This window comes from Cynocephalus volans, chromosome 9 (assembly GCF_027409185.1).
Source record: "Cynocephalus volans isolate mCynVol1 chromosome 9, mCynVol1.pri, whole genome shotgun sequence".
In the NCBI taxonomy this organism is placed as follows: domain Eukaryota; kingdom Metazoa; phylum Chordata; class Mammalia; order Dermoptera; family Cynocephalidae; genus Cynocephalus; species Cynocephalus volans.
This window is the reverse complement of record NC_084468.1, coordinates 41,611,884-41,672,831: the sequence shown is the minus strand read 5'-3', so window position 1 is coordinate 41,672,831 and position 60,948 is coordinate 41,611,884. Positions and strand designations below refer to the sequence as shown.

Genomic DNA, 60,948 nt, shown 5'->3' with positions numbered 1-60,948 from the left:
CACACCCTGAGAGTTTTAGTTTGTCATTTCAGAGCTACAATAAATTTGTGATTCTTTGACAATAATCATACTTTGTCTTAAGAAACACTCCGTACTCAGACAATATGAACTGTTTTGAAATTTTCAAAAACAATTTTCAAAAGCAGAGATGCCATTCCACTATTTCTTGACCAATTTTCAAATCTTGCACAATTAGAAGTTTAACTTAGGACACAGAAAATAAGGTTAGATAAGAGAGAGGACAGTATGAAGAGCCTTTTTCAATTAGCATAATTTGGTGTATATTCAAGCTAATTCTTGTTCTTAGTTCTGACTTATTTGCACAGAAGCATGGACATTTACAATGGTACTGCTGTAGAAACAATCAAATTGTTGTTGCTGATCTTGCTACTTTTATTGAATGTTGCTGGTTTCGTGGATATTCTCCTACCTGATGCCTGATTGGCAAGAAATGATTTCCTTAGAATACAAATTGTTCTTTATACTATGATGTACAAATAATTTAAAGATAGAAATAAAGCTGTGGAAATAAAAATAAAGTGCGGAACACCCTTTATAAGGTATATCAAAGCAAAATTAACACTTTTCATTTTAAAGTGATTTATTATGTCCCTTGTATTAACACACCTTCCTTTTTTGAAATTCTTCTTCTGTCTATAAACACTTCAAGAGCAGACTATAGATGGTTTTGTGCTTTATTTTACTTTCAATCTGAATGCTGCTGTTAAGACTATATAATCTGTGCTGGTAGTATTGTATGGATGAGAGAATTTTTACAAGTAATTTTTATTCACTTGTTATTTCTTTGTCTTTCTCTTTTGAAAAAAGAAGCAAGTCTAGAGCTATAGAAGTAACTGAATAGTATGCATATAATATTGATACAAATATTGATATTAAGTATTAGTGGTGGTCCAGAGGCTCTAGACTCGGAATACCACTTATTAGAGTGTGACTTTAGGTATATTGTTCAATCTCAACGTTGCTCAATTTCCTCACCAGTTGCATAAGGATAATCATTTCATCTTTGTTTTTTCCTGTTGTATTATAAGCTACTTTTATATATATTATAGCATCACTCTGTACCCCATAACTATTTATGATCATAATTTTTTAAGAATGTTTTTGATGTTTAAAGGAGTTGATTCATGTAAACATGTTTTGAAAAGTACCTGGCACAAAGTGAAGTGCTGAACACATGTTGGGTGTTATCTTAGTTACCTACTGCTCCTTAACAAACTTCCCTGAAATTTGGTGGTTTAAAACAACAATTCACTGTTATTTTTCGTTATTCTGTGGGCTCACCTGGGTGGTTCTTACTTGGGGTCTCTTATGCAGTTACAGTCAAATAGCAGCCAAGGATGGAATCACAGGATTGTTTTTTCCTCACTTACAGGCCTGATGCCTATGGGGTGAGGGGGCTACAACAGCAGCGGCTGTTTCAGGATCTCTCTCTTTCCGTGTGGCTGCCTTGGCCTTTTTCATGGCAAGGCAGTCTCAGAAGTCAGCATTCTTACTTAGCTGCTGGCTTCCCCCAGAGTAAGTATTAGCAAGTCTACTAATGCCCAGCATGCAAACTGGCACAACGTTCCTTCTGACATATTCTATTGGTCAAAGTAGTTAGAGTCCACTGAGATCCAAGGAGGGGAGACATAGACCTCATCTGTCAATGGGAAGAGTGTCACAGAATTGTGGATGTCTTTAATAATAGCATATATTGACATTATTCAGTAGTCTATTTAGTGAATGCCATCATGTCACACTTTCCTGGCAGCTGAAAAACCTCTGTGGAATTTAGATACCTTGGCTCGCTCCACAGAATTGTAGCCCATGAAAAATAGCCCAAACTATTATTTCCCTTTGACCTGTGTTATGTGATATGTTGTTGTGTGCACTGTCACTACCTAATTATCAAACTTCAATCCAGACAAGTGGATATAGAGTTTTATTCTTTAATAAAACCCACAGAGAATACACATGTCTACATTTATAACACATGAAACAAGATTATGAGAGAACTGAGTCATAGATGTTTTTACAAGCAAGGTATTAAAATGAGAGGTCATTTAGGTTCCAGTAAAAAGAACTACCAGAGCTGAGGGGCTTCTTTCTAAACCTTAGCTAAAAATAGCAGCGTGATTTAAATCAAGGTGACTTTGAGCCTTGGGACTGTGACAGTGAAGATATTATATCCTTCCTGCTGATATTACACCATTCCTTTAACTCTCTCTTTAATTATCTGATTGACTCCACACTTGATAGTAGGTGGCAACTGAGCCACTTAAGTGGCAATTTGAAAACAGGCAAATTTGAAATTAATTTTTAAGTTTCAATTTCTTGAATTTAGACAGTCTATATAAATAAGCAGTTTATCTGATCTAAATAAATGGAGATGTCAATTTTGCCAAATAACTTGCAAAACATAAGTTTAAAAAACAAAAACAAAAATTTGCCAGGAAATATGAAATAAAGCTTCTCATAAAATCATGTGGATGGTCAGGCTGTAGGTCTGTATAGCCTGGTATCACAGATTAAATACATTTCACAAGTGCTAGTGTAGCTAGATAATTACAATGGTACTTCAAAAAGTTTACGGGAAAGTAGAATTAAAAGATAATATGAATCTTTCCATGAACTTTTTGAAGTACCCTAGTAGTTTAGACTTAAACTTTTTCTTGATCAAGACATTATTTTATGAAAATTTCTCCTCAATTCCATTGGTTGTTCTATTTTTTTATCATATTAAAATTATAGGGTTACAGTATGGTGGTCAAAGAATCACAAAACAATGATCAAAAATTAATTTCCAACTAAATTAATTTATTTACTTGGATTTCTTAAACATTGTGAAGTGTATACTCATAATACAAATGAGCACTTCTTAAAATCCCTTTTTATGTCTCATTGCCTCCTCCATATCACAGTTGTTTCCATATCTCTGCCTCCAAATGTCTCTATAAATATATCCCTGAGGCCTATGCCACGTACCTCTCAACTTTTTACCCTTTCTGCTTTTCTCCTAGCTCTCTAGTTTAATTTCGCCTCATATTCCCACTTCAAAGAAAAGAACTAACATGGAAATTAACAAAATATGCTTTAGACAGTTTCAATCACCCATCTCTCCCAACTTGGATTTAAAGTGGGATCTAAACCGAGAAAAAAAGTGCGATAGTTGGTATTTTGTAGGTGGGGAAGAAATATGCGAAAGAAAGCACAGCATGCCTCTTCTCATTTGTAAGATTAAGCTCTGCAAAGGAGCAGGAGACAGGGAAGTAAACAAATTTTATGTTTTGAGAGAAGTTAAGTGAGATAAGATCTTGTCATAAGGGAGTTGTTTCTATTCCTTATCTGGAGAGTTCTGAAGGTGTCAGGCTCACAGAAACACAACACACAGAAGAATATATATCCTGTTTCCTGGTATCTTTTCCACTACAGTACTTATCTCAGATTTTTTTAAAAAAAAATTTATTGAAAAATTAGTACTCAGGTTTGCATTAAAGTTAGTCAGGGTGGGTTTGTTAGAGTTTGACCCAGTACTTCTGGTTTCTGCTATGATCTCAATTAGAAATGTAAGAAATGTGTGCAGTAAACAAAATTCTGATTTTAACACATGGTCAAACCTGACAGACAACCAAAAATAATAGCTTGTCTCTGTTTTCCTGATCTTTCCAGACCCAATATTCAACACTTTTCTTTTAAGCACATCATGCAGGGCACTTACTAGTAAAGCAAGGTGGCCTGGGACTCTAGCAGCCCAGGAGAGCTGGGGAAGCTAGCTCTTTCTAGTCTTAGGTGGTGGTGAGCAAAATATCTGATGCTGTTCCCCTTGCTGTTCACTTGCGGCACCATCCAATTGTGGCCTGAACCATGTACTGGCCTTTGAGATGCTGGTGGCCTACAGGCCCAAGATGGCAATAGATGGGGTCAGTGGAACATTACAGAATCAGAGCACACAAAATCTTCCTGGGCAGTTGGGGCTGATTCATGCTGCTCTCAAACTCCTCCAGAATAGTCTGAATGCCCTTGTTCCAGTTGTTATGTCATTTAATGTATGTTATAAATACATATTCTATTATTTAGTAAAACAAAGATCCATGAGTTCAAAAAAGGAGAAATGAGCTCAAAAAAAAAAAAAAAAAAAAGGAAAGTGCATGTTTAAAGAGATTTTAAATACAAGGGTAATTAAAAGACAATACGAAGCTTTCCATAAACTTCTTGAAGACCCCTCGTACTAAAATTCCTGTTTTCAGAAATGTTGATAAAAATATGTAATATGCACAAAATAAGTGTCAATATTTATCATCCATCATGAAGGTATTGTGTTATCACTATGAAAACCAAAAGACATAAATCTGCAAAAGAATCATTAGTACCTACTTTAAAAGTTAGCTGTTATTTTAAGACCATACTAGAAGACAAGAAATTAACACATGGTGGCAGAAGATACACGTATCTGTGACACTGTGAAATATGAGTTTTCCTTTAGATCAAGTGACTATTCAACTAGTTAATTTTTCTTATTTTTCATCCACATTTTCTAGTGCACGTATGTTGAGACATGTTGACTGTTAATGTTACACAAGGCTAGTTTTATATCATTATTGCCAGACGCTTCAAATAAAAAATCAGTTAAGTAAGTTCCAATGGTTGTTTATTTATTTTCTCATTTAATTTTTGCAAATTAAAACTCTAAAAAAATTATTCTTCAAAAGTAAAACATTCACATATTATTGTGAATGTTATTTTATATTCACTTCAAAGAATATTTAAGATAATATTATTTACAGTATAATGTGAATTTAAACTGAGCAGAGCATAGTAAAGAATAAAAAATAAATATTAATATTAAATTGGGAAATCTATAGAATAACTAACTATATCCTTGGAATTGGCTGTGGTGTGCACATAATTCATAAATTCACCCCAGCTGAAGTTGAAATATAAGCCGTAATTGTTAAAATTCATAAATAGGGTTATATATAGCAACTAGATGAATCATACTTCAACACTTTTAGTGATAAAACTAGAGTACTAAAAAAAAAATGAAAAAAGAAGACAAGTATAACAACATATGTTTTCTCTCTGTTGTTTCTGAAAAGAATTTTACAAATATTTGATACTTTATAAATCACTTTATAAATAAACTTGTGATTTATGAAGATATTGAACTTTTTATAACACAAGATTTACAAAAGTTTGTAGCCTTGTGTTAAAATCATTTAGAAATTCTTAGTCAAAGGAATTTAATTGTTGTGCCAATAAAATTCAGGTTTTGAAGATTTTGCAGACTGTAGCTATTGAAAACAAAGCCTGTGACACAGGAATACGTTTAAACTTATTCCTACAAAATCAAGAGATAAGATGAACAAATTTAATTGGATCTTAAATGATGTATAATATTTAATTTTGAAATTCTATAATTGTGTTTTGGAGTATTTTAAACCTCTGTGAAGAATATTTTGATGGGGTTCCTATTATAATTTGTATAAATTTACATTCTTAGAAAAATAAAATGAAGTTTAAAAGGCTTTCCAATTTGCAGGATCTAAGCTTGGCAAAACCTTAAAAAGAATCATAAATAATGAAAAACTTACTTTATGAAGTTTATCTCATACAAATATTTGCTGAAGATAGGTACACTGAATAGAGGCAAAAGAAGAAAACTTGTAAAAATATTTGAGCTGACAAAATTACATATTTCAATATAAAAATAGAGATATTTTCTGCTTAACAGAATTTACCTGAGCTTATTTTCTCAATTTAAAATATTATAATCTACAGAGAAAAGTACATTGAAGGTGTCAAATATTTCACATGCGTCAAACTTAAAATACATATTTGAGAAGACTGTAGGCAATTAAGAAAATTTAAAGCCAGTAATACCACAGTAAAAATGTATTCTTCAGAAAATATTAGTTACCCAATATTAAAGACAGTTATGGCTGAAATAATAATTACATCAACACGTGCCCAGAATTATCATTCTGTTATTTTCAATGTTTCTATTATCAATATAAGTATTAAAACACTTTTGCCTTAATATAGTTATTTTAATTCTTTAAAAAATACTTCATTGTTCAAAATAAATTTTGGGGCCGGCCTCGTGGCTCACTTGGGAGAGTGCGGCGCTGGTAGCGCCGAGGCTGCGGGTTCAGATCCTATATAGGGATGGCCGGTGCGCTCACTGGCTGAGCATGGTGCAGACCACACTGTGCCAAGGGTTAAGATCCCCTTACTGCTCAAAAAAATAATAAATAAAATAAATAAATAAATAAATTTTGAATTGCACTCTTTATAGGTTCACCAATATAAAATCTCAAAAAATATAAAAACACCTGCTTTAATTATATTGCCACCTTTCGCTTTCAGGTGTCTCTGTTCAGACAAAATATGTAGTCACCATAATTAGCATCCTGGCCTTCTTAGGAGAGATCAGATATGCCACAAGAGACAAACTAGCTTGCTGTGCGGTTACAGGCAATTTCAAAGTTCCCTTGTGACCAAGTGGGCTAAAGACATAACTGAGAGAAAGAGTGTGCTTGCCAAAAGACTGCTGCTGTGACAGGAAGGAAAAGATCTCAACAGGAGAGACTATGTTGGGGAGAAGGAACACTGAACGCCCATTTCTGTTGTTTCCTCCATTACAGAGGGACATATATTAGAACAACATTCCTAACGTCTCTCCGTTTCTTTACATCTTCCTGTGCAGGCCGCAATCAGTTATCTGATTGGTCAGTTTGGAAGGAGACGTTGGCATGTGTGACCACTTCTTCCTTTCTTCCTAGGCAGGAGCTGCCCACAGGAGGTGTCCACTTCACTCTGCCACTCCAGGCTGTAAAATCAACAGGTACCAAATTTGCCTCTGCCGTCGTCTTCCTTTGGCTCATGTCTGTGACATTGTTGGTGAATCTAATTCTGGGATTCAGTATTAGTAAGCCCACAGTTATAAGCCACAGTCCTCAGTAACTGCACTAGCAGTTATAGGGAAGTATTTTCGTTTTCTTTCAGCTCCACTTCTTTTGTTTTATTTCTGTAAGAGAGAAAAGAGAGATGTAACATTTTGGACCTTCCTCACATCCCAACACTTAGGACATAGGTTTTGGACAAAGAGAACAGGAAAAGAGGAGGAGTTCTATGTTGCAGGGTGTTTTGAGGAGTTTTATGCTTCTGGCACGGATAAGGTGGGAAATGTTAAACTTAGGCAAAAATGGACTAGGCACTGACCACTTATGTTCAATTGTGATGGGTTGTTGCAACTTATGGAAGTTTTGTCCACAGGAGAGTGGCTATTTTTCTATAATCAAACGTCCTTTTTGAGAAGCAGGTTTGTATGCTTTCAGCCGTAATCAAAAGCAAGCAAGCTTTGGAGGGCTCAGCAAGCAAAATCTGACCAGGAATGCAGAGTCATCCTTATTAAATCCTTATAAAATGATTGCTGCTTCTTGGCCTTGAAATCTGTAGTTAAAATTTTTTTCTGTGTAGCATTGTCTTAGAGAAGGGTTTGATATAGAGTCTTTATGTACCAGCCTTTTGGTCTCAAACTGTTTCCACAAAGTTCAGCAGTACCTGCTGGAAATATTTAGGGCCAGGACTAGATAAGTGGCATAGAAAGTCTGCTGAAATTCTGACCCACTTTTATATTGTTTTGATTCCCCTTCAGAGACAAAAGAGGGAACTTTGGAGGGACAAATCTTTGAGTCATGTGTCTTGTCTGTAGGTTTAAAAGTTGCTCCTAACCTCTTGATCTCAAATTGGCTTTGAGTTTGATAGTTCTATCTGTTGTGATCATAACTTTTGATCATTGAAATCAAAATTGTGACTGCTTTCATAGGAGGTTCATATGGATGTCAAATTATACAGATGGATATCAAATTAAAAAGTAATGAGACTCTTCATGTAAAGAACATATACCTACTTCATAAACTGAGGGTGAGAAACATAAAGAAAATTATTGCAAAAGTAGTGTCTAAGTAAGCAAATAAAAAGACTCATGATTTGAATGTTCTGGTTCTAATAATCAATTTTGCTTAGGAGTTTGAGGTGCTAGAGTAGTTTAAATCTTATGCTTCTGTGTTAATATAGAGCAATGAAAGAATGAAAACAAAATAATAATATAGGTTAGAGCTGGAAGAAAGTAATATGTTTTTAGGAGAAGACTTGAGAAATTAGCGGACAGACTCAATGAAGTGACGTAGAAAATGAGGCTTGAAGTAGATCTCTATAGGAGGGAAATAGAGATTCAAGGGGATCTAAATTCTGTACAACAGCGTATTGTAAAAGAGAGAGATGTTTAGTTGTTACTAGATTGAAATAGGGGCCTGAGTCCCAAATTAATCAAAAAGAGAAAGAAGCAAAATCTCAAATGGAATAACTTCTACAAAGAGAGTCAGTAAATAGGAAACTTTCGAGAGGTCTCAATAAGATATGATGTTAAAGGCAATTAAAACTGCATCTTAAAAATTGGGGAAGTCTAGGAAGAGCTATAGAATACACAAAGTATCATTATGTAATTTTCAAGGAAATATAGCCATTGTAGGCTTTGCATATACATATGTCTTGTAAAAATGTAAAAGAAATATGCCCCAAATTAGGACTCCACAACAAGGCTCAGCAAGATGAGGCATATTGAAAAGGCCGGGCAAGGAGATAAGTTCAAGCTTGGATGGTCTAAATATTGATCTGATGGGAGGGAAACTCCTGCCTGGAATTATCTGTCCCAGGGAAATGAAGGGGAAAAGATTTGTTTGAAAAGTAGATGATTTTAGTAAATTCAAGATTAAGTGATTTCATTGTTATTCACAGAGAAGATTCTGAAATTTAAGAAATAGAGGAATATGTTAGAATAAAAGTGTCTGGGGGAAAAAAAGGAAGGCAAGTATTTATTTTCAGCAAACAGAATTAATGCTATATATGTTGGAGAAGAAACCAAATTAAAAAAACAGGTTTAGCCATTAAAAATTCAACTTCTTAAGCAGATTAAATAGTTAAGAACTTAGCTAGAGTTTACTGAAAGGTATAGGAGAATAGAAGAAAATAAAAACTAGAGGTGTATTTCACTGCTATAGAAAGTATGTAGCGGAAAAAATGCTATTCAAGGTCTGAACCATTCAGTGATCAAAGATAGTGCCTAAAGGAGCACATAGTAGAGGAATTAGTTTTCATTGGGCCACTAGAGGCTCAGATGTTGGAAGCATCAATTGTACCTTCAGTTCAGGAATCTGTTGTGAGTGATTTCACAGCCAAAACAAATGGAATGAGAGAAACCCTAAGAGGCAGATTTCACTAGTTTAGCAATTCCACAGCAAGACACAGTGGAAAGAGCCACTGTGGTATAGGATTGAAAATATCTGCTTATTGGAGATAGTAGGCTCTGTTTTGTAAGGTAGAGTCCATTTCCAGCAGCACCAGAGCTCCAGAAACTGGAGGCTGAAAGAGGAAATAGAAATGAAGAGGTTTTTAAAACATGTTGTAGAGGGGAAAAACATACTTTAAGTAAAATCTGGTGATCATGATCGCAAATTTTTAAACTTTTCTGGAAGGCAAGAAGTCTCAAATGTCATTCTCAAAGAGAGGGAAGTGTATGCTTAGTGCATTTTCCTCCCAGATATGATGAATCTGTCCATGGTGTCAAAATTAACATATTGATAAGAGTTTTCTGGATTGTGTGCTACTCACTTAAACTGACAGGCATCCTGGTGAGGCTGAAATCAAGAATATTTCCATGTCCCTTTCTTCCTATAGATGCCGTTCAATTGTGGTTTGTAAGAACACAACACAATGTTCTTTGGGTAACTGCTTTAGGATCTTGGAGTGGCTTGTATTTAAATATCATGGGTGAAGAGTCAGTACTATTAACTTTGTATTTCTTTATTATCGTTTTCGAGCCATAAATCTACACAGTTCAAAAGTGATAGGAAAAAGTATACATTGACTAATCTCACTTCTATTCACGTCTGTGTACATTACCTGCAGGTTTTATTTATCTAATTTCTAAAACAAAACAAAACAAAAACTTCTATAATATTTATTAAGTGCCCAATACTGCCCTATGTACTTTGTAAATGTTAACTCATTTGTATAGTGAATCAGCCATTTGAGGTAAGAATTTCTACAATTCCCATTTTAAAGATAGGCTCAAAAAGGTTTTAATTTGTAAGTGGCAGAAACAGACTCAGGCAGGCTGTCTCCAGAGTCAGAAGTAGGTAGGTAAACCACTTAGTAGGTTTTATTAAACTAGGTATACCTTCTGTGTCATCTTTTAAAATGCAAATGTATGCAAACATGAATATGTATTCTTAATTTTTTCTTTTCTGTACAAAGAAAGCAAACTTTATACATGACTCTGCACGTTTTTTTTTTTTTTTAATTTTTCAGTTAACTGCACATTTTTTTCGAGTTAACTTCAAATATTTCCATTTGAGTATATAGAGAGTTCCTCATATTTTTTAATGGCTGCATGACATTAATACTTTGTTATGTAAATTTACCATAGTTTATCACACAGTCCCTGTTAGTGGACATTTGGGTGGTTTCCATTCTTTTACAAATAAAAGTAGTGTGGTAATAAATAAATAAATTTGTATACTTGTTATTTTTGACAGGTAGATCTGTAGTATAAATTTCTAGAAGTAGAATTGCAGGATCAAAGATAAATGCATATATGATGTTGTTTATATATTGCCAAATTTCTCCCTATGAATGTTGTACCATTTTTCATACTGCTTACAGTATAAAAGTTCTGCTCCTTTAGAGCCTCATCAAGACAGTATTATGAAATATTTGGATTTTTGACAATCTGATAAGTAAAAAAAATTCAGTGTTGTTTTAATTGTATTTGTTATTTAATAATAAGATATGAATGAGTTGAATATCTTTCCATTTGATTAAGGGCCATTTGAATTTTTTTTCTGTGAACTGACTCTCAAACTCTTTGTGTATGTTTTAGGTGTAGTTTTTACTGTTTTTTCCATATGATTTCTAGTTGCTCTTTTTATATGAGGGAAGTGGACTGTTTGCCCTTGATGTGAGTTTCAACTATTTTTTTCCTGTGTGTCCTTTATCTTTTGATCCTGCTTATTTTTTTAATGGTATAAAATATATCAATATTTTCTTCTTTGGGTTCTGGGTTCTGAGTCATATTTAGAAATGTTTTTCTCACTCCCAAGTTTATAAAAGAATTTGTCTGTTTTCTTGTAATACTTTTATGCTTTTATATTTCTTTTCTTTTTACATTGAAATCTTTGATTTGGTTTTAGCTTATCAGGGGTCATAGAGAATGATATAGATTCAACTCGTCTTTTTATAGATGACTATACTCTGGACTCTTTAAAATGTACCTAGTAAAAACTTGTCTTTGATGTGATGCAATTTCTGAATCTTTGAAGGAACTGTACCCATTCTAGGCATTGAGAATGCCTCTGACTGAGAAGTAGTAGAAGAGATTTGTCAGAATGTTTTATGGACTTTCACCTAAGCATTTTGATTTTAACATCTTCAAGGTGTAGCTCATAAGGGCATGAGAATTTTATTATGGGCTTTAATTTCTTTGAATTTTAATGTTTTTTTCTATTGGAACTTTCAAGGAGATTTAATTTTTGGAGTTTAATTTCTCCCTGGAAATTTAATAATCTGAGGGGCTTATTTTCAAATTTGGCATATCTCCATAATGCTATAATTTTATTATTGAAATTTCTTAAAGTTATTTGACCTCATCGCAAGACCTCTGATAGATTTGGCTGGATGATATGGTGGTCATAATTTGGGATAAGGAATTGAATTGGGAATAAATTTTCAGCCTTAGACTTAGAATTACTACAGATTTAATTTAATTAATGTGATGTTTTTGACTTATTTTGGAGGACACTAGACTCAAAAATCTCAACTGCCAGCAGTGGTCTTAGAATGCTACCAAAAGTCATAGGTGGGGTAGGTGACTCATGAAGGTGGAAGTGAAATGTCCTGATAGTGAAATGTCTCTCCTTCTCTGGAGAGAGCCACTTCCAGGCTGAGAATAAGCTTCATGATTAAACCCAGTAGTTTAAGAGAAAAAAATGCTGAGGGATATTGGTAGATGGAAGGGATTATAGAATGCTTCCCCACCACTTCTGATGTTTCCTTTTATGTGGAAGATTCATTGTCGTGACATCTTTGGCCTCTCAACATAACTTTTACCTGAGTAGTTAAAGGAGCTATATGATTATTGAGTTTAGAAGAAACTGGGACTTCCTCCTTCTCCTCTTGTTCTTGGAATTCAGGCTGTCCTCAGGAAGTTTCTCTGCTGTCCCATTTTACAGGGGTAGGAGAAGGACTGTCCCCATACTGTACTGCTGAGACTGAATGGGAAGGTCTGTCTAATTTTGTAGTTAGTCGTACAAAACCCATTGTTCATAGATGTATTAGTCAAGGTTCTCCAGAGAAATAGAACCAAGAGGAGAGAGAAAAATATAAAAGAAGATTTATTATGGGAACTTTCTAACATGATTATGGAGGCCAACAATTCTCATGACGTGCCATCTCAAGCAGGAGAACAAGGAAAGCTGGTGGTATAATTTAGTCTGAGTCCGAAGGCCTTAGAACCAGAGGAAACAATGGTGTTACTCCCACCCTAAGGCATAAGGCCTGAGAACGGGGGGGGGACCACTGGTGTAAGTCCTGGGATCCCAAGGTCTGAGAACCAGAAGCTCTAATATCCAAAGGTAGGAGAAGGTGATGCCCCATCTCAAAAAGAAAGAGAGCCCATTCATCCCTCCTCTGCCTTTTTGTTCTGTTTGGGCCCTCAGTGGATTGGTCGATGCCTGCCCATGTTGATGAGGGTGGATCTTCTTTACTCAGTCTACTGATTCAGGTGCTAATCTTTCCTGAGGATACCTTCACAGGCATACCCCAAAATAATGATTCAGATAACCCTGTGTGTCTCAGACCTAGAGGTATCTCCAAGTCCAGGGTCTCATTCCTCCTTGAAATGTAAATACCTGGAAATTGTCTCCCCGGTACTTTCACCCAGAACCTAGATACATATCCCAGTATGTAATCTTTTGGCTTTGGGAGAGATAAATTTAATTTTGGATCAAAACAGTTACCTCCATCATTAGAGAAATAAATGGCTACAGATTCATCCTTAAGGTATTGGAAAATGTTTCTAGGAAAAATGAAAGAAAAGATCCTCTAACTTTATAGTAAATGCATTTCCACGTTGCAGGAAGCTTGGGCTTTTAATAAGAACACAGAAATCTAGGGATATCTTTTTTTTCTCACATATACGTTACATAACTTTTTGTCATTTCTGTGGGATGAACCTGTTAACATTATATTGGGCGCATAGCAAGTACTTCACAAATTATAGCTATTATAATCATTATAATACTTATTATTATAAGATTTTAAAAAATCCTTATGTCAGTGTTACAGAAAGAATAATTAAAATGGAAATTACTCTTAAATTCATGTATTACACTTAAGAAATGAATTTGTGGCTGAAATTTAGGTTGGATAGTGTCTATCATGAGTTTGAAACCTACATAGAAGAGTTTACACATTCTGATGGAGGACCACTATTGAGCTCGTAACTCTCTGTCTCTCCCTTATTGGTGAAAGAATACCTCCCCACACACGTATTTGCACAGATATCACATACATACAGACACACATATACAAACAATTCTGACTGATTTTTGAGCATGCCTCCTTGAAGTGCATTTAGATTTCTATTCTCTCCAGAGGATCAAAACGGGTTTTATGCCAATTAAGGCACTGAGACAATTTATCTTTTTTACCAGTAGTTAAACCCAGTAATTAGGAGATAATCTCTTATTCACTTGCCTTTCTTAACTCATTTTTTAGATTCTAGTTATAAGGTTTCACATTCTTTTTATTTTCTGTCTAATACTATGACAGTTATTCAAATAAACAGCCATGAAAAAGAATGAAATCCTGTCATTTACAGCAACATGGATGAGTCTGGAAGACATTATATTAACTGAAATAAGTCAGGTACAGAAAGATAAATACTGCATGTTCTCCCTCATATGTGGGAGCTAAAAAACAAAACAAAACAAAAACAAACAAAAAACCTTTTAGAAATAAAGAGTAGAACTGTTATTACTAGAGGCTGGGATGGGTTTGGGGGACAGTGAGAGGTTGGTTAATGGACACAAAATTACAGCTAGGTAGGGAAAATAAGTTCTGTGGTGTACAGTAGTGCTAGGCATCTATAATTAACAATAACTTATTGTATGTTCTCAAATAGCTAGAAGAAAGGATTTTAAATGTTTTCATCACAAAGAAATGAAAAATTTTTACAGTGATGATTTGCTAACTACCCTGATTTGATCACTACACATTATATACATGTATTGAAATATAACTCTGTACCCCTTAAATATGTACTATCAATACATTTCAATTAAATATAAAATGTTAAACTTAAGAAAGAATCTTAGGTTGTAATGCTAAAGAGGGAAATGGTGATCAAGGTAGATTAATAAGATGAATGATAATTCTCTTACGGAAAAGAATGAATTTTTATTTCCAGCAAGTGAAGAGGATGTGCCTATGGAGAACATAAATAAAAAATAAATAAAAAATAAAATCTAACTAGAAAGACAGAACTACTACTGATGAAATTATTAGTGTACATTCTATGTAGGATATTTTAAAGCTACAGTAGTTGAAAGAGGAGAAAGATCAATACAGGCAGGTTGAAGTAATTGATAATGTTTAGTAGAGGAGAAGGTACATGAGTTGGGCCTTGTTTTGTATAAGAAGTAAAGAAAGAATACAGTATATCAGCTATGGAAACTAATATGAACTAAGATTATTTCTTGAACACATGTTTGTTAACTTTTTTCTTCGAGTGTAATGAAATGCAGTGATGAACAAAAGATGTTTAACAGCTCTTCCCTTCATGAGTTTACAGTGTAGGAGATTTATAACACTCTTTGATTCATTGATTAATCCTATGATTAGTGAACAGAAGGATATACGGTAGCAGTAATGAGCGTATCAGGTTAGACCGAAGCATTTAAGCAAGATTCTGTGGGCAGTGTGGGATCAACACAGATTTTAAACAGGAACGTAAAAGGATGAAAATATTTTAGGAAAATTGGTTAATGGTAAATTAAATGGAGAGAGATTTGAGTCAGGAAGACCAATTAGGGAAATACTGAAATAATCTAAGCAATAAATGATGAGAACATGTAGTATAATTTGGGCTTTTGGAACAGAGAATTCAAAAGAAAAATTCAAAATTCTTGTAGACTTAGTTTATGAATGGAAGAAAAGAGGTAATTCAAAGTAATCTTCACGATTTGGAGAAAAGAATATAAATTTGGAAGGGAAAATAGCAAATTTATCTTTATGCATATTTGGATATTGGCCGGGGACTACATCCAGGAGAAAAATCCCTCCAGACATTGAACGTATGGTATGGGAATTCTAGGCAGGAGATACAGTTTAGAGTTCACCAGCCGAAAGCTGAAAGCAGTCATGAGAGTGATTCAGCCCTTTGAGGTATAAGGCCAAAGATTAGACTTTAGAGGAGGCCCACAGAGGGTTAGGAAGAGAAACTGAGCAGGAGTTCAGGGAACATAGTATAGTTATGGAAAGAGTGATGTTATCAAATTAATGTGGTTAGGAGTATCAAATTTTTAATGAGGTAAAAGAAAATGAAGTCTGAGAAATCTTTGTTAATCTGCTTCTTTAAGTATTAACCAGTGTGGGAGTGAAATGTGCAGTGAGGAGATCTGAGCTCTTATATTCATGAAAATATGCCCTTTTATCCACTATCACCCATTACTGCAGACTGCTTTGTCAGGCAAATTGGGGATGGACTATTTGATTTGAGCAGTGGAGCCGGAAGAGGGATGGGAGAGCAGTGTTGAGCTGGAAGGATTAGGGTTATTCTGAGGGGTGTGCAAAACAGAATACTTGAGAGGGACCATACTGGGCTGGTTCCTAAATCAGTGTCTTCTGATCATACCAGTGAGCTGCTCTGTTTCTTAGCAGAAGCCAAAATGTTGTCTGTTGTATGGGGATAAAGGTGACTCAGAGAAATACTTTTCCTAATACTCAAGAGGGGTATTCTCCTGATACAGAAAGAAACCAGTTGAGCTGGTGTTGAATTGATCTTTTTTACATGAATGAAAACAAGAAGAAATCCAGAGAAGTATCAACTTCTTTTGTGTTTTAAGACCTGAAACGAGCGTGGTGGTGGGGGAGAAGGGAGCTGAAACCTTAATTTTACAAAAGAGCTAGCTGTTCATGACAGGGCCCACAGCCTGAGTGACCTGTATTCCCAGACAGTTGCCCCTATCTTAGCCCTGTTTGTTTCTGGTTCTGTTGTCTGTGCCCCTGGGGTGAGGCTACAACAGAGGACAATTGGGAAGCCAGCCATGGCTACAAAACAAGCCTTCAATTGTCATTTTAATGGGTCTACCATTTCACCTTAATTTAATTTCTTTACCTCCAAGAATATATCTTGTTTTGTAAGTTCACAAGCTGACACATCATTCAGGGAGACTATTTATTTTCCCTATCCTCTTCACACAAAGGCTGAGATTATTCTTGCAACAGTAATCAAGATCTTCTGTCTTTTGGTTGCAAAGAAAATGCATTCAACTGTACTTGAAAGAGAAAATTGAAATTTGGCTACAGATGATAAAGCACATTTTCCTTCTCTTTCAGTTTTGTCTGCTCATATCAGCTGAACTGCATTAATAAAAGCAAAGGGTGCCTGTTGCTTGCTTTTGGCAAAAAATACAATATTTTATTTCTCAAAACTGTGTATTAGGTGTGTTGATGTATACTCCTATTATATAGAACCTTGTGCTTTTAGTCTTTTTTTCTTTTTCTTTTTCTTTCTTTCTTTCTTTTTTTTTTTTTTTTTTTTTAGTGCTAGCATGGTACCGAATAAGAAAATAGTCCCCAGAGGAACATTTTTCCACTAGCTTTAATAGCTGAGCAACTGTGAATCTTCAAAAAAAAAAAAAAAAAAAAATCAAATATCAAGTGTGATTGGCTTGCCTCTCTGACTGTTATAACCTTTTTACATTACTGGTATAATTGTTTTAGGAAACAATCCTGTAGACTTATTAGCATGCTTAATGCTAGCTTTAATTATTTATTGCATTTGCTGGGTATGTAAGTCATGAAATTGCCACTGGGTGTGTTTACTAATAGCACTAACACCATGTTAATAAAAAAAATCCAGAAATAAAAGTAGGTTGGTACCTCTGAGATAGACATTTCCATAAACAGAGGGTGCACTGCAGATTTTTCTTTCTCCCCATCAGATAATCTCATGGTTTGTGAAATCGATTGTGAAACCATAGTCAAATTTATAGAAATAAGGACAAAATAAAAGTTCATACTCATGTGCACTCAGTAAATAATTTTGGGTAGCCAGCCTGTAACGGGAGGCCACTGGCACAAGTCTAGGCAAAACTGGGAAGTAAGTATGGTTTATCTTCGGGTACCCCTAGACTCCTCTTTGTGCGCTTAATAGTGTTACTTTTTCTAAAAGCGCCATTGATTTTCTCTTCCCTTCAAATTTATTTATTCTCAAGAGGAGATGAAATTCGTTCACACTGAGGTTGAAATGGTAAAGGTGGTGATGGTGTGATAGAACTCTGTGAGACAATCAGCCCTCGCTTCAAGTCTAATTTTAATCATTTTCTAGCTAAGTGATTTTAATTAATAATTTCTTCCTCAGGGAGATCTGGGTTTTGTGAAGCCTGAAGCTTTTACAATTTTGAGAATCTTTTTCAAAAGAATATACAAAACTATGTATATAAACTTAAGTAAGGATGTGACTATTTATAATTACATACTAAAAATGGCAAATACAACAAAATTCAGAAAAACAAATTAATTTTTAATTAGTTTTCTAATACCTCCATAGTTCTTTTTTCCTACTTTTTTAGCAATATTCTCTTTGTCCTTCATATGACAACATTTTATAATGTTTTCTATACAGAGAAGAGAAGGATAATTTTAACTTTTTAAAAGCACGACTGGTAACATTTGCTAGGTTGGAAAAGTTTCTTCTACTTTGTCACTCATTTTTGAAAATGCCTCATCTTTGACTTGATCCACAGATTCTTTCTCATATTGATTCTTGTTCAGGAATAAGCCCTGGAAAACTCCACCATTTTGAAATTTCTTTGCGTTCCCTCATTCACGCTATAGCTGCTATGGCAACTGGTCCTTCTTGGCTATGTCCTTGCCACTCTGGAAAAAAAAAAGAAAAAAAAGGTCGAGCTACATGAACAAAACTCATTTACTAATTTAATCATTAAATCATTTCTTCAGGCCTGAATGCATTTATTCAACATTTATTTAGTGTTTTATTTCTGGCATTGTGCTTGCTCCAGAGAATAAAAAATGAAGGAGGCAATTCTGCCCTCACAGAGGTAACAAACTGATGCAAATATTTTATAACAGCATGAACAGTTCACCAACAAAATGTGAACAAAAGGACTATGGAAAATCAGGAGAGAGGATTTCAACTGGTTGCTATAATAGAGATGACTGTATTATATTTCAAGACATTTTCCAGGGAACACTAATCTGTAAGATGCTATGAAAGAAAAGGATTTGTATCGTTAAGTGAGTTTGAAAAACATATAATACGGTATATATTTTTCTCAAGATTCACAATGTGTATTACCACAGTTAAGACTCTAAGAAGACTTCCACCTACGAAACCTACTTACCTGTTTAACTGGGCATTTCCCAAACTTATCTGTACATGAAAAAATTATTTCCGCAACAAAAATCCCTACTGAAATAGCTAGTGGTCTGGTATGATGAACTATTCCCTTCCTTATTTTCTGAAGTTATGGGGGCTAATTTTTTCTCCTTATAATGAATCATGTTTTTCTGATTATGAAAGTTGATGTTCACCTTTTCAAGTGCCTCAAGCTCTCCCCTCTATATAAGCTAATGGAAAATCCCCAAAGTAACTCATATGCAAGGAATGCCTGTCCATGCACGCTTTAGTTTCTGTATCAAGGCCAAGTCAGTAAACACTTCTTGTTAAATGTGTCATAAATTCCATTATGGATAATAGAAACAGAGATACATGACAGTGATTTGAAAGAAGTCTACCTATATTGTTTACATTACATACTCATATAGACATATTTACTCATACTTATATATACTCATATATACATATATACTCAGAAATACATATATATTTCTGATGGACTTCTTCCACTAACTTTGTCAAAAATATCAATGAAGTCCAATAAACAACCAGTGTATTATTGCTTTTCTTTTCTTTTTAATCTATACTATAATTTACAATGGTGATACCAGTAGTTCTTGCAGTTAAGATTAAAGTAAGACTTATGGGCTACTGCAGTTAGCAGGAGGGAGTCTTTGACTCCCCTGGGAAGAAAATTGATCTCCTTTCCTTTGACATTGATGTATTAAGTAGGTTGTTCTTTGGAACCTGTGGGTTTTAGGTGATTGCAGTCCTTAGTATTTGCTTCTCCTGAAGGACATCCACCAATAGCTAAAAATAAATTTAACTGAATAGGGTGAAAGAGTAAAGAAATAAATGAATACATAAGATGTCCATTGCACAGAGCTAGAACAAAAGAAACCTACTTACCTCTGAGACTCATTTTCTCTTCACTACATCAGAATAGCATGCCTGGAATTTAATTTGCTTTTACAGCACTCACAACCAAGCTTGGCTTTCAGGATGTGGTACCCTGAAAAAAATCTATGGTCTCTTCAACTTGTGCCGAATTCACTGTCATTCCCTAGTGACACAGGCTGGGAGAAAGGGAAAGAAGCAAGAGTGGAATAAGGGCTGAACAAACTATCCAATAATAGATGGTACAATATTCACTAGTCCATTATATAGACCGCAAAGGGATGTGGAAAACTTAAATTTGACAGGGTTCTGAGACCAGAGACAAGATATGAAAACTTTAGGTAGATGTGTTATTCAATATGCATTCATTTATATGCTTTGTTCAGCTGACTTTTGGGGCATCTTTCTCTTAATTTCTCCCTTGTCTCACTATTGTTCCATTTCTATCCTGTCTACTAGATCCTTTTCTTTATTCTGACCTCTAAATGTTGAGGTCCCAGGACTTTGTCCCTGGAACTCTTCTTAGATATGTTCGCTCCCTACTTGACTGAATTACCGCTCATAACTGAAGACTCCCCAGGTTCTATCTGAGGTCTGAGTCTTTCTCTTGAACTGTAGGCTCATATCCAACTGTCTACTTAAACCTAACATATCCGAACTTGAGTGCTTGATTTTCTCTGCCAAATCTTTTTTCCCATAGTGTTTCCCTTCAAGTAATTAGTAACATCTAGTTGCTTAGGTCAAAATTTTGGTGTCACTCCTGTTGTCACTATTTGTTTCATATCACACATCAGCAAAACTGTTGGTTCTACAACTTTTAAAACTTATGAATCTGACCACCCATCTCCATTTCCACTGTCACCACTTTCATTCAAACCACCATTATCACTAGCCTAGACTCTTACTTTATCCTTGATTCCCTTGCATGTAGTCTTGCCTCCTTTTTGCTATGTTTAACAGAGGGCCAGAAAGACACATTTAAATTTTAACTATGCTGTTACTCTCTGTGTAAAACTCTTGTTGATTTCCTATCATACTCAATAAAATCCAAAATCCTTACTGTGTCCCAAAGGCATTACATTATCTGTCTCTAGCCTACCTAACTACTCTATTCTTACTTGCTATTCTCCAACCATTCTGTTACTCAACACTTTAAGGACACTACCTCACAGTATTTGTACTTGCTCTTCCTTCTGTCCAGAATGCTATTCATCCAGATATCCACAATCCTTTCCTCTTTTACTTCTTTCAGTTTCTGTTTAAGTATCAGTTTGTCAAAGACTTCACTGCTATCCTGCTGAAAGTAGCATCCTTCCCCTGCTTTATTTTTCTTTGTATCTTTGTTGCCTACATCTCTCAGTAGAATGTAATGTCTATGAGGGAAGAGATATTTTCTGATTGTCTCATTTGCCCTCTTTTGTATACTTAGAATCTAAAATGATCTGGCATGAATAAAGCATTATTATTAATGTTCTAGGGGTGCCGTTTGCTTTAGAGCAGCATCTTTTCTGGAGGGGTAGACAAAATGAGCACGCTCGTCGTCAAATCCATTACAGTTTCCAGCCAGTTGCCAAACCCAGCTTTTAGCAGCTAACCTCTACTAGAACAGAAGCCAAATCCTTGTGATTATGAAAACATGGCATGTACTAATGAAGGCCTCGTCTTGCTTTTCTGCTCAGATGCACCAGAGTAACATTAAGCTTCAGGACTCGTTCCAGATTCTTCTTAGTGGGGGCTTAAGTTTGCTGTCTGCTCCCTTTAGCTAGATATATTATTTTCAGCACTGGGCTCAGCTGACTGTGCAGGTTAGAGGTGTCAAAGCTTAGGTGAATTTCCTACAGTTCATGATGCTGGCATTTATTTCTTCGAATAAATCATTTTTTTCCTCATAATAAAAGTAACAGGCTAGATTAATTAGGAAACATTGGAAAAATAATTGTAGAATAAAGCTATTTCTAAGGGTGGTTTAACACGTTCTGCCAAATGACTCTTTCTCCTTGGATTTGTTAAATTAATAGATCATCATTATAAAAACATTAGAGAGTGCAGGTAAACAGGTGTCACACTTATCTGTTGGTACTTGTGGTGGTGGTGGTATGTGTGAGGGGGGATTAGGGGAAGAGAAAGAATTGAGATAGGAGGAAGGATAAAAAAAGAGACAAGTAAGGAAGAGATATTAATACAATATAAAATGTTTAAGAAAAAGTATAGTAATCTGCCCCTATCCATCACTATTCTTTAACTTATTATGTATTACTTTTGTGATTAGAAATTGAACAAGTTGGAAATAGAAAATTGAAGGAGCCAGGATTTATATGTGGCTTATTTCCTATGATCCTAAAAGAATTCATTAAAGTCTTGGTGGAATGCAGCATCTATTACCTGAAGGCACCTTCTGAGATCCAAAAGTCTTTGCCTCAGAGGAAAGCACTGACTCTTGTGACACCTTCTAAGGGACACCACTTTGCCACTCCCATTGTGCTCCTCATGCACAGTACACAGCACATGAGCTATTGCTTATCAGTGAAGTTTTGATTTTCACTGCAGAATCTTGTTTTCCTGGTGTAGGAGTCTATTGGGAAAATAGAATAGTTTGGTCAGGGCCCTCGCCTCGGGTCCAGTTGGGTGTGGTTCAGCACGTTCATTGTAAGCAAATTGTGTGTGTGTGTGTGTGTGTGTGTGTGTGTGTGTGTGTGTGTGTGTGTAGTTAGTGGGCATGCGCACCAATGTATCTTTAGTTTTGTTGCTCTTCTTGTGTTCTGCAGAGAGAGAGAGAGAAAGAGAGAGAGAGAGTAGACAGGAGCTTTAGTGAAGCAGGTGGGTGGGCATCAGCCTTGGGCTTCCACCCGGCATAGGCATGCTTTCCAACCTATGGCTCCAAGGACCTTTTGTCCCATTACCTAGCTCATAGACCTGTGTGAAGGGATCTGGTGACCCAGCCTGGCATGTGGAGGGTTTGGTGACCCAGCCTGGCATATGAAGGGTTTGTGACTCAGTCTGTGAATGGGCTTGAGGGGTCTGTGAGCTTGAGACCCAGCCCTAGCTCAACAATCGGCCCGGTCAGTACAGGATTACCAGTATATAAAAGAGCCTGACTACTGGCTTGGTTGCCTAGCTTTACAGTTGGTGTCATGAACAGGATAAGTAGCTCTACAATTGGTGCTGTGAGGATTTCAGGCCATAGCCGTAGCCCAAGCCCTGGCTCCACAGGGTCATTAAGGGTGGTGTCAGATCAGTAAGTAGACCTTCCATTTTGGGCATCTTAGCCTTCAGCAAGGTTTGGAAGCTTACTGGTTCTGACTTGATTAATGGCTCCAAATAGGTGTGAGGCATGTCCAGGAGATGGTAGAGGAATCTCTGGACCAGACCAATTCCTACCTTTGTCGTCCTTTCCAGGCAACCTTTTTCTGTTTTCTTGCAGACTCTTTTCTCACAGACATCAAACTGGCTACGACTAGAATAAAGTTCTGCTTCTTAACATTGTGTTTGCTTTTTCTGCTCATACCCTTAGGCCATGAGGACACAAGTATTTTTCTATGGAAAATGCACATGAAAATATATCCCCTAAAATGCTTCTCAGAAAACCAACTAAAACAAAACAATAACATTAGGAAAAAGAGACGGGACTCAGTCCCTCCCTCCCTCCTTCCCTCCCTCCCTTCCTTTGTTTTTTCTTTCCTTTCTTCCTATCTGATTTTTCTTAAGCTCACCTTGATGGGAGGTACACATAATGGTTCTTGCCTCTTGTTAGAATTGTGATACTAATTGTTTAAAAAAAAGCCTCATATTTTTGTGTTGCTGAGGAGATTTCTGCCTGGAGTATAAAACATGTTTGCGATTTTTTTTTTCCCCACTAGAATTAACCATTTTGTCCAGTAGATGGACTCCTTCATGTACACATAGGGATTTTCTTTTTCCTTTATTCAAGTGTTCTTCTGGTTTCACCAATTTACCATCTGGAAGGCTGAAAATAGATTCTGGGTTTCTGCTTATTCCTGTTTGAGAAATAATTTCATCTTTAGTTACTTTTTTCTTTTTTTCTGTTTTAGCATATATCTTGACGTTACTTATTAATCGGGGCCTTTTTGCAGTAACTAGTTGTTTTTCTTCGGTCTAACTTTACCATCTGCATCAACTTCTTTTAAAACAAACTGTATTTTTGAACTTCATCACAATGTACTAATATGTGAATAATTATGTAATTAACACCAAGAACTAATAATTTTATTACTAACAGATCATGCTCAGCTTGCCCAACTCTTGTACTGTCAGGTCCACTGCAGGCTGAGCCAAACAGCCCTAGCCTCATTCCTTTTGGTGGGCGAGCAAATGGCCCAGATTCCTCTTTCCCTCCTGTCCCCTTTGGAAGGAAACAGGGGAAGAGAGCCGTGAAGAGAGGTGAGCACAGCCACCGGCCCCAACCAGCCCGGTTTAAAGGACACTCAGAGGCGGTAGGGGTTCTGTCGAGCAATTCCGTTTATTATCACACAAGCACTTGCTTTTAAAGGTAAATGGGGAAGGGAGGTTTTTTACATAATCTTATCAGCTTAAAGGTCAAGGGCATGCATCCTGTCTCAATGCCTAGCTATTTCAACCATGCAGTGTTCACGAGCACAGAAGCACGTATTTGGCCAATGAGGGCTAAGGCAAGGTTCCTGCAGACACCCCCACCCTACTTCTTCCCGGTGCCATCTTAGGCTGCCACATTAATATGCCCTTGTGGGCCCATAATGGCGCCACTTGTAATGTCACTTAAGGTGGCATTAGTTTTTAAGGCCTGACATTGTACTAAACAAATGACTCCAAAGTCCAAAAGTTGGTGCAAGGATTGGAAGGTTTATTCAGATTACTCAACTAAATGTCTAACCAAGGAAACAAACAAAGAGAAAAGAGGAGCAGTGGGGTCCAATTTTCCTAGTCCAAATCACTGGGGCCAACCAATTCCACTTACAAAGTAACTGATAAAAGCCATTCTCCCCACCTTTACAGGCACAAAGAAGAAAAGTACCAACTAGGTTTATATCAGAGAAACAAAGCATAGCCAGGAGCCCTTCAGGGTGGACCTATAGAGAACAGCAGGAGAGGGCTCAGAAAATCAGAGAAAGGTAAATAAAAGGGAAGGGAAAAGGGAGAGTAAAAGAGAATAAAAAGTTGTCAGAATTTAGGCCTGAGGCTCCAGGAGAGTCTTTTTTCTTTTTCTTTTTAAATTTAATTTATTTTAATTTTACTTCTCAAAATACATTGTACTTGATTTTCATGCCCCTTTACCTGTTCCTCTCCCTGCTCCGCCCATCGTATCTGTGCTCTTGACTTAAATAGTTCAAGGAATTTTTGTGGTTATTCTGTCTTCTTCCCCCCACTCTTTATTTGTTTGTGTGTTTATTTATTTATTAATTTTCAGCTTCCACAAATAAGTGAGAACATGTGGTATTTCTCTTTCTGTCCCTGACTTGTTTCACTTAATTTAATTTTCTCTAATTCCATCCATGTTGTTGCGAGTAGTAGTATTTCATTCTTTTTTATAGCAGAGTAGAATTCCATTGTGTAGATATACCACAGTTTCCTTATCCAATCATCTGATGATGGACATTTGGGCTGGTTCCAGCTCTTGGCTATTGCATATAGAGCTGCAATAAACATGGGAGTACAGGTATCCCTTCAGCATGATGATTTCCATTCCTCTGGGTATATTCCCAGCAGTGGAATCCCTGGGTCATATGGTAGATCTATCTGTAATTGTTTGAGGAACCTCTATATCATTTTCCATAAAGGCTGCACCATATTGCAGCCCCACCAACGTGTATGAGAGTTCCTTTTTCTCCACAACCTCTCCAGCACTTATCGTTCTCAGCCTTTTGGATATTAGCTATCCTAACTGGAGTGAGATGGTATCTCAGTCTGGTTTTGATTTGCATTTCCCAGATGTTGAGTGATATTGAGGACTTTTTCATGTGTTTGTTGGCCATTCCTTTGAAAAAATGCCTGTTCAATTCCTTTGCCCATTTTTTAATTGCGTTATTTGTTTTTTTGTTGTAAAGTTGTTTCAGTTGCTTGTATATTCTGGATATTAATCCTTTGTCAGATGTATATTTTGCAAATATTTTCTCCCACTCTGTTGGTTATTTTTTACTCTGTTGATTGTTTCTTTTTTGGTGCATAAGCTTTTTAGTTTGATATAATCCCATTTGTTTATTTTACCTTTAGTTGCCTGTGCTTTTTGGGTCCTGTTCATGAATTCTGTACCCACTCCTACTCCCTGGAGTGTTTCCCCTATGTTTTCTTTAAGGAGTTTTATTGTTTCAGGATGTATATTTAATTCTTTAATCCATTTTGAGTTGATTTTGGTATACGGTGAAAGATACAGGTCTAGTTTCATTCTCCTACATATGATTATCCAGTTTTCCCAGCACCACTTGTTGAAAAGGCAGTCTCTTCCCCAGTATGTAGCTTTGCTGCCTTGTCAAAGATCAGATGGCTGTAGGTGTGTGGATTGATTTCTGGGTTCTCTATTCTATTCCATTGGTCTGTGTGTCTATTTTTATGCCAGTACTATGCTGTTTTGGTTATTATAGTTTTGCGATATAGTTTAAAGTCAGGTAGTGTTATGCCTCCAGCTTATTTTTTTTTGCTCAGGATTGCTTTGGCTATGTGTCATCTTTTGTTGTTCCATATAAATGTCTGGATAGCTTTTTCCATCTCAGAGAAAAATGTTATTGGAATTTTGATGGGGATTGCATTGAATCTGTAGATCACTTTGGGTAATATGGACATTTTCCCAATGTTAATTCTTCCAATCCAAGAGCATGGGATATCTTTCCATCTTCTTGTGTCCTTTTTAATTTCTCTCAACAGCCTAAAGCTTCTATTAAAAAAAAAATCTCTTAGAGTTGATAAATGATTTCAGCAAAGTTGCAGGTTACAAAATCAACACACAAAAACCAGTAGCATTTTTATACTCCACCAGTGAATATGCTGAATATGATATCAAGAAAGCTAGCCCATTTACAATAGCCACCTAAAAGATAAAATATTTAGGAATAAAGCTGACCAAGGATGTGAAAAATCTCTATGAAGAGAACTACAAACTGGTCCAGGAGAGTCTTATCAGCAGCAGAGACACGTGAGCAAAATAGTCTTGGGGGTCACTTGCCTCTTGTAACTAGAGTCTTCTCTGTTGTCCAAAGCTTTCCCACTTTTACTGGTGCAAATATTAGAGCAGCACATATGCTGCATTGGGAAAATCCCAGGTCCATTCCTAGTACCCAAGTTCCCCTTACCTCCTAGCTTGTACCAAATTAGACTCTTGGGTCATAGAGATGAACAATGCACCCAGCAGTAAAGCAAGCAATGCCTTATTAAAAGAGGGGTAGACTTATGCATTAGGAGGGTAGCTATAGTAAAGCTAGCTCCCCAATGGGAGCTGTTCAGGGTCTTTTATAGGGAAAGGAGTTAAGGGGTATAGGCCAGCATCACTGGAGGTTGTCCATTCGGTTCTTCCTGGTTGTGTCATGGGTGCATGCTGTTAGGGCTTTGGTCCTTGCGCCTGCTCAGTAGGTCCAAGATGGCAGTGATATTCATCATTATCACCTCAGGAGGGTCATTGCTGTGGTCATCTTGAAGCTTTCTGAGTATGCAGGAATTCCTAAAGGGATCTTAAGATTAATCCATAACTTAATTTTTGCAATTACAGTAAACAAGCTTTTGGGAGGGGTTTTGTAACTCAGTGAATATCTGTTCCCCTCTCATCTCAGTTTATTTTATCAGGGAAGGTCATCGGATAATCATGTTCCCTGGGGGTCTCATGACTGAGGAGTGGAAAAGTAACGAACTGTTCTCTGCAGGGAAAATGGAGTCAGCTTGGTTCACAGGCCTAGCCTCACTGTGTTTCAATTATACTTATAAAAATTTTTTTCATAGTCTCTATAGTTGTTTTCTTCATATTGTTCTGGAGTAAGGGTTTCATAAATACTTTTTTTTTTTTTTTAACCAAGGAGTCTGGCACATGAATCACTTTTAAACAAATTCCTGCAACTTTGAGAGGCTCACCTAAATCAGATAGTTTGGCAATTATTTTGCCTGCCTCTGTGGCCATCAGGATAAGTGCAGATTAATGTTATAGTCTATCAGTCTTCTTTTCTCCCTAAATCCTTACTTAAACCCCTTTTTTTGAAAATTTTATCTTACCTGTTACTCTTCTCACTGTGTAATGGAGATGAAAAAAGAATTACTCAAAGCACCATGAATGCAATGAGAAGCCTGAAGGGTCTGTAGCCCAGCAACACCCCCGTTAGAAGGAAAAAACTGGGTACGGCCCTTATTCAAAGTTAGCTTCTGTTTTTTTATTGTAAAGACAAGGAAGTTTCATGAGAAAATTCAGTTGATTGAATCATTACAAAAGGACACAAGGACATGGGCAGTGTTACAAAAGTTATCTATGTCTAAGTATACTTAAACAATGGAAACTAATACCATCAGTAAAATTAACAATGTGACATTCCAGAGTACAATTAGTGAAAAGCATAATTGGTCAAACTGGCTCATTATCTAAAGTATAACCTCTCCTTTAGCAAAAGTTACATTCTTATGATAAAATCTAAGTACAATTATGTCTAAAGTTTCCCCCAACAGACAGCTTGCCCCTAGCAAACATTTTTTTCACATCTTTCCCTTCAGCAATTCTTAAAATTTCCTAACAGGATCAGTATGACAACCACCTGTTAGCTCTAAAATCATTAAAGTATGCAATCCCATACATAAACGGTGATTAGAGTTGATTAGATGGGCTGTCGCCCCTGGCTGTAGGCTGTGGCCTCCTACCTGACGGCTTTTGCCCCATACATGCATTTACCTAAAAACCCTATTCTGAAATCAAATGAGAATCGAGATTTCTAACCCTCCACACTTATCATTGGCTTGTAGACACTATGATGCTGTCTGCATGGTGAAATTTTCAACAATTGATTCAATACATTTATTCCAACGTGAAAAAGAAATACTTTCATCTGGAAACCTAATTTGGGAAAAGCCTTATTTAGGTAAACTTTGTACACTATTTTTTTATGACAAGGTCAATGATGATAACATGTGTAGTGGATTGAATTATGTCCCCCCAAAACTATTGAAGCTTGAATTGTGTCCCCATAGTTTTAAGTATTAGAAACTTAGCCCCCACTGTGACTGTTAAGATGGTGGGGAATCCTATTATGGTAATTGAAAGGTGGAGCCTTGAACAGGTGATTGGATTGTAGGACCATGCAGTAGTGAATGGATTATAAATTGTGGTCAGGGGCGTGGTTCTGAGGGCTTTAAAAGAAGAGGAGAGTCTTCCTCTTGCTCTCTCTGCTCTCTCTGCTTCTCCCATCTTGCAATGTGAGACCCCTGGGTCACTGTTGCCACCACCAGATCGACTTTGGACTTCCCAGAATCAGAAACTGTGAGCAATAAATTTTTTTTTTCTTTATAAATTACCCAGTCTCCAGTATTCTGTTATAGCAACACAAAATGGACTAACACAACGTGTGACCACAAACCAAAAGTTTCTAACAATTCATTGCCTTCTCATGTATTATAGGTTCCACCTCCAGTGGAAGAATTAAATGTTGAGATAAATTAAAAAAAAAAAAAAAAAAAGACAACCTCTTTACTGTATAATCTAGCCTAATTTGGCTGCTTTTAGTCTAGATTGTAAACTTGCTGAAGGGAAAGGTTTTATCTTATTCATCTTTATATTTATCTTAGCACCTGATATCAAACAGGGAGGCATACTGTCATGTTCACAATCACTGGTCAGCAGATGTTTCTTAATAGAATAGGATATGTTGATTCATTTAGCAAACATAAAACTATAATGCACTGAACAGATACAAATAATACAAAAATTGCCATACAGAACACAAATATACCAAGCCACAGAAGGGTATATATTTCACTCGGAATTTGTCCGTATGTTTATCTATTTATCTGTATTATTAAATAAAAATTTCATATGTGTATATTATTTCATCTTGAGAGGAAAAGCATTTCAAACTTTTATATTTCTATTACCTAATACACATCTTTATACATAGCAGCATTAGTTGTGTGTTTATATACGTTTGATTTTTCTTAACAAAACATAATTTTCTAATTAGTGGAATTAGTTTTAAATTCACATGTATGCCCTCTAGTTCTTCATATATTATAGTTTTCAATAAATTCTTTGGAAGGAATGGGAAATGGCCCCAAGTTAAAGTAAGACTTAGATGAAATAATAATGGAAATAATTATATAAACACTAGTACTAGTGGTGATACATGTTAAATTTTCAAACTAAGGTAAAATTACGTGTTTGTTTTTTTAATCTCTGTAATTTAGTGTGCTGGCATATTTTTCTTAACATGATATATGTTTTCTGCAAAATTAAAAGCTAGCTTATGGGAAAAAATAGGATGGGGTAGACTATTGAAACAAGGACATTAACAAAAATGTAACAGTTCTAATAAAAATGCTAGTATAGTTAAAAACAGATATGCATATTGTTTGTACTCAATATTCAATACATTTAGAACTTCATCACAAAATAAAGATGAAAGAAACTTGATGATAGGAGGTGTGAAGAGGGGTTGAGGCCGCTTGATGATAGGAGGTGTGAAGAGGGGTTGAGGCCGCTAAGCCAACGAGGCAAGGACAAAATTCACAAAGATTAGGGTCAACCATTCAATAAACACTTCCACAACAGAGCAACCAAAGGAACAAAAGGGATGAACGTGCAATATGTAATCGTATTCCTCCCTGGTTTACTGGGTTCCTCTGCTCGTACATGTTGGCACAAAGTATTAATGTGCTGGAGAAAATATCATGGCTGAACTAATGTGATTTCTGTGTTACACTAACAGTACTCCACTCCTTACTGATCACATATGACTTAATTCGTGTTATAGAACTAGATGAACAGAATGTATTCTATTGCTTCATAAATTAAGATAACATGGATTGAAACCTATTAAGCAGAATAATTGAGGACATCGTTGTAGAACAGAAAATTTAAAAAAACCCCACAATTTTTAGGATAGGTTGATATAGTTTTGAATCATGAGTTTTTTTATTAGGTGTCTGCCCTTGGGTAAGTTATTGAACCTCTTGGAGCTTCAGGTTTCTGTTTCTAAAATGGGAATAGCAACAATTAGAAATAATTGAGGACAGGATATTATATCATTTATCCAGTAATATGTTATGAAAAATGAAGACTCAAATCCAGCTCTTCTGATTTCTACGGAACTTGTTATTTTATATTTTAGATATTTAAAAAGTAAGGACAGGAATTCTCCATGCTAGTTCTAATATCCTGTTTTCAGAATGATAAAAGGGAGAAGAGAAAAGACAATGCTGAAAACTTCATTCTGAAATCAGATTACTTAAATTTTGAGGCCCTGACAAGAATTAAAGAAAATAATATTTAGGTAATGTAATTACATGTTTAATATCATCTGAGTCGATAGATAAAAATTAATTTTAGAGAAAATTTTAGTGTATAAATAAATAATTACAAGAATGACAGAAAAGGCCAAATTAGAGAGGTTTGTATATGTAAATTAAGTCAGAAGACCAAGACTCATACCATAATATGAAACCTACAAAATGATTTGGAAAAAGCATGATGTAAATAAATGATCAAAACTGTCAAAGCGATTGAAGGCAATTTACAATGTCTTTCACATTGTAAACATTTAATGTGTTTAAACATTTCCTTTTAGAATTAATAAAGTTAATCCAGATATGATGTCAATTTTATCATAAACAGGATTGGTACTAGCTTTACCCTGGATTCAGTGTTGGGTATGAAATTGGATTTCAGTTTTTTCATTAAATGTTTAAAATAGAGATTTTATTTCTCACTGCTTATCAAAAATAATGGGAAACTGACCTTGGTTTATTTTATGTAAAATTATAGCGTTCAACTTAAGTTACCCATGTGGAAGATATTCATTAAATGTACATGGGAAATTAAGTCTCTTTCCTGTTGCAAGATTCATCACAGGTTGTAAAGGAATAGTACAAGTATGTAGCAATAATAATTTCATGAAGATAGAAAAAGGGTTAAGAACCATGGCCGTGGTACTACTTAGGAAAATAGTAAGAGTCTACTATTTGATTCTTATACCACCCTGCAGGCCACTATTTCAAATGGCATTCAAATCATTGCTTTCTTTTTGACTCTGCATAATATCCTTTGGGCCTTTGCAAATCTGCATGCTGCACTGGAAAAATCTTAGCTTACAAAATGTCCTGTTCAATCTGTAGTGTAAAGCAAAGGATGTATCAGCCTCAGGCTCTCTATCTTTGTTGAGACTCCTCTTGAAATATTAATGTAAAACTTTACCAAAACCAAAAATTGAATTATAATAGGTTCTATTGGACCCATTAAAATGGTTTATGATTCAGAGTAATTTATCAGATTTATGTATCTGTTGACACAGTTTATAGTGTCATATAGATCACAAACAGGTGGAGTTGAGGAAAGAAATCAGTCTCTGTCATCCCTTAGTCTCTTTTGTCTTTGAGTTGTGGCAGGAATATAGTGGTGTATAAAAAGCCAAGCAAGAAGGGAATCCATTTCTTTCGTTTAAAGAGATGTGGGTTAAGATCTCAATTCTCACATAGGTGAAAATGATAACATGTAATATTAGAAAGAAGAGAACTTTGATTGTCAAAGAGATCCGGAAAGATTGGAACAACACATCTTGTCATCAACTATAAAAACAAAATATCTTTCTGTTGGCTTTTCTTTGTCTCTTTTCTCTTTGTTAAACCCACCAAAAGTGGAACAACAAGAGAAAAACTTGCAAGTATAAAAAGGATAAAGATTATGCAACATAATCTAATGGATTATAATTTAGAAAGATCAAGGAGATAGAAAGTAGGATCATCACCTTATATCATTATATCCGGAAGGACTATACATACTTTCACCTTAGTGGGAAGTTGAGTCAATCAGAAAAGTGTTCAGTGACCTATATGCTGTTTACCTGTAATCACCTTGAGAGGTGGACTCATTTAGTAATACAGTCTTGAGTATTAGCTGAGCACGTGTCTGACTAGATAAAGCTGTATCTCCTTGTTTCCTTTGCTAGGTGTCTCTGTTTGGTTAAGTTCTGGCCAGTGAAATGTGCGTAAAAGTGATGTGAGCAACTTCTGGGTCATGCTCTTAGAGGGAAGGGCTACACACCTTCACTTCTCTCCCTTTCCTTCCTATTGTCTGGAATATGGATGTGCTAAGGAAGATGGATGAATCATATTTGCCCACCAGGTAGGAACCACACATTGGGGAAGACACACCAGTAAGACAGTAGAAAATTGAGTTCCTGACACTTTATAGCCACTTGGGCTGCTTTCTGAGATTATGATGTGAGAGAGAAATATATTTCTGCCTTGTTTAAGGAACTATATTTTGGGGTCATTTTTAAAATTTTTAAATTGTATGTACTTAACATACACAACATGTTATTTTGGTATATGTATGTATACACACACACACACACGTACAGTGAAATGATTACTACAGTCAAGTAAATTACCCTATTCATCACCTTTCATGGTTACAATCTTTTTTTTTTCTTTTTTGTGGTAAGAGCACCTAAAATCTACTCTCCTAGCAAATTTTCACCATACAATACTATATTATTAACTATATTACTCATGCTGTACATTAGACCTCTAGACTTATCCTATATAACCAAAAGTTTGTGCCTTTTACCTATTTCTCCCGTTTTCCTTTCCTCCCTATCCCTGGTAACCACTATTCTACTTTCTGTATCTATGTATTCAACTGTTTTTTTTTTTTTAAGGTTTTACATATAAATGGATTATGCAGTATTTTTCTTTCTGTCTGGCTCATTTTACTTAGCATAATGTCATCCATGTTCATACGTGTTGTGACAAATGGCAGTATATCCTTCTTCTATTAAGGCTGAATAATAGTCCATTTTGTATAACTGTGATAAAGAAATATCACTGTATCTTAAACCATTCATTCATCAATGGACACTTAGGTTGTTTCCATATCTTTGCTATTGTGAATAATGCTGCAGTGAACATGGGGATGTTCATATCTTTACAAGGTGTTGATCTTATTTCCTTTGAATATGTACCCAGCAGAGGAATTGCTGGGTTATATCATAGTGGTATTTTTAATTTTTTGAGGAACCTCCATGTTGTTTTCCATTATGTCTGTACCAATTTACTTTCCCACCAACAGTGTAAAAAGGTTCCCTTTTCTCACACCCTAGCTAACACTTGTTATGGCTTGTCTTTTTGGCAATAGCCATCCTAAAAAGTATGAGATGATATATCATTGTGGTTTTGATTTGCATTTCTCTGGTGATTAGTGATGTTGAGCACTTTTCATGTACCTGTTGGCCTTTTGATGTCTTCTTTGAAAAAACGTTTATTCAGGTTCTTTACCCATTTTTCAATTGGGTTTCTTTGTTAAAGCAGCTTAATTTCTAAGATACATGTAATAACCATACCAGGATCTTTATCTTTATAAAGACATCCCTAGATGAGTGCAGCAAGGTTTAGAATCATGATGTCCCTCTGTACCAAAGAAGAAAAGACTATCCAGCAGCAAAAGACAAAGAGAAGTGATAAATGTTAAGTATTTTAAGTATAGTGAATAGTGTTTTATCCAAAGACATATCATGATAAATGATAAAGCACAGATTTTGGACTCAGCTAGTCTTGAATTTGCCTCTGAAACCTCAGAACATTCGCTTAACAGTCTAACACTGTTTCCTCATCTGTAATGAGAGATAACTTATTACATACTTCTATACAATTACTCATTTCCCACCCCTTATCCTCTACTTACCATGCTGTGATACACCAAATTCAGCTTAATGTGCCCTTTATTTCATTTCTGTTTTGTTTTCAGAGATCATGGAGATTATTTTGCCATTATTTTGTCATACTAGAACTGGGACTGGGTTTTAAGAGTTGTTCAATGCTTATTGCTAATGGTTAGTTTGAAATCTTAAAATTATAAACTCATACTGATGACAAGCTTTCCTTTCCAGACTCATTACAGACTTATTTATGAAATAATTGGTGATTTTTTGGATGTAGAAGTTCCCTTTGTCAGGAAAATATCAAGTTGCTTTAGCCTTCTAACAAAACTTATTCTTGACAAAGTTTCACAAAGATTTTTAATGTAATGGGAATTACTTGAGAATATTCTAACACTTGGACTTATATTTTAGTTTTCTCATCTTAATATAGCTAAGACCTGTTTTTTCAATTCCTATTTTGGAAAATCAGAAGCTTTTTTTAGAGCAATAGTACTGACACCTGTGTTTGAAACTGAAAATCACTGGGTAACCTTCCCTCTATAGAGAGATTCACAAAAATATTATTCAAATATCATCATTCAGTATATTTCACCTATAATTTTATTTATAAAAATTTCATCTGTATTTAACCTTTTCATAACATATAGATTTTTCCATTCACATTTCTTAGACAATCATTAAACTATCCTTGATAATATACAGTCAGTACAATTGCATTTCATAAACCTTTTTTTCCTTAAAGTAATCATATTGAGTCCACTTTGCATCCTTGTATATTTAGTGTGTTTCTAACACTCAAAAAAAAAAAAATACAATGAGTAATAGAAAGGAAATTGCGTAGGGAATATTTGTGCCTCCAATCGGTTTATAATCTATTTGGACTAGCAATAGTTCCATAGGAAGAAACATTTCAGAGTAGCATATAAATTTCACTTAATTATACAGTCAGATGGTAGGTATTGTGTAAATTCAGAGAAAAATATGACCAGTAGTTGGAGTAGTTGAAATTTTTCATAGATTTTCTGGCTCTTCATTTGGCCTTAGAGGATAGGTAGGATTTGGATAGCCAAAGAGATGGAGGAAAAAAATAAGAGAATATTAGGAAAGTCACTGAGGCAGAATAAGCATAGGTCATGGGGAATGAAAAAGAATTTATTATGATGGGAGCAAAATTAAGCTGGGAAGTCATAGGTCAGACTGATAACTAAAATTGGATGTTATTTCTCATGCCTAGGAAACCTCTCAGTTTGAGGAGTGTGGAATTTTTCCTATAGTCACTAGATCCACAATAGGATCTCAAGTAAGATTGTAACATGATGCAAGTGGTGTTTTAGGAAATTTAATACATAAGATGTTTATAAGTGTGGATTAGAAGTGAAAAAACGGTACTTTAGGCAGTAAAAATGAGCTGAAATTGTCCATATCCTAAAAATTGAGCTATGTTACTGAGGATTTAAAAAATGGAACAATTCTGAGCTCTTTCCAAGGACAACTGAGAACACAATAAGACAAAGAAAAAAGTGAAAGATTAAAACTGGTTAAGAAGATATTAGGCAAAATAAGTAGGCTATGATTTCTCTGTTCAAACAGAAACATATTAAAGTCTAGTATTTTGTACTTGCCATTGAAGTTAAAATGCCTTTCTTAATTTTCTTGTTTAGTAATTACTTTGTTCTATGACATCTCCAAAAAACCCCGCAAGTTTTCCATTAAAAAAGCAAAACAGAAAAACTAAAAAGAGTTGGTACTGAATGGTTAGAAACGTACTTGTGTGGAAGATATCTCTATCTGCAGTATAGCAGTTACACATAGGCAGAAATGTGCTCTGGATGTTATGCAGCCTTAGCATCCAGTCATAGTCCTGAAAGTAAAGGGAATGCATGAAGTATTTTTAATAAGTGGTACTTGGAGGCAGGAATGAACTTACAATTTTCAGAGATTACCTGGGAGACCAACCTGGTAATGGCAGACGTATCAGGTAGGGAGTATATTGGTTATACAGTACTATGGTTGTACGTTTATGTACAAACATGCACAACACGAGAAAGGCAACCAGGGTAGAACTATTTGTGTCAGTCTTGCAAAATACACAAAAATATCAGTGTTGAGAGAAATTTCCAGAAAACACCTGCTAGGTTTGCAGATATTTGGCTAAGTTTACAATTTTCTGGATATTATAGCTAGTCTACATAGACAAACAATACTGTATGCTTTCAAAATGCATCAGGGACTACATAAAATCTACGTTTCAAAACACAAACTTGATTTTGAAATGATTAATGTAACTGAGAATACATTCTGCTCTTGGAACAAAAAACACACATAAGAGAATCAATATGATGGGCCATATGTTCCTTGGTAGTTACAGAAATAGGATATAAAATGAAGACCAGATCAATTTCAGCTTGTTTGTTTTCAGTTTTGCACATTAAAACGTTGCAGCTGAAAAACTATCCCCAGTGAAGATTGCAGGGGTGAAATTCTACTCACCACTTTAATCCTTCGGTATCTTCTTGTATCTTCACTGCAACTGAAAGCACCTCAGCTTTGCCTGAAGCATATTTTATGAATCTTAAAATATTCACAAATTTAAACAGATTCTGGCTTTTCCCCCCCTCCCTGCTATGTTGCTCTTACTTGAATAAAACATAAAATTAAACGTTGGATTTTGGTGTTATGTTGTAAATTATGCATTTAATTTAGTCTTCACATAAATCTGAGCCAAATGTTCATGCTTTTTTAAAATAACAAAATAGATGGATAAGCCAAGTTCTCAGACTAATAAGCCTTTCTTCAGTTTTACTTGAGACACAAGTGAATCATAATCTGCAAGCAAATATATTTTTCTATTTGGGGTTCATGATATTTTAATCCATTTACTCATTGGACATCAACTTCAGTCTCTCGATAATTTGACCAACAAAATGTGGCTTAAATAAAAAATAAAATGGTACTATCTCTATTAACAAATAATAATAGTGAAATTTATTAAGGTCCCACCATATTCTAAGTGCTTCCTATTTTGTTTCATTTTTACTTAATTAAATTAACACCAAAATCCTATGAAGTAGACAGCATTGTTACCCCCATTTTATGAATGAGGCAAGTTAGGCACACAGTAAACCAGTAAATTGTCCATGCTTACACAGCTAGGAAGTGGTGAAGACATAAGCTCGGACTCTGACATTCTGACCTCTGAGTTCATTTCCTTAACCCTATGCTACACAACTTCTCTATTGACATAATATATGAAGAATTGCCTTCCTGAGATAGAAATAAGAAACAAAAGTATGTATTCCTGAAACTCAGATAAAGGAATCAAGGGTGCAGAAATGCCATTAAACACTTAAATGTAATATTGATAGCTACCAGACAGACCTCTTAGGTTATCATATTTAATTAAGAGACCTTCCCCAGCACCATTTTCCAGGTGAAGAAAATAGAGCTCAGAGATGTGAAATGCCTTCTCCAGCATCACAGAGCTTGTAAATATCAGATTCAGAATTTGAATATAGATCTCTGACTCTTAAAATCTATGCTCCTTTTGGTAGGAATCTGGGAGTCAAAAAGGATGAAATAGAGGGAGTGCTTGAGTCAAGATTAGGAGAAATGGAAGACTGTACCTGTTTCTAAGGCAGTAAAGGGAAAGGAAGAAGCTTGATAGGGCTGAGGTCTGGATGGTAAGGTGGAAACGATGCCAATGGCAGGAAGAGAACACATTCCTGGTGAGACACAAATGCTTTCAGTTATCTCAGCCCTTTTATGGAGCCTAGGGGTAAGGACTTATTCATCTAATCATGCATTCTTCATCACACTTACCCATATGTATTAAGGACAACACATTTTCCCCCAAAGAGTATTTTTTCCACCGTTAGTCAGCAGATGTATAAGTTTGAGGTTCTGGCTCTGCCAGCTACTGGATGAATAACCAGAGGAAAATCACCACCCTGTTTTGAGCAATAAGCAGCTTTAATCTGACAAGGCTGTGGTAAGGAACACTCAATGTTGTTTGTGAAATGGCTTACAAAAGTGATCAATACTGTCTTACATGTTAGGCTGTTATGACTAGTTACCTTGATTTCCAGCACTTTTATTTCTTTATATATCTGAGAAATAAGACATTTCCACATAAACTGCTGAAGGCTAGGGCTGTGATTACTAATCCTTACTACCCCTGTGAACCAGACAAATGCTCACATTGTATACACACACACACATACAACACATCAGAATCTTCAAGAATTGGGGGAAGCAGAGCTGTATTGTTTGAAAAAGTCTCCTTCTCCCAGAAAATTCTTAGATATTCTACTGGAATATGCCATCCTACACCAAACCAAATAATTAGGTCAGGTTTAACTTTGAGATGCAGCATTATAAATCTCTAGAGTCATCTCTATCTTCCCTCCTCCTTTTCTGTAATGTTTAAAATAGATTAAATATGGAATTAATCTTTTCATGAAAAAAAATTACCTGAAACCTACATTCGGCTTGAGTTAGTGTATTAAAATATCTTAAAATATAAGTGATGCTATAATGCTTTCTTCACTTTGTTGGAATATAGGGGTTGGGATAGAGTGAGGTTGGGATGTCAACAAGTGACATTTCTGTTTCCTAAATGCAATTTGCAGTCTTTTTCCTCCTTGCCTTTGTATGCATAAGCCATTTCTTCTGTTTGAACATTTCTGCCACTCTACCTCATCATGTTCCTAACCATGGCTAATTCTTACATTTCCTTAGGGTACCCATGAGGATACCAATGTACAGGCCTGTTGCCTTGGGAAGCCATCCCTCTTTTTTCAGTCTCTTGTTCTCAAATCATCTTTTACAATTTTAATATTACAATATTTTAATTGCCTAGTAACTTCTCTGTATCTTTCGCTAGACTTTATGTTCTCTTGGGCAGGTTCTTGAGTACTGCTTACTCCTGTAGTCATAACCCAGAGGTTATAGACAGAAGAGTCTGCAAAAAAACCAAACAAATAATAATTACAAAAAATTGCAAATTATCTTTTTAATTGAAACAAAACTTAAAAAAATAGAATATTTACATTTTAAAAAGGTTTCCAGTTTTTTGAAGAAAAATAAATATCGGAAATTCCAGCAACATCTTTCCCACCATGGGAGGCTGTTTTACTGGGGATAGTATGATTTGAATTGCTAAGGGAATCACAGTGCTCTTTTTTGTGGGTTTGAAATTAAACAACTTGTTTTAGAATATAGACTAATTTCTTCACAGTGATTGATCAAGTTACCTTTTAACACCTTTGAGCGGCAGGTAATGTTCTCTGGGGTGTCAGAGGAAGACATTTTGTATGGAAATTGAGTAATCTTCAGGTGAAATTACACAATGAAATTTTATGGATGATTCATCTAAAAAGGACGCTAACTTTTGTACAGAAGATGGGATAACTATATTTTGGAATTGCTTTTGTATGTCTGAATTAGGAGGACAGCTGCACTAGATAACTTTGCTTATGCGCATGCACCAACATGATCTTTACCTCTTTTAATTGTCATCAATTAAATAATTTGTTTCTCGCAGGCAAATAATAAATGCATAAAGGATATTGCTGGTCATTGGTTGACACTGGAAATTAAAATGAATAAAAAAAGCAAAAAGCAATTTCTTTAAGTTTACTAGTTTTTAATGTTCTGTTTTGTGGTGAAATTCAATATTATTAGTGTATTATATGTAGCCCTCTTCCCTGGGCTTCCCAATGTGAAATGTCTGCTGTCACCAGACCAGTCTTGAAGCTATTTTCTAAAAATACCTTGCTCCTTTCTTCTTCCAAGTCTTCACATGTTCCTCTAACTAAAATCATTTCATCTCCCCCTTTTGGCTGCCCAAGTCCTGCTTACCCTCTCTCACAATTCTAGCATAAAGTCCCTCTTTTTTTTCACACATCCTCTTCAATGTATGTGAGAAAACATATGGACATTGGAATTGGACAAATATATGATGCTGTAGACATTTAGCTTCCCTGACCCTCAATTTTCCCATAAAATTGTAGAAATTGGGATAATAATTAGCTCAGACTTTTATGAGTAAAAAAAATTATAGTATGTTAAACATCTGATGCATCATAAAGTTTCAACAAATTTTTGCTATAGCACTTGAGACCAAGTATTGTAAACTATCAGCTCATAGTGTGCACATGCCTCAGAGATGTGTCTGTCTGATTTATATGATGTTTTAAAATATTTAAATTAGATTCCAACACTAAAAAACAAAAGAGATTTTATGTAAATACTTAGATTCTTGTTTATGTTTAGAAAATTAGAAGATCTGGGTCCCTGGGCCTACATTCCCAAATGGTAGCAATCCACAGGCACTGAGTGGGCAGCTTTTCCAAAAAAAAGCATTATTCAGCTTGGCTCATTATCTACTCTGCCCACTGCATTTTTACTTGGCTTTTTTTTGACCCGATAATGGTTGAATTTACAATCCCCAAATCAAGCTACTTATGTTTGTATTTAAACACATTCTACCTTTTATCTTTATTTAACTGTGTCTATATCTTATTCTATGGTATATAAAATACCATATATTGTTACTTCCTTATTATGCATATGGTATCTTATGTATCTTATTCCATGGTTTGTATATAGGTTCGTAGAGGGCAGCCATGAGATTTAATAAAATTCTTTAAAATCCTCACCAGCTCCTAATAAAGTTATACCAAATAGTAAGTTAATAAATGCTAGTTAAATTAGATTATGAGGTGAAAAGATTTGGCTATTTCAGTGGAAAGCATTTTAGACTACGAAAAAGCAAAGAAAAAAAAATGCTTCTCTTATTCCTTCTGCTCTTTCCAAAACCATGGTTGGTTTTTCCAGGCTTTTTCTTCTGTTTACTGGAACTTTAATACTGCATACATTCTGAAAACTCTCTGTTTTGATCAGTTTTTACTTCCATAGCTCTCTCACTGGGAAATTTCACTCGCTCTTTGTTTAATTTAGCTGTTACATAAATATGTTGAAATGCTTCACTATTTCAGTTCCTACCGTGAAAATATTTTGTAAGCAGTAGTATTAAAACACTTTTTTCTTCCAGGTCTACAGATCAGAGGAATTTGAAAGCATCAAGGGAGTGTAAAGCATATCCAGTCTACCTCCTCATGACACAACTGAGGCCTAGAAAAGGAAATGGTGTGCCCATAATTCACCTTCACCTAGGTAGAAGGTCCTCAACTAGGACCCAGCATCCATGACTCCAATTCAAACTGATGCTTAAATTTTAAATAAAAGTTCAGGTTTTTATGATCCTTGCAAAGCAAGTAAAATAGATTCCACTGAAATATTTATTTTCTCCTCCTCACAATCCAAATCAACTAGTTCTTATTAACCTACTATGTGGTGTAATTTTATTCTCACTAGAGTTGTACAGGGTTAGTATTGTTTTACAATAGGGAGCTCTGAGTTACAGAAAGGCTAAGTAACTCACTGAGAGTTACACAGCTACTGAGTGCTGGAGGTGAGATGTTGACTCTTACCATTAACACTAGGCCACCTGCTTTGTCATCATGTGTGTATTTTCTTCATTCTAATGCATTTGGCATGTCCCTGTGTAAAAACTGGTATAATATTGACAAAGTTTTCAGTTTTTCTACCTGTGCATGAAGTTTAACTTTTAAAGTTAAAGGTTTCTACCTTCATTACAGTTCCAGCAAACTCTATTTCATTGTTTCAATTATTTCTATTCCTATTCACCACTTCACATGTCTGTGAAATTCTGAAATTACTGTAGTTTTGATTTTGTTCAGTCGAAATGTATCTTACCAATGCTTGCCTTTAAAAACAAACAAGAAAATCTTTAGCTATTGATGAATTTGGATGAGTCAAAAAAATTTCTTAATAGCTTTGCCTTAAGACCATTCTCAATTACTCAAAAAATCTCTTTTTCTCTAGGGGTAGTTTTGATCTTCAGCTATTAATTTCACTCTTTCTATGAAAAGGGTGCCTGGTGGGATGAAAGAATGTGTAGTTTCTATTCAGGGGGAATTTTCTGTTCAACTTTTTAATGTCATTTTTTGCAAAAGCTATTTACAATCCTGAACGAGTCATATATGGTCTTTGGTACCATTTATTTAACTTCTAACCACTTGTCTGAATAAAACTTAACCTGAAAAACACATGCTACTTGAGTTAGCATATTACAATATCTTAATGTTATATAATATATAATAAATATCTCTATATTAATCAACAAATTTGGAATCATGTTTTCTAAATAATTTTGTACCTTATTTTTTGACTCTTAACCCATAAATCAGAGTAGCACGATATACAAGAATAGTTTGCCATACATTTAGTATTGTTCAAAAACATGTTTTTAATGCCTTCATTTTATTTTCTTCTCTAATGATTAGTATATATTTTGTCATTCTCTTGTTTCACTTTTCTCTCTTTATTTTTAATTTGGAATAACAATTGAAAATCCTCATACATAAATCATATTTTTCTGATTATTTAATCAAATAAATAACATATACTTATTTTTGCACAAATATATTTTGTTAATTTCTTTAGGAATCAATCCTAGATGTAGACTTTATAGGTTAAATGTATGAGTTTTAAAAATAAACCATAAAAATCTTTTTTTCTCAGTACAGATTGACAAAACATGAAATGTAATGTGATAATTAGATATCACTCATATTTTGGTGTTTACAGTTTTTATAATTATTTCCCATTAAAGTGTCACTATGGCTTATTTCACTTAACCATAGAACATGACTATCTTTCCAATCATTAATTTTTTCTAAACAGCTTTTTTATGTGACTTTATAATATTCCATTATAAGAATATACTATTATTATGATGAGTACATTTTATTGGACATATAGGTTACTCTCAATGTGTTATATGATAAAAATTCTGTAATATACATCTGCTGTGGTTTGCATGTATTTCCCCAAAAGTTCATATATTGGAAACTTAATCCCCACTGTGACAGTGTTAAGAGAGTTGAAAAGCCTATTATGGTAATTGAAAGGTGGGGCCTTGAAGAGGTGATTATATTGTGAGGAACTTGCCCTCATGAAGAAATGAGGATTGATCCTTTTTTGAAGGAATAAATTGATGGTTTAATGAGCGGTAATGGGTGTGGTTCTGATGGCTTTAAAAGGAGAGTAGGTGAGGGGGTTAGCTCTCTCTTGCTTAGCTATTCTCACCATGTGACACTCTGGCCATCATGGTACCCTATAGAGAGTTCCACATAGAAGAAGAAGTCCCTCACCAGAATAAGTTCTCTGGTCTTTAGACTTCCCAACCTCTGAAACTGTTAAGAAATAAATTTAATTTCTTTGTAAATCACCTAGTTTTGGGTATTCTATTATAAGCAGCAGAAATGGACTAATACAGAAAATTGGTACCAAGAACTGAGGTGTCACTTAAAACAAATACCTGAAAATGTGCAAGCAGCTTTGGAACTTGGTGATGCGCAAAGGTTGGAAGAATTTGGAAGAGCAGGCTAGAAAAAGGCTAAATTCTGGTGAAAGTTTAGAAGACTAGAAGACCAAAGAAAGTTTGGAATGTCTTAGAAACTGGTTAAGTGGTGCTGATCAGAATGCTGATAGAAATATGGACACTAAAGGCCATTCTAAGGAGGTCTCATATGAAAATAGGAAGGGCTTATAGGAAACTGGATCAAGAGTCCCTTTTGTAATAGAGGTGCAAGGAATTTGGTCATATTCTGTTCATGCAAAAGTTTTATGGAATGTGGAGTTTAAAAGTGATGAATCAGGGCCGGCCCCATGGCTCACTTGGGAGAGTGCAGCTCTGGTAGCGCTGAGGCCATGAGTTCGGATCCTATATAGGGATGGCTGGTGCACTCACTGGCTGAGCGTGGTGTAGACCACACCATGCTGAGGGTTGCCATCCCCTTACTGGTCAGAAAAAAAAAAAAAAAAAAAGCAATGAACCAGAGTAGTTGGCAGAGGAAGTTTCTAAGCAGCAAAGCATTCAGGAAGCTGTGTGGATACTTGTAACGGCCAACTCTGAGTTATGTCAGCAAAGACATGATGTAAATGCAGAATTTATAATCAAAAGGAAAGCATAGGATAAAAAGGTGGAAAACTGTCAGCTTGGCCACACACAGAGTGAGAAAGTCTGTTGCAGAGAGGAAACCAAGGGTGTAGCACAGGGACCATTTGCGAAGTAGATCAGGAAAGAAAGAAGGAATCAACAAGAGAATAGAAGAAAGATCCTGAAGGCATTTCAGAGATCTTTGAGTCATCCACTCCCATCATAGACCTGGAAGCATAGGGAGACAGAATGGTTTCAGGAAAGAGGCCCCCTGAGATGTCCTCTAAGGGTTCACTGCCCAGGCCCACCTCAGGATGTTGCTTCTCACATTCCAGCTGTTCCTATTGCTCCAGCTGTGGCTAAATTGGCCCATAGCTTCAGATGATACAAGCCAGAAGCCTTGGTGGCATTCACACAGTGTTAAGTCTTCAGGCTTGCAGAATGTTAGAGCTGCGCCAGAGCCTATACCCCTATTTCATAGGAAGTATGGAAAAGACTGAGGGCCCAGGAAATTTGTTGCAGGGGTGGAGTCATCACAGAGAGCCTTCATAGCACAATGCTGAGTGCAAATGTAGGGTTAGAGTTACACCAGACAACCCCCACCAGGACCATGCTTACTGGAACCATGGGAGTGTGACTGCCATGGGGACTCCAGAATTGTAGAACTATAGTGTGCAATGCCAGCCTGAGAGAGCTGAAGTGTGGGTTGAGCCCAGGAAAACCAAAGAGTGGTGCCACCCAAGGACTTGGAGGCGCAACCTCCACACCAGTGTGCAGAGGACACCAAACATGGAATCAAGGTATCACCGGCTTTGAGATTTGGTGCCTGCCCTGCTGGGTTTCAGACTTATTTGCGACCTGTTACCCCTTTCTTTTGTCCTGTTTTTCCCTTTTTGAATGGGAATATGTACTCTATGTTTCTTCCACCATTTTATCTGGGAAGCAGATAACTTGTTTTGATTTCACAGATGGGATTTTGGACTTTGGACTTTGACTTGAAATGAGTGAAGACTTTGGGGATGGAATTAATGTATTTACCTGTGAGAAAGACATGAATTTTAGGGGCCAGGGGTGGAATGCTGTGGGTTGAATGTGTCCCCAAAAGGCTCATGTATTGGAAACTTAATCCCCACTGTAATAATGTTAAGAGGGTGGGTGATGGAGTTTGGATGTGTTGTCCCCTTCAAAACTCATGTGGAAATTTGATCTCCAATGTGGCAGTGCTGGAAACTGATTGCGTCATGGGGGTGGATCCCTCATGAATGGATGAATGCTCTCCCTGGGGGAGGGGGACCTGAGTGAGTTCTCACTCTATTAGTTTCTGTGAGAGCTGGTTGTTTAAAAGACTCTGCACCTCCCCCCTCTCTCTCTTTCTTGCTTCCTCTCACCATGTGATCTGCTTATACCCATTGGCTGCCTGCTATGATTAGAAGCAGCCTGAGGCCCACTCCAGATGCAGCTGTCCCAGAATCATAAGTGAAATAACCTCTTTCCTTTATAAATTACCCAGTCTCAGGTGTTTCTCTTATAGCAACACAAAACAGACTAAAACAGTGGAAATCCTATTGTGGTAATTGAAAGGTGAGGTTTTGGGAGAGGTGATTAGATTATGAGCACTGTACCCTCATGATTGATCTATTCATGGAGTAATAAGTTGATGGTTTAATGGGTGATAATGGGTGTGGTTCTGATGGCTTTAAAAGGAGAGCAAGTAAGGAGGTTAACTATCTCTTGCTCAGGCATTCTTATCATGTGACATCTTGGTTGCCATGAGACCCTGTAGAGAGTTCCAGCCAGAAGAAGTCTCTCACCAGATGTATTCCCTGGACTTTGGACTTCACAACCTCCAAAACTATAAGAAATAAATTTTATTTCTTGATAAATCACACAGTTTCAGGTATTCTGTTACAAGCAACAGAAACAGACTAATACAACATATCTTGATACATGTTGCCAGATTTTGTTCCTGATACTATCCACCATTTATTCATTTCTTTCACAAATATGTCTTGAGTAGCTGGTAAGGCACTGTACTGGCACAAGAAAAATAGCCACTAGCCTCATGGAACTTATGTAGAATGGTGCTGTCCAGTAGAACTTTCAGTGATTATGAAAATGTCTGCATTGTCCAATGTGGTTATTTTTTACTTTAGCTAATTTAAATCTGATTTTAAACAACCACATATGGCTCGTGGCTACCCTGCTGGATACTGTCATGTAGAGTTTACCTATTCATACATTCAAATCTGCCAGCTTTCTTGACTGCTGTGTACAGAGCTTTCGTGGTATCTGTACTGAGATGTCCTTTCATTTTTTATGTGAAGAGAAATACTTGTAGTATCCTATTGAAGAAGTTTTATAAATTCAGTAATATTAAACTCAATGTATTAGGTAGCCAGTTACCGAAAGTTAATGTGAAAACTCTAAAAAGTTGCATGTTGATATATGTTGAGGCTTATGTTAATATATAGTACTATATTTGCTCAATATGACTAATTAAGAGGTGCTACAATATTAATTAGTAGTCTAACTTAAAAATAATCTCTATATTCTATTCATTATATCTTGCTCCTTTGATTTATATCATTAACAATTGTTTTAAAGAAGCAGAGCTAAACTTCACTTGAATTATCTATAAGTAAGACATTTGATTCTTTTGCTTTTAAATTTTCTCATTTCCACCTATAAAAAAACCTATACTCATATACAACTACATGTAATTAAACTAGATGCTAAAATTGACATGGAAAGAATTTAAATTCATAATTTTTAGGTAATACAGAATTAATCAAATGAAAATATACCATTAATCACACTTCAGTGGGTATATCTTTTTGTATAACTCTGACTCTTAGAATTTTAGTAATATTTTACAAGCCCCCCAAAGAAACAATTAAAACAAATACTTATGTGAGAGGAAGCTAAAATAGAATAAAAACACTGAAAAATAAACCTAATTGTATTGCAATTAAATAACATAGCCACATTGAAGAGAACAGGGAAGAAAATTGAATACTGTGGTGTTACATTGATTAGAATCATAGGTATCAATATGAACTCATTGTTTTTTAATATATATACAGATACATAAAAAAAATACTGTTGATTCTTGTTATTCACACTAGTCATTGTCTGTAATGTTACTGAGCTAGCAAATACTGAACCACTGCTCATAGGTTAAAGACAAGGTTTGGTTCTTGCGAGCCTCTGGTCACATTTTTGTCAACTGATTAATACATAGCCTTGTTTTATGTGTGTTTCTGTTTAGAGATACCTTATTTAATATATGTTGTTGATTTTTTATCAATGAACTCACCACCAACAGCACTATAATTGATGTCTGAATAAAGCTTATCTAACACATGTATTTTCTCCATAATGTACATCACACTAGATAGACTTCAGCATTGTACTTGAGACCATTTTAAACAGTGAATTCACTGATAGAAAGCACAAAATGCAAAATAAATGTGGCACTAACTAGACCACCATAAAGACATGTGTCTATGGTATAAGAACTGAAAACAGGTGGTAGAGCACTGCCTTATTCGACTACAGTTGGGATCATATGCATTGAGGGACTCCAGTTTTTACAGCTCTGCACATATTTATAAATGACTGTGAAAATGCCCTGGGAATTGATCTGTGGGTTACAAATAAATTTTATCCACTAGGTGAATTCGCAGACGCAAACCAAATAATAAAAATCAACTCTGTGTGTGTGTGTGTGTGTGTGTATGCTTATGCATACATATATAACCTAGCTATGTGTGTTGAGAGGCTCAAAAGTAATGTTGCTTCATTAACAGTGATTACACCTAGCACCTAGATCTTGATCTCTAAACACCATTAACCAGTAAAAGGAATCAGGACTCCTTAGAGAATTGATTGATTTCAGGGTTAGGACAAGAAAAATGCAAGTTAAGTCCTCAACATGTTGTGGTGCCAGACAGTAAGAAAATGCTTTAAAAAAAAATAGCGGTTTGTCAAAAGAGCATAGGAAACAACCTGAAGGAGCTCCTACTGGCCTATTGGCCAAAGCTGGAAAATTGAACAGCGAAATAAATACTAGTGGTATTGTATTTTAATACATAGAATAAAATAAAATATCCATTAGTCCTTACTAATATCATTAAATAATTCAATAAATAAACTCACAGGAAGGAGAAGAGACAGCTCTTCTTTACAGTAGAATTTTGATTAATATGTGTAAAAGGAAAAAGAGAAATAGAGAATCACCCTTTAGCAAATGTCACAGTAATACGTGTTGCAGACAAAATCTCCTATGGATGCTAAAATTAGTTGTTAAGATATTGAGGAGAGACAGGATTTTCACAGTCTCAAAGTATGTTTCCAAAATACTTAACTATAAAAAGAAATCTGTGGACAAACGTGGGTAACACCAGCTTCATCAAATGATCATGGTAAACCTCACTAGGAATAAGACATATATTGATAGATATCATGAACCCCTTGATAGGATGCACTGAGGAAGTCATGACAATGTTTTGGTGATATTCTTACCAGAAATACTTAAACTTATTCTAATCTTGAGAGATCATTGTATAAACATAAGTTGAGGGACACTTTACAGAATAATCAGTATTCTTCAAAAGTGTTTAGCTCTTGAAAGAAAAGGGAAGACTGAGGAACTATTACAGGCTGGAAGAGAAATAATGACTAAATGCAATGTAGGTTCCCTGATAGGATCTTGGAACAGAAAAAGGCCATTAGTGGAAAAGCTGTTGAATATCAAATAATGTCTAGAGTTTAGTTATTAATATTGTATCACTGTTAATTTTCTGTACTTTTGTACTTTTGTTATGTAAGATGTTAACATTAGGGGAAATGAGTGAAGGATATAACAGAACTATTTTACTAATTTTGCAACTTTTCTCTATGTCTAAATTAATTTGACATGAAAAGTTTTAAAAAATACTATTATAACTTATTGAGCCCTTCTCCTTCTTTCATGTCTGATTTTGAGTTACTTTTATTGTCTGGAGTAAGAAAAATTGAGATTCCTAAATGTCTAAGAATACTTTAAAACTAGTTTGGCTTACCTTATACACACAATTGTTCTAGTTTATCTTTTCTTGTTCCCATCAACTGATACCTTGCTCAAGTTATTTTAAGACAAAGGTGTTTTCTTGTTAGAGTACACATGGATTTAGATATAGTTGCAAAGCCAGTCTTCTTGGGGTCACCTACCTTCTTAGATCCTGTCATGGGCCAAAACATTTCTAATAGCAACTCTATTTCTGTCTGTGTCTATGTTTCCTAATAACTTGCATTACCTGTTTCTTTATGCCTCTGTAACACTCAGTTCTGTCACTGGTTCATTTTCTCGGCATTTCTTAGTTCAGATCCAAAGAGAAAAAAATAGATTGGCCTAGATCTTTTATCTGTTGAACCAGTCCTCATTGAATGCTACAAAAAATCTTAATGAGTTCCCTGAATTAGATGTGTAGCTCAGGTCCAATCAATTCTGGCCCTTTAGGTACATGGACACATAGTACAAAGCCTGGCCACCTTATATTTGCATTCTTCAGGGGCAGTGGGTTAAGCAGGTTGGCATAGTATTGGCAGACAATGTGTCTGATTTATGTAGAGTAGCGAAGTTTACTAATATGATACTGTAATAAATATATATACTTTATAATTTTAGTAATCCATTAAAAACTTTTTTGCAGTGCTTTGTGCACTAAAATTCCGCTTATTCATATATCTTCATGTGATGTTTTATATTAAAATGAAGTAAAGTCTTACCCTTTTGGGAAGTAGAAAATAGATATTAATACGGAGGTATATTGAGGTACGCCTTTTTCATGTAAGAGATCTACACTATGTGAATACATTGTGCATTTTGAAAGTACAAGAAATTTCTGTTCACTTAGCAGCCTGTTGTTTTTCTTCCTGGTCTTGGATATGCTCACCAGCTTATCCTAATAAATAATTACTGATGCATCAGTAACAAAAAGACTGAATCAGGAACACAAAGAATGATAGTAAATAGAATCACAGTGTAAATCCTGGAAAGAGCCTTATATCTTATTCAATCCAACACCTTAATTTTAGCAATTGAAAGTCACTTTATCCACCTTTCTTAAGTCCATTAAGGAAGATATATGCTCTAATTTTTGCTTTAATATAATGATCCTTGCAATAAATTCTTAGAATTTATCACCCAGGAAAAAAGTTTTTCCTTTGTAAAAAAAGAAGCACTACTTTTTGTTGGAAATACAATTGCATAATCTATGTTTCTCTTTTCATAGTAACTGTGAGAAAGAACAGGGCTGGATTTAATTTTTAAATGTAGTAGTTATATGGGCATTTACAAAAATAGTCATTGTCTCCAATTCATTGAACAAATAGCTGAGTAAAAACTGTGGGTTAAACATTATGTAGGCCCTTATTCAGCTGTCGTTTACACATGTTTATCTAATAGTGTATTTCCATTTCCTTGTCTAACAGTATATTTCCATTTTCATGCAGACTACCTCAAATCATTTTGGAAAGTTGCTACTCAATCAGTTAATGCTTGCTTAGCACATGCTATATGCTAAAAGCTACCTCAATGAAAAGCTAATAGGAATCTCCACTATGGAGGAGCTTACATTCAAATGGGAGAGGCATAAAGAGGAAAATAGGAAAGTCATTAGTAACAAAATAAGTTGAAGAGTCCTCCACGCCATGATCTAGTTTTATACTTGTCTATTATGCCTCACAGTGTCATGAACATTACTGGGAGTAAAAAAGACTGCTGTTGAACAAAGTAAAACATAGGAGCAATTTATTTAATCTTTTAGCCTTGATGAGGAAAAGCTGATGGTGCAAGGGGAAAGTTGTATTGCTAGAATATATAGAATATAGAGATAAAGTATATATATATAAAGTACATATACATTATGTATATTATATATGCACACACGTACACATAGGTAAAGTATATTGAAGACAAAAGAAAAGGGAAATTTTGGATGTGATTTATAGAACAGAAACCTTGAATATTCTCTATTTTTTAATCCAACTTGCCCCTTTATGTAACTAAGTGCTCAATAAATCTTCATTGAATGAATGAATACAGGAGAAATTGCTTTCAAAGCATTTTAGGAAAATGGGATGCTCATCATAGATAAATCTCGATAAAAGCTGAATACTAATCACATTAGGGCATAACACAGTCTTTGTCTGTGTGCCAGTACTTTATAAATAGTATAAGTTTGCATACAAATTATAAATGTGCAAAACCCAGCAGGGCAGCTTCTTTCACTGAGTTAACTCAGGGCCTTGCACATAACACATGCTCATTAGATTTGGTTGTATTGATTTTTTTGGAAAAATAAATTAAAATCCAATCTAAGCATATCTTATAACAATGAAAAGTTTAAAAATAGGTTATGCTAGCTCCTTAGTAATTAAAATGAGCCAACTTTGATTAGTATTAAGTGTTAGCCAGTTTTGAAATTCCAAGCTTCAAAGCCTTATAAACAGTGAAGCAGCACAACTCTGGCGTTAATTGGGTCTTTCGAGGAGCCTAATAAGGCTGAATGTCATTTACTTAGCAATAAACAGCTGGCTAGATTATAAGGACTCCCTTTCCCAAAAAAAATCTGTAATCTGTAAGAAGATTCATCAGTGCTAAAAATCACCTGTAAATCTTTTCATGTAAGGACTAGTATTTCTAATGAATGAGAATCTAGAGCAGAAAGAACTAAAATACTTTCTGGCTTCTCTCAATTTCCATGCAGCATCACTGCCTCTTACCACCTTCCCCTAGGATGGGATAGAGTAGAGGACCCTGGGGCTGCAGTGGAAGTGGTGAGACCTGGCTCCTTGTGTCCCTTTTAGTGCTGATTACCTATCAGCTTCTAGCAGGTCGGCAGATTCAATTTTTCCCTTGCTTTTTATCTTTATTCCTCTTTGAGAAATGATTTTCTCTTGGTTTTCCTCCTATCTCATTGACCTTTCTTCCTTGGTCTTTTTGCCTGCTCTTTCATATTTCCCTGGCCTCTAAATGTTGGAGTTACCTAGAGTTTATATTACTTTTCTATTGGTGCCTAACAAATTACCACAGAGTTAGTGGTTTAAAACAACACATATTTATTTTCTCATAGTTTCTGTGGGTCAGAAGTCTGGGCACAGATTAACTGGGTCCTCTGCAAGGCTGTGATTAAGGGATGACCTGGGACTGGGGTGTCATCTGCATGCTTAACTGGAGGAGAATTTATTTCCAAGCTTACTCAGGTTGTTGGCAGAATTTATATCCTTGAGGCTATAGGAGGGAGGGCCTTGTTTCCTGTTGCCCAGAGGCTAGAGGCCTTGCAAGCTGACAACTGGAGACTGCCCTCAGTTTCTAGAGGCTGTCCTCAGTTCCTTGCCAAGTGGGTTCCCCTGCATGGCTGCTTGTTTCACAAAAGCTGGCTAGTGAGGGGAAAAAGCCCAGCAAGACAGGGGCTACTATCTTGTATAATGAAATAATGTTATCTCACAGTGTAATTCACATATATCCTGTTACCTTATTCTGTCACACTTTCTATTGGTTAGATATAAGTTACAGGTCCTGCCCGCACTCTAGGAGATGGGAATCGTACAGGGCCATGAACACCAGGAGGTGGGGAAAATAAGGGCACCACTCCATTTTCCCTGCTATCCACCCCAGGGCTACTTCTCTGTCCTGTTTCTTCTCTAGCTGCGCTCATATCCTCTTGTATCTAATGGCTTGAAATACTGTCAATGAGGAGACAACACTCAGTTTTATATCTACAACTCCACCTTCTCTAAACTCCACACTGGTACAGTCAACTCCTTTATATGTGTAATGTCACTGTTGGATATGTCTTATGGACATCTCACATTTCATACCTCCAAAATCAAAATAGTTATTAATTAATAACCTGCTTTTTCCACACTCTTCCAATCCCACTAAATGCCAGCTGTATCTTTTCAGTTAACTCAGATCAAAAACCTTTGTATCATCCTTGATTTTCTCCATTTTCTCACACCCAACATCTAGTTTATCAGAAAATCCTATCCCATCTATTTTCAAAATATATTAACTCTGACCATTTCTCTCCACTTTGTCAAAACTCTTCTGATTTTATTTTCAGTAAAATCTACATAATCTGAGTGCAGCTGGGGTCGGGGGCACATGGGCCGGGCCACGGAGGGAACAGTGGTGATGCTGGGGGGCTGCAGCTGGTGCTTCAGGTTGTGCTGCAGCTGCCTTCACGGTGGTCTCCTGTTCCAACCCAGAATGCCTACCAGAGCTTGACCTCCTGCATCGTTCCTTCGGTGGGACTAAATGAAGAGCAAAAAGAAATTCAGAAAGGGCCCTTTGATGTTGCTGCCTGGGAGATGGCTCCAAATATGGCAGAGTGGGACCAGAAGGAGCTGTTTCCAGTGGATGAGATGTGGCAGGCAGCCCAGCTCAGCTTTGTGGGGTCTATGTAAGAACAGATGTGGGTGGGTCTGGACTGTCAGGGCTTGATACCCATGTCATCTTGAAGGCTACAGGCTGCACCAGCACCACAGCCTATATAAGCATCGGCAGCGTGTGTGCCTGGATGATCAACAGCTTTGGAAATGAGGAACAGAGGCACAAATTTTGCCCACTGCTCTGCACCATAGAGAAGTTGGCTTCCTACTGCCTTGCTGACCCAGGAAGCAGGAGTGGTGCTGCATCCCTTTTGACCTCAGCTAAATGACATGGAGATCATTACATCCTCAATGGCTTCAAGGCCTTCATCAGTCGTGGTAGTGAATCAGACATCTACGAGGCCAGTCCCGAAAGGAATGCATGCATATCTCATGCATAGTTGTGGAGAAGGGAACCCCTGGCTTCAGCTTTGGCAAGAAGGAGAAAAAGGTGGGGTGGAACTGCTAACCAACCCAAACCATGTTATTTGAAGATTCCGCTGTCCCTGTGGCTAACAGAATTAAGAGTCAGAGTCAGGGCTTCCTCATCACCGTGAAAGGACTTAACAGAGAGAGGCTCAACATTGCTTCCTGCTTCCATCCTCACTGGAGACCACCTGAGCAATCGCAAGCAGTTTGGAGAGTCTCTGGCCAATAACCAGATCTACAGTTCAAACTGGCTGATATGGTGACAAGGCTGGTGGCCTCACCACTGGTGATCCGTAGTGCAGCAGTGGCTCTGCAGGAGTGGGAAGAGGCACTGCTCTATGGCCAAGCTCTTTGCTATGGATGGATGCTTTGCCATGGGCAGCCAGGCTTTACAGGTGCATGGAGGCTACAGCTTCCTGAAAGACTGTGCTGTTCAGCAGTGTGTATGGGACTCCAAGGTCCATCAGATTCTAAAAGGTAACGATCAAGTGATGAGGATGCTGATCTCTCAAAGCCTGCCTCGGGAGGAGCACCCACCCTTGGTATTCTGGCATGGTGTTCAGTGGTTCTGTGTGGGCTCTTCAGTTCCAGAGGAGTCAGGATTAGACTGAGAGCTGAGCTCTTCCACGGTGGGACCTGCACTCTGTGTTGGCAGCAGCATCAGCTGTTAGACTGGAGCAGAGTCCTCAGAAGAACTGGAAGAGCTGCCCTGATGACAAATGTCACAAGAAGACATATTACCTTGTTTTCCTAATGCCAGAAACGTGACCAGACAACATCAAAACAAAAGTCCTTTTGTGGATCCACTTTGTCTTGATTTGTCTGCATTTTGCTGATTCACTCTTCTGGGTCCCTCTTCTAGGGATCTGGTTCCTTCCACTAGGACTTTTCCTGATTGCAGCGCAAAGGTGTGGGTTGGGGAAATGGAGAGAAAATGCCCTCCTGTCTGTTCCTGTTCTCTGCACCACAGCTAAAGATGCAGAAGTTTTCTCTGGATGGTACTTTTCTGTGTGTAAATCATGGTAAAACTATTTGGGACACTACTCCTCAGCTGTGATTTAGGGTGTATTTTCACTTCTGGACTGTCTGAAAAGGCTGAGATTATTTGGAATTTTGAATATTTGTTGTTGTTGTTGTTGTTGCTAGAAGCCTATGGTATTCAGGGTTTCTGTAACCCTTCCTGATAAGTACTTTGAGTGTATTTTTACTGAGTTTTTGTTTCCTTTTTTGAAGTTGGACCTCTTTAAATATTTTTGAATCATGACATTGATAAATAAAATCTACCCCTTTCAAAAAAAAAAAAATCTACACAATCTGACTCTTTTGTTACCTCTCTGACCTCTTCTACCACTTTCCCCTTTTTCATTCCATCCCAGAACACTGGCTTACTTGCTGTTCTTTGAACATGCCAGACACCCTCCTACTTTAGGGCCTTTCAAGTGGCTGTTCCCTTTTCCTGGAACCCTCTTTCCCTTAAATGCCTACATAGCTGACTCTCTTGCCTCCCTCACAGAAAATATTATAGTTGAGGCCTATTCTAGTCACCTTTTTTCTCTTTCTGTATTCCAGATCTCCCTTGGAAGAGACTGTTCTACTCTCCCCCTTTTCTCCATAATATTTACCTTACAGCAGTCTGTAATTTACTTATTCATTATATTTATTGTTTATGAACCCTGTTCCTTGTTAGAATGTGTTTCATGAGAACAGGGATCTTTGTTTTGTTCATTGCTCTATTACAAGCCCTTAAGAGTGTGCCTAGCACATGAATAGGCACTCATTAAATATTTGTTTAAATGAATGTATGAATGAATGCAGTAAGTCTTGTTCTCATCTTGGTATCTGCAGCACTTCCAGTTAATCCTGAAATCTTAACTGTTTATAAAATTATTTTTTTCTCAAGCCTTTTTAATTTGCCATTTTTGTGTTAGCATCTTTATCTTCAGCTGGCACTAGGGCCTGATCTAAAATATAGGTCACTTGGTGGCCCTCTGGCAACTATTCCAGTCCTAGTGGGAGGAGGGGTAGGACTCTATCTTCATTTTCTGGGAACTGGCTCAGGACCTGCTTGTAACAGGATGGACCACACAGAAACCCAGTTCCACTGCTCTTTGACTTTGCTGTTGATGGAAGCTCATCGTTTACCATATGCCAGATTGTTTCATGTAAGATTTTGCCTCTCACCAAACAAGGCTGCTTGTGCCTTGTGTGCCTCTCCATACTTGTTTCACTCCAAAGACCAGGAAGGGTTATAAAGCAGGCAACATTAGTCACCTGACTCCTTGCCTGACATACCCTTCCTAAGGGTTTTCTCCTCTGTGGCCTGTCCTCCTTTCATCCTTTTTTTTTTCTTTCTTGTCCTCTTTCATTCTTGAAAACTGTGTTAAAATCTGCTGCTTTCTGGGTAAGACTTTATATAATTATGTACACTTTAGTCTAAAGTAGTAAATAAATTTATAATTTTCTCTAGATGTGTTTTTACTTTGAACCCTTACTCTTGTTCTAGAATGAAACATTTGTTCCTTTCAACAGCATTTGAGGCATTAACATACTGGTGAATTTGATTTAGAGAACAAACAGTAGACAGGTTCATTTCTGTTTCCCTGAACTGACACCAAACAGGTTGCTGATTTCTCTCCATACATATTAGATGAGCATCGGCCAGAAATCTTCCTGTTTGATCTTGGGCACAGGTAGACAGTGACTCATGGAGGCAGCTGATAGAAAAAAGGGGGTGATCTCAATTAGATGGGTTGAACAAATCTTACAAACTTCTCTACCACTAAAGAAGACAGGTAGCTATGTCATTGTCTTTTCACACATTGTGATGCTTTTGTTTCAACTTTAAGTTGTTTCTTAAAATTTAATCAAATGTCATTTGTTTGAAAATATTTACTTCTGATGGAGTAGTGTATGGTGATTCTCTCTGACTGACATAGCCTAAACTCAGCTTTTGCCTTTTTCTATTTCTTTGAAGCTGCATATTAATTTTCTAATTGTATTTTTAGGAAGCTGAATCCTGAACTTTCTCTCAGGAGAGCATCTGGGCTTTGGAGTTCCTACCAGGTAATGAGAAAATATGGGGGTAAAAACACATACTTCCTAGATTAGAATTTTACTATGAGTGTCAATTTTTGATAACTTTGAGAATTGCTTCCCATTTTTAATGGGGTAAAAAAAAAACCTGACAGTCTAGTAGGAAATTTTGTAAAAAGTAAAATTCACAATGAAACTATTTTTTTAAATTGTAAGTACACTTAAGCACTCTGTTTATTATGGAAAATCATCCCAACTATAGAAAGAATAAGAGACAGATGCCAGTCTAAGTAGACAAATGTTTCCAAAATAAAATATTTCCTATCAGCAGCAAATGTTTTACTTGATAGACTAACTTGATAGTCTTAACAACATAAACAGTTGGATGCAAAAGAAAATGTGTCTATTGCCAGTAAAACATTCTGAAGAGATAAGCACTTGTTGCAAGTTCTACATGCTTAGAAAAATCTTATATTTGGCCAGCTGAGACTACCACGTGTTTTAAAATATGTCATCCATCATTTCAGTGTTAAGAGCGCCCCCTGGTGTGATTGTATAATTATATGTTTATGTGAAATTTAGACATTGCTTTTCAAATCTCATTTTTCTATTAGATGGTGATGGACCTTCTTATGCTGGGTTGACTTGGTCAGTGCAGTGTGTAACTGTCTAGAAATGTGCATTTAAGTTTTTTCGTGCCCTTACCCATGTTTGTTCCTGGAGTCAGTGGTCGGCTAGAGAGTAGAATTTGGGAATATCTAATCACTAAGCTTCTAAAGTTCAAGCTAACAACCAATAATATATTGCTTAGTAAGTATGAAATTATATACTGAGATAAAATTTTACAGGATAATTAATTTCTTTGGTGGTAATAACTTTGTTAAGTGGCAAATTGCTGTGAACATTTCCTTTTTGGTAAACTCATGAGCATTTTCATAATTGAACATGAGAATTCAAATATTATGTTTTGCTTTTAAAATATCCATTGTTTTAAAAAGAAATAATCAAAATTTTGAGATTTTCTCACTAATTAGCAGCTCCCCTATGGCTATACAATTTGCAAATGTAGGCATAAAAATTCATCTATGAATCATAAATACAGCTCTTATCTGTCCCCTGACATCAGGTAAGAATGCCCTAAAATCACTCCCAGCCCCCAAATCCCCCATCAAAAATGGCAGCTGAGAACCTGTTTTATAAGTGTTTTTTTTCTTGCATTTAAATTTTGATCCTTTGGGAATAATTATACCATCCTTGCAAAGAGAAAGTGTACATAATTTTCTAAGCCCCCAATATTCTAAATCTGAAAATTCGATAATTGCAATTGTTTCCCCCTACTGTCTTTTCTGCAGACTAAATTATCTTGATCATTTAAATCATTTCTTATAGGTTCTATGTTCTAAATTTAATAATTTGCAGGAGCACAGTAGTGAGCTCTTTGCAGTAGACTGATTTTGCTTTTATTTTTTTCTGTATGCTCCCCTTTCATTTTATTCTGAAGCCATAGCTTGGTACAGTATTTATATTAATTCCTGTTATTGAAAGGATATCTTCTAAAAAGTAGACTTAAAAAAGTCAAAGGAACAAACCTGCCATAGTAGACCTGTGTTTGAATCCTGCTTTTCCTGTTCAGTTGGAGAAATCGTGCGACTTTGGACAAGTTGCTGACTCTCTCAGAGCCTCAGTTTTTCTCCTGTAAAAGACAGATGCAAATGACTACTTCACAGGATGTTGTTAATACATCCTTTATATTAATATGTTTAAGACTTAATATCTGCCAGATTTGAGGCTGGGTGCCATATGAACATTTATTTCTCCTAACAGCTTTATGAGCTAGATACTATTATTTCTGTATTATTGATGAGGCTTACTGAGGCTAAGAAAGCTCACAAGTAGAAAAGCCCAGATTCTAATTGAGGTCTTTCTGAATTATGCCCTGTATTTTCTCATCCTCCTTATTACTATGGAAGACAATCTGCTATAATTCTGTCCAGTGATATATAAATAGAAATCTGATGGAATTTCTGGGAAAGTTCTGCTTTCATGATGTAGATGTGGCTCTTTCTTCCTTTGGGTCCCTTCTTCCCTCCTCATTCCTAGAAGGTACATACACATGATGACTGCAACTGGAGCAGCCCATCTTGAAACCTTGAGAGAAAGGCTTGGAATTACTGAGACTTTAGCCTTGATATCCTTGAACTTCTGAATCAATACCAGTAATTACCTTTCACTGTACTTCTCATTACTGAGCGAACTTCCCCGTGTTGTATTTAAGCCACTGTTATTTGAATTTTCTGTTGCATCAACTGTCTCAGTTTCCTAACTGATACTCATTATTTTTACACTTGAAATGAATGTATTAGAGGTTGCTGGTATGTTTCTCCCCTCTCCACCTATATTTTGTGCTTGTTAATTCAGCAACCATGTATTAAGATCCACTGTTACCGTGTACAAACTGTGACACTAAGATACAAGGATCGAAATACCATTCCTAGGCAAATGCCTTAGTCTAGTGAGGGCACAGAAACATAAAATTGATTAAAATAGATAATACAATATGAGAAAGCATATACAATATGGTAAGCACCATAGTAGGTGTATGTGGAAAAACTTAAGGGGAAACAGAAGAGAGTATTTGCATCTCGATCAGGATGCATTAAAAATATTTTAAAAATTTTAAAATCAGGAAGTGAATCTCTCGTGGGATTTCAGGCACCCTAGACAGTACTTATTCTTTGTGCCTTGTCAATGACACAGTGTAGGTGGTCACCTACTTGTTAGTTGCAGCCTTGCTGTCTCTTAATAATGATTAAAATGAGCACAGTCTGGGACACCTTGAGCTGCTGACAGGCTATCTTTGGAAAGCCAGACTGGTGAAGAGCAATCTATGGAGAAGGAGGCGCAAAAGATGACACAGGAAGTTGCCTAGGATTCTATTGACACACAGACTGAAGTAATAAGCCAAGGGCTGTAATGAGGAAGGCAGTAAACAAGAAACTGAAGCTCAGTGGTGGAAAGGCAAGAGTTAGTTAATGGACAGAGACATCAAAACAACAGGCAGCCGACAGCCCGGAACAAACTCACAATGAGGGGGGCTAGTGGACGAGTCTCCTCAGGAGAGCACAAAAACAGACTGCTCTACTCCGAGACTCACAGCAAAGTCTCTGTGAGGAGAGCCAGAAGCAGACCATAATAAGGACACTATTTATAAAATCACAGAGGCTCAAAGGAGTTAAAATGGGAAAATCATCTCAAAATACAAAAATTTCGAATCGATGTTTTGAAAAGGAACTAAATGCTCAAAGAACCGGATTCAAAAAGAAGGTCCAGGGACATTGGCATTGATTTCGGTACTTACTCTTCATATGATTTGGGGGGTTTATATTTTGAAATGAACAAAAGTCTCAGGAAAGGCAAAATTAATGGGGAATAAAATTTCTGGTGTTGGGCCAAATGCCATTCAGAATTTTCAGGTCTTTGGATGAGCTACAGAAGGAAATTTGAGCACATTACTATTTCTTCTGTGACACACAGGGTTTTCCCAGAAGATGAATGAGAGGAAAGCTGCCAATGATCTAGTTTGAATAATAAGGACTGACCCTCTCCATTATGCCTGAACA

The 60,948-nt window shown here is 36.1% G+C and overlaps 1 pseudogene; it reads left to right on the top strand.

Annotated features, from left to right (window-relative positions):
- The first annotated feature begins 3,905 nt into the window (after positions 1–3,905).
- On the top strand, positions 3,906–54,906 carry LOC134385691 (isobutyryl-CoA dehydrogenase, mitochondrial-like; annotated as a pseudogene).
- Positions 54,907–60,948: the final 6,042 nt, after the last annotated feature.